The sequence below is a fragment of the Lissotriton helveticus genome, chromosome 8 (assembly GCF_964261635.1).
Source record: "Lissotriton helveticus chromosome 8, aLisHel1.1, whole genome shotgun sequence".
In the NCBI taxonomy this organism is placed as follows: domain Eukaryota; kingdom Metazoa; phylum Chordata; class Amphibia; order Caudata; family Salamandridae; genus Lissotriton; species Lissotriton helveticus.
Window position 1 is genome coordinate 340,978,122 of NC_136069.1, and position 72,089 is coordinate 341,050,210.

Consider the following 72,089-nt stretch of genomic DNA (forward strand, 5'->3'; position numbering starts at 1 on the left):
GTATTATGCCATTTCTTATTGATTCAGACTCTTTCTTATTTTCTTACTGAGCTGTGTGGGCAGGAGGCCATCTTATGACATTTGCTACATGTCATTGAAAAACGTGTGTGTTCAGTAGGGATTCAAATGGTTTTTTGGTATGCACTCTAAACCTTGATTTCAGTGTCAGTAACCACCAATCTTACCTGTTTCACAGTCCCACAACCCTGCATCATTTGACGAAATCTCCCAGCATTCCTGGCTTTTAGGTTCTTCTCTATCTTAGTGATAAGCTAAAGGTCTGAGGAAGGGCGCCCACCTCAGTTACTACGGGCCTAATTACGATGTCAGGTGGACCGCCACCGACAGGCTGTCGGTGGCGGGCCGCCTGACTGTCAGCCTTTCTGTCTAGCTGTCGCATTATGATACACAACGGTCAGATCCTGGTTGGACGGGGGACAGGCCACTGCCTCTGACAAGATCTATTGATCCTGACAGGACGGCAGTCAGAAGGGCAATCCCTGATGAAAGTGGTGCAGAGGCAGGCACCGCCGTCGGGATTACAATGACCCTTTCCAACAGCCTTTTCATCGTGGTCCCACTGCCATGAAAAGAACTGTCAGAAAGAGACTTTGTGGGCTACTGGAAAGTGTCCCACGGTGGCACATGTAGTGCCCCAGCACAAATGTATACACCATGTGCCATACACCACATGGTGCATGACACACACTGCATGGATGTGCACAACGAGCTCTTTTACACCGCTACTTGTGCTGTGGCCCTTTCCCAGAGCCGCAACACAAGCCACAGCGTAAAAGAGAACTTTTACGACTGCCAGCCCGACGCTTGCATCATAATTTGGCCATCGGACCACCACCTGCTTGTTGGTCGGTCTCCTGACCAACGTGATAGCATGCTGTAGACCGACCGCTCGTTATCGTAATAAGACCCTTAGTTCCAAATCCAAACTCCCTGAATGGTCTGTGAACCCCACTTTACATTCAAATGTAGCCATTGTTTTCATGTGTATTTCAAGTGCATGTCCTGGTTTGGGTAATCTAGGAAGTTCATGTTTCATTAGAGGGAAATAGCTTCTACATATGTCCTTGAGGCAGTGAGGAGGTTCTTAAATTGTAGCCAACCCATTTTAATTTCCAATTTCTATATAAATGTTTTTATATCTTCACACGCCGGTTCCTGGTTTCCCAACCTTGCGAGCGCTCAGTGTGGGTGCGTGCCCTACGGCGGAACCTCGCCGTTCAATATTTCTCACTCCTTCGCAGAAACGAAAGTAAAGGGCGCACTCGCGCTGATTTTCCACAATTTGATTTATTGATTATATTTCAGCATGAAAACAAACAAACGATCTACGCGTTTCAGTGCTCCTGGCACCTTGCTCACGATCACTTTTCTCACATTTTTTCATGGTATTTAAACCAACCAATAATATCGGATGTTACCTCACATCCTGTTTTTCTCTAGGCATTGTGGTATTTGTAGTTTTTATTAAAAAGAGTCTTTTTAGTGAAGTTAAACCGTTCAATTTTGCATGTGGGAAACTCAGTGACCTTTCTTTGATTCATTGTGTCTTGAACATCTGTCGGGTTTCTATGTGACATATTAATTATTGTCTATTTCCATCCCTCTAGTGGGATTTGTCATTTTTAAGTCAATTTCTTGGGACCCCAGTTGTTCATCTTTACACCTTCATGTTTATTTTCTTGTTACATTTTCCATCCCTCCAGTGGGATTTGTCACTTAGAGTCCATTTGCTAAGCCATTTGTTTTCTTAGTGGTTTTGTTTTTGAAAACAGTTTTACACTTCACAAGCTCATTTTGATCTGTTACAAGAGACGAATATACAACTCCTCCGACTGATTCAGGCCGTGTGGATTTACGGTTCTGAAGTTTAGGATGTGGCGAGATTCTTTTTTGCGCATGATTTTCTCACGGTCTCCTCCACGTATGTTCTTGGGTATCGTTTCTATGCCAAAAAATTTCAGTTTCAGCCAGTCTCCATTGTGTTTTTGCTCCATATGTTTAGCCACCGCATTCGCTCTGTCTTTATGTATTGTGGCTCTGACGTGTTCCATTATTTGTTTTTTCAGTTCCCCTTTGGTGCTCCCCACATACATCAGGGGACAAGGACATACAATGCCATAGATTGTGAATTCTGTCGTGCATGAGATCAGTTGTCGTATTTGCCATTTTTTGTTGTTAGGTAATGGTATCTCCTTAATTGGTTTTGCGATTTGACACATTTTACAGTTGTAACATTTTACAAAGCCTGTGGTTTTTAGCCAGTCTTTCTTTTTGCTTGTTTTGCAATGGCTGTGAATCAGCTGGTCTTTCAGGTTTGGTGCTCTTCTATACGTTACAACTGGATGTGGGCCCACTATCTTTCCTACTGTGTCATCCAAATGCAATATCTTCCAGTTTTTCCTCATGATTTTCACGAGTTCTTTGCTGTTTTCCGAGTAGTCCATGATGAGTCGAATAGGTTCAGGTTCAATTTTGTCATTGCTTTCGCTTGGCTTTTTCAAACATTCCTGTCTTGTTTTATCATTTGCCTTTTTCCAACACTTTTCGATGTTTCCTTGATTGTATTTGCGGTTTTTGAACCTTTGTTTCGTTTTGATGCTGTGTTCCTGCCATTCAGAATCTTCACTGCATATCCTTCTAATCCGGAGGAACTCTCCATATGGGATACTTGATATAAGGGAGGCTTGGTGGCAACTGGTTGCTTCCAGTGTTGCATTAGTGGCTGTCTCTTTTCTGTGCAGTGTTGTGTGGATGTGGTTATCTTTGATATAGATACGAGTGTCCAGGAAAGTTACCTCTGTATTGTTAATTTCGTATGTGAATGTTAATCCTGTCATACTGGCATTGATGATTGTATAGTAATCCTGGAATTCATCTTTAGTACCGTCCCAAATTATCAATAAGTCGTCTATGAACCTTATCCAGCACATGATCTTACTTGTGAATTGGTCATATTCAGAGGCCCATGCTATTTCCTTTTCCCAGTATCCCATTGTGAGACAGGCATAGTTAGGACTGAATGAAAAACCCATCGCGGTTCCATTGCATTGTCTGTATATTTCTTCACCGAATAGGAAGATATTTTGTGATAAGCATAGTTCCATCATGTCTTGCAGCATTTGATTATGGTTGTTGTATTGGATGTCTCTTTGTTGCAGGAAATAATTGCATGCCTTTAGCCCAATGTTGTTTTGTATGTTTGTATAAAGAGATACGACATCCATGGATATCAGCTGATAATTTTCCTGCCATGGTGTGTTTTCCAGACGTCTCAATAGGTCGTTAGTGTCCTGGATATATGAACTTAACTGTATTACGTGTGGTTTGAGGAAGTGATCAATGTAGTTTGAGATTGGTTCCAGCAAAGAGCCCTTTGCAGATAGAATTGGTCTGGCTGGTGGTTTGTTTCGGTCTTTATGCACTTTTGGCAGGAAATATATTGTTGCCGTGACTGGATGGTTGGTTGTTAGATATTTTTCTTCATCACTGTCAATGAGATTATTTAGTTTCCATTGTCTCAATTTCTCATCTAGTTTTAGTTTGATTTCCTGAGTTGGATTGGTTTTTAATCTTTCGTAATATTTGGTATCTTTCAATTGACGGTGTGCTTCAATGATATATGAGCTTTTGTCCCAGATCACGATATTTCCGCCCTTATCGGCCATTTTTATTTCTATTTGATCATCATTGCAAAGGTTTTCTAATGCTTTTCGTTCTTCCCTGGTCAAGTTGTCTTGATAATTGGATCCTTTAATTTTATATAGGTCCTGTATTACCGCTTCTTGGAAGGTGTCTACCTTATTTCCCGGTGGTAACTGGGGATAAAATTTAGATTTAGGTTTTAATTTGCTGATGCCCGCTCCTTTTTGTGTAATTGCTTGGCTCACTGTTATTTCATCCTCATCAGTTACATCCAAATTCAAAAGTGTGGCGAAAGCCTCCGCTTCTCTTACACATAAGTTTGAGGTGCCCTGATTTTCAACTTGGATTTTCGGCATAGTGTTTTTGTTTTTATTTTCTTCAAAGAACTTGGCTAGTTTAATCTTTCTCACATATAGATATAGATCTATCCTTGCTTGAGCGATATTCATTTTCTTCTTATATTCATTTTCTTCTTTGGGCAGAAATGTATGCCTCGTTTTAGAAGCTTAGTTTCCGTTTCGGTGATTGTTCTTTTTGAGAGATTTATGATTTGTAGTTCATCCATCATTTCACCTTCTTCTGGCGCATGCTCCTTGTTTCCGTGCCTATCTTCTCGGTTGATTGATTTGTTTCGGTTGCCCCTTCTTGTCTTCTTCTGTTTGTGGTCCAACGTCGTCCTCTTCCCCTTCCTCTTAGTTGATTTTGTGCGCCCCGGCTCTGTTCCCATTGTCTTTGTTGTAGCACGAGGCGCATATCCCCTAAAAAAGGCATTCTTTCTGTGTTTACTGATGTGCTTGGTTCTCCTTCATTCCCTTCTGTTGATATTAATGAGCATGAGGAGGAGGCACTGTTTTTATATGTCAGATTTCTACTGTTTTTATCTGTTGATTATTGAACTATTGTATATCATAAAATGGAGGGGACAGAGAGAAATTCCAATCCAGCTCACACCTTCACTAGAGTACATATAGCAACTTCTTGCTATGCAGTTCAGGAGTGAAGGTCCGGGTCGCCACTTTAGGTACTCTGACCTACCTATTGAGGTCCTCAGAGGCGTCCTGATTTTGAAAATACAAATCCCCACCCACCAAAAGGTTGCATGCTTCACCATTGGGCTGTGCTTCAATGCTGGAGATTGTTTATCTTCCCTCAAGGGGTAGAATAACCAGACCAGTGTCTTCCAAAAGTAAGTGTGAGGAGGAATTTACATGACCGGTAGATTGATCTGAGGAGTGTCAAATTAAAATTAAGTAACGGTACTCCTAACAAACTTTTGTATTGCTGGGGCCTTTGTTAAAAGGTAAGAAACTATAGGAATTCTAAGGATAACGATTCTCCCTGAATTCATAAGAATATGGTCGACATGTTTCTTGAATTATTCATCCCAAGAAGGATGAATGGTAATTTATTAGGACCTAAATGCAAAGTCTAATCTACTTATGTGGGTGTTCTATTCGGTGAAATTTGTATAACCCCCACCTAAAATGATCTGCAAGAAGTGTCAGAAAGAAACAAAATTACTTATCTTGCAACCTACATCCCGGATTTGATGTGTTGTCCAAAAAACACATATGACCCTAATCCCCGAGTAGTCGATCCCTTTGGGACTCGTGGAGATGGGTAGGCTCAAAGTAGCAACTATGGACGAGGCAAATGACCACCTGGCAGTCTGGATCCCACAAATCGGACAGCAGAACAGTCTGGAATTATGTTCTGATCTTAGAAAAAAAGTTGAACAAATCTTACTTTTATGGATTGTGGCAAGGAGGACTGATTTTGGTACCATTATGATATTACTTGCTGGTGATCTATATTACCTGAAACCTTAGCCCTTCGGTCCACAGGCATAGATCCCTCCCTGCCGGACGGACAGCCGCCTTGCCAGAACCGCTCCTCTTGAGCAGTTGGCGTCTGTACCCTTTGCCCATTGTAGCACCGGACAGTTGTGGTAACTTTTATGTACATTATTGGTCTCACAGTTGGACCAGGGAAAGCATACAACCATTTGGTTTAGTATCAATACTTTATTGTGACTATTTTGTTTTTTCACATTTGGTGATTTTTTCGTTTGACAGTAGCTGCACTTCACAGATCCTGATAAAAGCCGAGATACTCTTTTAGATCATTACAGCTAAAACATGTTGATCTAGCTAATGCAGCCTTTATAATTTTGATAGGCTCATTCACAGCTTTTTAATCCTGCCACAGGGTAGCTCAATAAAGTTTATCGCTCTACCTATAGGTAGTTTTAGATTCACTCACCTACTCAGCACTGCACTATTTCTACACACACCCCACGCTCACATAGAGTTTTTAGGACAACCCATGTGCCACAAAAAAAAACATTCCTGAGCTACCTCCTCGTAGAGAGGAGGTTGTAACCCGTGCCGTGACTAGGTCCCGTCACGAGAAGGCACCCCTATAATGAAGCATGACACCTCCGGGTGTGTGATGCGAGTCATCCTTTAAAAGGGATATTCCTTTTGACTATTACTAGTTGGGTATTGTGGTTCACAATCTTTCTTGACTGCCTCTTTTGGACCTGTGGGCTCTTTGTGTTTTCATAGTTCCCTCCCTCCCTGCCAAGGTTCTTTATTCATCCATGTAGCTTGAAAATGAGACTGAGCTACAGGGGAGAGTGGCTGCGACTAAGGGTAAGGCAGTTCTACTGCATAGAGCAAGAAGAAAGATTTTAGTGTGTACAGTGGTATGTCTAGGAGGCAGGGTGCCTCAAAGTATAGACTGTGCTGGGGAGGGCTAAAGTTTCTGATCATGAAGATCGATGGATGAATCAGTGAAAGCTCAAACCTGACTCGCGATACAAGGCAGATCCTTCGTTTGGGTTCAGTTTGAGGTCCTTTTGGACTCTCGGACTGAAAACGAGCCATTCCTAAATATTTCCCCTGCCCATCCTTTAATCTGATAGGAGGTGGAAGGGGGTTTGACAGACCGATTTACAGATATCTTGGGGGGAAAGTACTCGGAACGGAACGTTATGCTAATATTTTTTGTTTCAATAAGCATTACACCTTCTCTAAGTGCATAAGCATCCCTCAGAAGCTTTTTCACAATCAACCCACCTGCCTTGACCTGTCAATCAATCCTCCTCAGTCAAAAAACAGCAGCGTGGTCACTTTGTGTGAAGTCTAGCTGCTGTTCTGCGTTTAACTTTGCCTCAATGAAGACCTGTAACTCGAGAAGTCAGGCACTACCCCTAATGCCAACTCCATTCCTCGCTGCCTGCATTGCACCCCTCGAATCCCCGCTGGTTTTAGGATTTGGAGGCGAGAAATATTCCAGACCAGTCCCGATTAAGTTCCCTCGCCCCCTCTCCACAAGCCTCTGCCCCTGTTCTCGTCGCCACCTCACATATATCCTGGGGCAGTGAAGAACTCCCAGCTGGTCCTGTGTGGGCTCAGAGGGCACCTCACCTGCATGGCCACACTTATCGCACTCATCCCCAGCCCCGCCCAATGACTGGCCGCTGCGAGGTCACGTGGAGCTCGGTGTCCAATAGAGAGTGTTAGCGGGGGCCGGCATGGCCTGCCCTCAGGTAAGTCGGGCACCTGTCACAGGTGCCCGGCAGAGCCCGGGGAGCGGCGAGCGGCCCCGACATGAACGGCAGCGAGGAGCAGTACTACCCGGGCCCGCACCTCTACAAGGAGCCCTGCGCCTTCCAGCAGCGCGGGCCCGACTACAGCCCGGGGCCGCCGCCCGCCTGCCTCTACATGGGCCCGCGCGCGCAGCAGCACCTGCAGCCGCAGCACTCCTCCGCCTTCCCCGGGGCGCTGGGCACGCTGCTGGACCCCGGCAGCCCCCCGGATATCTCCCCCTACGAGGTGCCACCCATCGCCGAAGAGCCGGGCCCGCCGCAGCTGCACCACCAGTGCCACCCGCACCCCCTGCAGCAGGGGGCGCCCTACGCCCCGCAGGAGCAGCGCCTGCCCTTCCCGTGGATGAAGGCGACCAAGTCTCACGCCTGGAAGAGCCAGTGGACGGGTAAGGAGCGGCCGCGGCGCGCAGTGCCTGGAGGCGGTGACCGAGGGGGTCTGATCCGGACCTCGTCTTCTACGTTCTAGACGGGGCAGGGTATTCAGTTGCCAGGAGAAAAAAAATACTTATATCTAAATCTCTATGTATGCGCACACAGAGAGCTAGCTGTGCATACAGATACACCAAATGAGTCAGTTAACGAATGAAATCGATGTGCCTATGGGGAGAGGGAGATGTACAACTCTGTGTTCAATTGTCACGGTAAATACTAGAGTATATTTTCGGATCTATAGACAGCTTGACCGACAAATCCAACTGATGACAATTGTCAGGGCAAATAAAACCACATATCTACATATCCACGGACCTGTGTATATCGATAGAGATAAATATACAAAGATACAAATAATTATTCAATTATCAGGGGAAATGGCAGAGTCTATATCTGTCTAAAGCGAGAGGGATATGGATTCATCTATGTATTCAATTGGCAGGGTAGAATCGCAGAGTGTCTGTATATCTATAGAGAAAGAAACTTAGGTAGAACTAGAGCATATTTATTGATCTGTCTATAACTTAATTGATAGATCGATAGGTAGATGGATGGATGATAGATAGATAGATATATAGATAGATAGATAGATAGACAGACAGACAGACAGACAGACAGACAGACAGATAGATAGATAGATAGATAGATAGACAGACAGACAGACAGACAGACAGACAGACAGATAGATAGATAGATAGATAGATAGATAGATAGATAGATAGATAGATAGATAGATAGATAGATAGATAGATAGATTGATAGATATGCACAAACTGTTTTCAATGTACATTACATCTTAACTGTAACTGCACAGTTGGTATGTTTATTTTTTTTTTTAACAATACCAGGAGAAAGTTCATAATAATACATATTTTTATTATCATCCCTAGTGGCGACATGAGTTGTTGATGCTGTGAACAAAAAGTGAAAGCTAATAATCGTGGTGACGATTACAACTATAAAAATGATACTTCGTAGGATGGTTAATTAAGACAACTGCGGGAGCCGCCCTCTCCCTCAGGACTCCGGGCATGTAGTGAACTTCATATGTTGTGAGGTGGCGAAAGGGGGGTGCTAAATACGACTATTCTTTGCCAGTGGAGTGGAGTTCCCTCGGAGCAGGATGGCACAGGCCCGCAAGGAAGGTGCGTTAGCTACCCAATGCCCAGACTTCTTGCCATTCTGGGGAGTGACGGTGTTTTCAGTTTGCACGAGTAACTTTTCCAAGCGAGGGGGACCCCTTTAGCACTGCTAGACCAGAGAGGAGCGCGCGGCCCTTGTGTGTGAGCGGGGGCCGCGTGACCGGGACCAGGTGAAGATGATGACGCGGCTGTGAAGGGTACGGTCTTTAATCAGTGGAGAAAGGAGCCTCGCGCTGGGCTTGTGTTCGAGCCCTTTTTGGAAGACTTGGGCACAAGCGTCCGTGACCCGCCGTAGCCCTTCAGGCAACGTTGAGTTTGGCCTATGTCAGGGTGCCGAGTCGACATGAAAATGAGTCATTGGACTGCGAATGTCGCACGCATAAATTCGTGGTTCGTTCGACGGTTTTTGCTATCTTGCGCAACTAACGCTCAGTGAGACCCTCATAATTCGTCAAACTTAGTTGTCTAGTGACTTCGTCATCTTTTTTTCACTTCTCTCTCTTCCAAGCACAGGCTTGCACACGTATATTTAACTACTCCCCCATGTTACGCCGACGACTTTCAGACAGGGCATGTGAACAGGGTTAAACAATTGGGGCCCGTGGGTTTATATTCACACTACAAGTCACATTATGCTCAGGGCTTTATTCCAAAAGTCCACAAGTTGCAGAAAGTCGCCCTCTATAAAATATATATTCATATGGCCTTGCCAACACGGACGTGCTCACACAAATACAAACCCGAAAATACTAACACTCAAACCTATATGCGTTTGGAAACCAACCGCCTTATTCGTGCATACAGACATCTCTGAAACAGCCACTCAGGCTACTAAAATGGCTTCACTTAAGACCACTTCATCAGGTGCCTAATTTTCTAAGTACATTTTATTTTGGTGCGTGTGTAAAGCGTCTAGTGTTGTGTTCTTTGTTTTTTATCATTTACATTTTGACACTTCATTCATCATAACATATTCACCTAATGTGGATTCCACTACAGTAAAGGCCCCCTGCCTGCCTGATACAAAGCAGCAATTTCTACTCGACACTTTTCTCTATTATAAAATTCCAATTTCGGTGTAAACAACATGCCATATCAAGAAATCTCAAGTAATGTTTTAACTATGGGTCACTTTCTCTCAGCAACATTTTCTTGACAACACAGTTCAGCAAACAGAGATTAGCTTCCCGGCATCCCCCATTCGTGGGACTGGCTTTAAAGGGTGTTTTTGTTTTATACATTACCAGTTCTCCCCTATTCTCCACACTTCCATTCCACACAATGTGTCGTTTGCCGATCTACCACTGGTTTTGTGTATATCGGGAGGGCAGCCTGACACAATGGCCCCAAGTGTGAACAGACCAATTAAATACAATTCATATATCGGAGATTCACGTGCAATCGGTTTATTGAGACTGTTATAAAACAGGTTTAGCACACAGTTCTAGCGTTCTTTATCTCAAAGGACTCCCGTTTTATAATAACGTGTCTTACAAAGCCCAGAACCAGTTCGCACTGAGGTCTAACTCAGAAACATGCACCAAATCAACCTTAATGCTCGTGCGATCGATATCAGATTTTCCAGTGTAGTTATTCACCGTGCCATAAAATAATATCACGTTTATACACGTATTGAATATCTCGATTTTATTCTTTAAATTATTTGAATATTTACCTTTTTGTTTATCTTTCCAGACAAAGTGTAACTGCTTTCAGGCTGGTAAACCGTCCGAACCTCCTGTATCAGTCTAAAATCATGACACGTGTTTCGCTCTCACTAGAGCTCTTCAGAGGAGTATAGCCGGGCCCAGACAGGAGCAAGGCAAGAATTGCAAATTAATCTACGCTTTTCGGAGGCTCAGAGTAACACTCCAGGATGCACAACATACTCTCTGGCAAGCTCATTGTTAGGTTGGGGCATCCCAGGTGAACTGCACCAATCCACCAGAGACACTCTCTTTTATTCACTCTCTCTTGTCGCCCATTTTCAATATTTATCGTAACTGAACCAGCAACATTCCAGTCAAGCTTTAAAACAACTCAAGTATCTATCCCTGCATATTTTCGGTTTCATATATGTAATCAAAGCCCACGTGAAATGTGGAAATTCAACGTAGGAAGACGATGGGCTCTGATTAGAGCATTTTCTAAACGGTTAAGTGACCCTAGTAGGTCTTAAAATTGCGGGTGTCACATATATGTTTTACATTTTATCTACATCATGGCTCAACATTCTTGAAATTAACATGCACATTACAATTATGATATCTCTCTATGTAAAATGTTATTTTGTCCAGACGCTATATTTGGCCTTAACTATGTGTTTCCAATTTTTGGTAGATAATGGCTCCAAGGCTCAGAGCATGAACAAAATCTTCCCACAGTCATATAATTTAAACACGCGAGGGAGCCGGTATTCGAACCCTTGTCTTTAGTCTGAGAATGAGTCACTGAAGTGGCATTCCTACCCGTAAATGTAGCTTTGTTAGTGTCAGCCTGGCTGTCTGCAGCAGGCTGTCCCTTAGCTTTGTTTGTCAGAGAAATCCTTGCCGGATGCGGATAAGCACGGGTACACCGGAAGCCAGGCGCTGGCCGCCGCCGGAAGAGTCCACATCTGCACTCGGAGTTCGGTTGGCGCACAAGTGCTCGGTATCTCACCGCACAATGTTATCGCTTGCTCCCTGGGCACCTTTTTTTTGTCACACCTGGAATGCAAATATTTTATTAATCATTCTGTTCAAACAGACGGTTGGAATTGTATATTCTAGCAATGTTGCACATGCGATATCCTCTGCCCTTTAACCTTTTACAGTGTGCAAAAACACCCAGGAGCAGATAGAAACCACAGTTGACTGCAGGAGAGACACGTTGAATAATGGATTGCTTTAGCTGGGGAATGTTCACACTGCCTCCTCGTGATGACATTGACTTACTAGTCTCTATTGAGTGGCAGCTAGGGCCTCATAAATGCACAGTAAAGTAGTTTGCAACATAAAGTACCCTATTAGAAGAGCTATTTCATCTTATGTGTTGTAAAATGTGAACAGTGTGGTCGCCCACTCTTTATGGAGTTTAATTTTGGGACTCCCCCTTGATCCACTAATCTCAATTTTACTAAATAAGAGTGAACTTTAGAAAGTGTTTTTCTCCTTTTGTCACCCCGGTTTGTTATGCATTGAGCATCCTTGTAAATAAACCAATGTGCATTGCATTCAAAGGCTCGAAGTCCAGAGCCCACGGTATTGTTCGGTCTAGCTTTGAACCAGGACATCTGCTTTCCTTGTTCCCAGATCCCTTGGCACTGTGTCACATTGGCTAAAACTCAATTTGTCCAGGTGCGTCTGTTCCCAAGTTCATACTGTAGTCCCAGCTTACTCAAGGGACTAAAATGCATGTATTCCACACAGGAAGCACCACACAAGAACGGCCATGATTCCTGAACTGACCACCAGCACCCCCACACAGTTGCGACAAGTATCTGGGCCACACATATACCCTGGAAATTTGCCATTTAATACCTGATGCATTCATTTTGTTTTGTAGAGGGATCACATGTCACCTTTGGCCGCCTTGCAATGCTAATGTTGAGCGCAAACATCAGGCCAAAAGAGAAACAGATTTAAAGGAGGGGTCTGATAATGTCACAAATGTTGTGGATTTTGTTCTCATAGAAGGGGAGCAATGGATTGAAGCCCACCTTGAAGGTTAGGAAGCTGAGGAGGAACCCCAGAGAGTGCTGAAACGTGTTCAAAGTGAGTGCCCTCCTCATTTTGGGTACTTCCACATTGTGTTATTTTATTTGAACACAGTTGTCTCGACTAGTCTGACTACCTTTTCTTAAGTTTTGCCTTGGTGGTATACCATGCTGATCTACTTGAAATCGATATCCTGGGCTGTGTGCGTCAAAGACTCAATTGTTAGTCGTGGAGATTAAAATCGAAGGGGCTCATTACGATGGCGGAACGATCGTCACCACCGGCCCGGCTGAGAGGTCCGCCGGCCCTGTGGACCACAATTCTCCCATCACCAGATTAGGATGGCGGTGGGATCCAGACTGTGACCGCCATGGAGGCAAAACCTGTCCGCCACTGAACCACCACAGGCAATGGTTACGTTTGCCCGGCAGAGCGGTCTGCATCCATAAAATGGTGGCGTGCCTAGAAAGCAAAGTCGGCCAAATTTGGGTGAGGTCTCCAGCTAGCCTTTCCACGGCGGTGCAACTGCTGTTGAAAGGCATGCGGAGTTTGGTTTTGGGGGCTCTTTGCGGGCCCCACTTGTTTTGGGGGAGGTGTAGGTGCACTGGGGGGTGCACATTTCACTGCACCAAGTAGCAGGCACAGTGTAGTGTCTGCCACGTAGTGCAGTGAAATGCACAACATGCTCTTTTGACATCGCGGCGGTTTTGCTGTCAGCAGCCACCGCCGCAATGTTAAAGGTGCAGAGTCTGACTGTCGCGGTGGCGATCCCATCATAATCGGGTAAGCGGGACCGCCGCATCCATGGCGGACGGTCCTGGTTTACACCACCAAGGCGGACGGAGCCCAGTCCGTCGCCATCGTAATCGGCCCCCAGGTCTTCGCCACCAAGAGTCAATGATCTTTTTTCAAGGCTGGTGTGGGAACATCTGATTTCTTCAGATGGCAGTATAATTGGGTTGTATGATTTTAGATCTGGATCTAAAGAATCTGGATGTCTTTTCTTTGGTAACTCACAAAGAGTATTGGACCAATTTGCAAAGGTAAGTTTACATGAGTAGTTCTCAGCGAAGACCCGTGTAGGGCGTTCCACCGGGCGGCGACGTGGGGCGGGGGAGGGGCAGGGTGGGGGGTGTAAAATAGGGGAAACAGACGATTACAGGTAAGTAACGTAAAAAATAAATAAAACTCATTTTGTTGCGCGCGTTGCATCGCATTTGGCGTTGCAGTGCGAGCAACAAAATTTGTTTTATTTATTTTTTACGTTACTTACCTGTAATCGTCCGTTTCCCGTATTTTACACCCTCCCACTCTGCTCCTCCCCTGCCCCACGTCACCGCCCGGTGGAACTCCCTACACGGGCCGTCGCTGGTAGATCTACTTGCACGTTGATCTACTCCCACCCATAGTTGTAAATCTCCACTTTTTTGCTATCCCTCATTTCTGAGTGGAGATTTAAATCTAGGAATAGAATTAAGAGCTAACGCCCTCAAATAAGAGGATGGAGCCTCTTACAACCAATTTCCCAACGTAAATTAATATTAGTAGCTTCCCCACTCTTGTTGGTGATCTCTGCCACTGGGGCGAAGTTCTTTATATAGCCAAGTATAAGGGAAATTATCAAAGCTGGCTATTTAAAATAATTTAAAAAAAAAGAATATTTTTAATATTAAAAATAAAGGTAAATTCTTTTAAAATAACTACTATTAACCAAGAACTAATAAAATAATAAGTTACAACACAATACCTAATATTCATTTGTATTACACTTTAATAGAATAGTAAAAAAAATCTTTCAATATATATATATATATAATTTTTAGACAATTTCAAAATATAAAACCTACCTTCACTAACATTATATTATTTATTTTGTAAGAAACGTGCTTAAAAGTAATGCTTTTAATTCAATTAAAAGCTATATTTTTTTTAAATAAGTTGTAAAGTTAGTTAATTTTTAAATTATATGTATTCAATTTATTTAAAGAAAATAATTATACTTGCATATCACCTACAATGTTTATATATGTATGTGTAAATATAAATGTATATATATATATATATATATATATATATATATATATATATATATATATATATAAAAATATATATATATATATATTTATATATGTTACATTTAGAATTCATTTATCATAAATTCCTATGTGGTGTTATTTTACTTCCCAGCCTCCATTGTGTTCTATGGGAATTTGTTGCAATACTAGTAGTTGGCCACGTGTGATGTTTGGCTGGCTCTAGCACTGGCTGGAAGTTTGTGAACTACATTTTGCAGTATGTGAAGTAATACTACACAAGTACTTCTCCATACATTGATTTAAACTAATTGGGAAAGGTGGTTGGTCTTGGTGATTTTTACCTTTTTTCTCCAATAACGGCTGAATTTCCTTCAACATCAAATTTAGCATTACTGCAAAGATCTGGAGGGCAAAACATATGATGACATTGCTTTAGGCAACTAGATTATTTGCTTTCTTCATGGGGTGGGCCCCATTCTTTTTGGTGGGTTGAAATCTAGGCCGTCATCTGTGCTGGAATTGATCACCATGATTTCTGTCCTGGATTGATTGAGGCACAGAAGTTCTTCATTAGATAGACAAATGTGTTGAATGGAAGTGTGGAGATTTGGGGAGAGATGGTAATGTAAAACAAAAAGAGCCTGGGAGCTAACCCCTGTTTGCTGAGCTGTAATGTCAAGAAAATGCTGCTCAAAGAAAGTGAACCATAGAACATTACTTGAGATTTGTTGACGCAAGACCTTGTTTACACCAAAATTGGAATTTTCTAATTGAGAAAAACGCTGAGTAGAAACTTAGGGGCTGATTCCGATCTGGGTCAGAAAGCAGTCCGACCGAGCCGGATCCGGGTTGTTTTCCAACCGATGCGGACTCCTGCAGTCCGACCAAGCGAGTACGATGCGGCCGTATGTTGTCAGACTCGGTTTGGTCGGACTCCGATAGAAGTCAATGGGAGCCGGTCGTATGACGCGTACATGGGCTCCCTTTGACTGAATGGGTATGTTGCGGACAAGTGCGCCCCTTACAGTGGGTACGCATCGGTGCCATCTGCACCGTACATGCCTGCCCTGTGTCCCAGTCATAAGGCTGCGGGTAACAGGGGGTCCGACACGGACCCCCGAAGTCCAACTCCGGGAGCTATTGTGAGCCGGACGCTCCGACTCGATTCAGCTGTCCGAATCGAGCATCGTACTAGCTCGGTTGTGAAACATCTCCATTGCATGCCACGGTTCGCTTGTGACCGAGTCGTACGGAGAGGTTTGAAACCGGAAACGATTCGAACGGAGATTTTGCGGTTGTTCGCATCGTACTTCGACGTCCGGACCTGTGTACGACTCGGACAGAAATGCAGCTTCCAAATCGGATCCGCTAATGCCGAACCCGATTCGGTGCCCTTCCGACCGAGATCGGAATCGGCCCTATCGTATTGCTGCTTAGTATCTAGCAGACAGGGAGCCTTTACTGTAGTAGAATCCACATTCAGGTGAACACCTATGATGGATGAAGTGTCAAAATGCAAAAAATGAAGTCCTAGACGCTCTACACCTTCATCAAAAGAAAATGTACTTAGACAAATAGGTACCTGATAAAGGAGTCTTGTGTAATACGAAGCCATTTGAACAGCTCCTTTTAGAGATGTCTATATGCACAATCAAGCATAGTTGTGTGCATGCTTGTATGTTTCAGTGTCCTCATTTTTTCAGACCTGTATTTGTGTGAGCGTGTCCCTGATGGTAAGGGCCCCTAAATGTGTATTTCATAGAGAGTGACTTTCTGCAACATTTGGATTAAAGCCCTAAGCACAATGGGACTCTGATGGTCTCCAAAGCAATGGAACTGAGGTGTTTTCCAGTCTGATGTGGTTCTGTTGTGGTTCTGTATGTCTTCCAAATATTTGTAAAACTTAGGGGCATATTATCAAGCCTGTGCGATAAAATTATCGCAGCTTTATCGGCCGAAAACGGCCGATAAAGCGGCGATAATGGGCTTGATAATATGCTCTATGGAATTCCAATCGAAGCCCATGTTAGATGTCTTCACATCTAACATGGGCTTCGATTGGAATTCCATAGAGCATATTAACAAGCCCATTATCGCCGCTTTATTGGCCGTTTTCGGCCGATAAAGCGGCGATAATTTTATCGCCCAGGCTTGATAATATGCCCCGTAAAGTACACCTGGGGTATCACCTGTGCCAATATTGAAAAGGAGTGAAGAAAAAAAGATAAAGTAAACACAAGAAAATGATGGACGGAGTGCTGAAACTGTTCAGACACTCACCCCCAGTTTCAGATCTGGGTTGAATCCATCATCATTCTTTAGCTCACTTCGCCACCCCAGTTGAGTCCCAGCCATGTGCAAATCAGTCTTGACCCTATTCCTTATGGGAACAGTCCGGCCAAGCCAGGTCTTCCCTTGACCGGAAACAAGCATCTTCGGACCGGTTTCGGGGTAACACCCCTCATCAGCCAGGTTAGCTTGAATCTGGTGACAAAGTGAGCAAGGGACCCACATCTGGGCATACCCTGCCAATTTAGGACGAACAAAGCAAACACAAGGAGATGATGGACGGAGCACTGAAACTTTTTAGACACTCACCCCCAGTCACAGATCTGGATTGAATAAAAAAAAGACGAACCATATTGGATGTGACAGTATTGACCTAGGAGTTAGTGTTACTGCTTCAGATTTGCTGGGTTCAGCCAGTAAGAAATGATGACGCTATTGAGTGCTGTACTTCTGACTCCTGTATATTTCTGTATCTGAGTGATCCAAATTCCGTGTTATTATCCACTGATAGAGCAGGCTCAGGACTCCGGATGGCTTAAGTTAAAAAAAAGTAAGGGTGGATAGTGAAGGTGTAGTAATTCCTTCTTATTGGTCTAAACCCTGATTGACAGTCGATGCGGATTGAATGAGATTCTACAAAGTTTTGCAGCTATCATTTTAAATCACTTGCTGAGATTTTGCTTGTTAAGGGTGCATCGTTCATGTCTGTGACACCGTCGTTTTTGGCTCATCTGATCTGCTTTAGGTTTCTTCAGCAAGGGGTTGTCAAAGAAAGTTTCTAACGCCTTTTGGAGCTCACTGTTTACAAATTTATTCAGCACTTCCAGGATGTCCAGAGCAAGAACTTCTATGCAGTCCTGGAGGTATGACAATACTCCAGGTTTCATCAGCTGGTTTTGTTCTTTGTCTTGTCTGCAGGTCTAAGGCTTTGCAGCAATATCATGGGTTTATAGTTTTATTGGAGGCTTACAATATTGAAATGATAATTGAATGAAAGTTAGACTCTTTACGAGTTGCTTGAATTATATCACCATTTATATGAATCTTGATCTTGAAGAAGTTGAGGAGAACTTCACAAGGCTTGAAAGATCAAAAAGGGTCAGTGTTTAACACACTCTAGTTCCGTAATATTCCAGAAGATTCTAAATAGCTTGTTAGTTTGGTTTGTTTCCTCAAAGAAGAATAAATCTTATGGTGCCTTTTTGCCCCCATGTATTAACCTGACTACACCCTCCATATGAATTTTGCTTTGGATTTTGTTTGCTGTGTCCTCCATTTCTTCTGCTTGCATTAACATTTCTACCCTCTCCTCTTCATGGTCACCAGGGATAGGACGATTCACCAGTAGATTGCCTTAGCAGCTGTCTCTGAATTTTTATTGTGATTTATGCCACGCTTCCAGGTTACTACATGTTTATCTACATGTTTTCCAGAAGGGAGATTAGCATTTGAGAGTGGGGAAGCAAAATCTGTGATAAAAAAAGTCTTGATCTCTGAGAATGACACTTATTGTGCAGTGACTGATGTGTCAAGGATGTTGGTTTGGCCATGGCCAATTTGGGTAAGATGTATGTTGATTACGACCATCCTCAACCTTACGTGGCCTCTAAGGCTGGAATTTTTAGGATTGCAGCAAAGATCAAATCCAGTGTGTCGTCTGAATCATGCATTTACTTATCTTTTATTTCATTTGGATATATATATATATATATTCATGATCAAGGCTGCTGTGAGCAGTTGAAACGTGTTGACAGGTTGTCACTCTAAACGCTTTTAATAAACATGTGCTGCACAATTTTTCGAAGAGTTCGTCCGTATGCATCTGTTCGTGGTTTGGATACATTGTTATATATATATATATATATATATATATTTTTTGTTTTTGTTTTTTGTTTTTGTTTAACCGGTAAACGGTCCCTTATTTCTTGCGGGGGCAGAATGAGGCCATCTATCTGAAAATACACAATCCACATCTAGATGCAGTAGAAACCATTTACAAATGACCATAATATTTTTCCACCAGTTGCCTTTTGCAATGTTGTCTCTTGATTTCATCATCATGGAAGGTAGCAGCAGTGTTTGCATCGGTGTTATGGTGTGCCCTAAGCTAAGATGCAAGGATTCCTGTAAGTTACACATGTTTGATTGTAGTTTCAAATACTAACATGGGAAAAACAGTCTCCGATAGTAAGTGCAGAATCTCATCCCTCCCGTAAATGTGCCATGATTTTCCACATACCCTTTGGGCAGAAAATGTGCGTTATTTACATTTTTCTTTCTCTGCTATGTTAATGCAGATCATGCCAAAGCTCTGCAACCGATCTCCAGACCGATCAGTATTTGTTGTTGCTGACAAATAACCACGTGGAATTTGGGGATTTAAAAATATTTAAATCACCAAACTGTCCTCTGGACCTGATACTGAGATGTAAAATAATGTAAAATAATGTTTTCTGTCTTGAGACTATGGGCCTGATTTTAAAACGCATCTGGGTTGAACATACACATTCATATGGCCTGGTTAACAGATGCAAGGATGTCACCAAAAGTGGCCTTGCACATGGAAATCTTTGTACTTAATGCCAGATGGGTGCTCTGGGTGCAGATGGTGCTCGTGTTTGTGGAAAGGGGCTTTTTTTCTCATCCTAAGACCCAAGCTCAGGCCAACAAGAAGAAAGGCTGAAAAGGGAGGAAACAACCGATAGGAAAATGGTGGCATACGGAGAAAACAGAGACAAAAAGCCCACAGGAGTGACACAAAGAGAAAAGAAGCGTGGGGTTTAGGAAGGAAGAGACATGGGAAGGAGTCTTGGAGTTCCTGCACTTTAAAAAAAAAAGTTTTTACATTAGGTACTAAAACTACTCGTGTAATATTTTCCCACCAATATGTAGTAATATGCAGGAGTAAATCTATGCAGATTTGCAGAGCATTCCAAGGCAGAGACTACCTGGACACTTTGGGAATCACTTGAGTCTTGAATACTAGAAAACGTTTTTCTGAACACCATCTCCCGTGGAAATGAAAAGAGATTTGCCCCTGTCAAGAGCAGACGTAAATCCCTTTCAGGGTTGGCACTGGAATATAACAACAGCAAATGTGGTTTATCGTGTAGTTTAGTAGGTTTTGCCACTGGAAAAATATATCATTCGTGGCAAAAAAATATAAAACGAGCCACTGCACAAATTCGATGACATTTTCTTTTGCACAGTTTTGCATAATGTGGAAGTGTGCATAGTTCACAGAGTAAAGTATTCACAGATGTTACTTGGGCGTAATCCTGGAAACTAGAGACTGCTGAGGGTTTTCAAGCGCACTACTTGAAACTTTTGTGCATTCCCAAAACATAATTCTTAATCCATGCGAGATCATAAACCTGCAAGTGCAGCGTTCCGATGTTTTCCCGCGCTACTGCCACCGCAGTGTACTATACCCTTGGCCTTACATGGGGTAGTATAGTCATGAAGGTGTGTTTTATTTATGTTGTGTCTGTAATCTAATACACCCTAGTTAGCGCCCTTCGTGTGCGTGTGGTGCGTGAATCTCAATATTTCAGATTGCCATGTGACTTTGGCGAGTGATAAATTCAACAGAATATCTCGTGAAAACGTAAAATACAGTTTTTGTGAAGGAGCATCGTAAGAAAACTCGATTTTTGATTTTACCATTACTTTCCCCATATGTTTTTTTATTAAAAAAAATAATAACTACGTGAATGGAGCACCGTCATACAATCAACACAAAAGATATTATAAAATAACATAACAATAAATCACATCGAAGGAACACCTGACTCGACAGAGGGTAGCTGAAATTGCGTGCATTCAAAAGGGCCCTGGTTCCACTAGATTCGGCAGTCCGTATATTAAATTTACATTTGCGTATAGTGCCCGCATGTGGAGAAAATACATTTGCATTGGAAAATGTTGCTGAATATTTAGCGATGTCAGGTCTACTTGAAATATAAACTAACGACAGAACGGTAGAGCTTTTGCGTCCTTGTGTTCCTCGCACTTTTCCTTCAATATTTAAATGTGCAATTGTTTTAGTTTTTACAGTCGTGAATGTTCTCGCTCAGACGCCGCCACCTCGCCAGTCCTCATCGGATAGATTAATCAAACCATCAGGACGGGGCAGGTTCTAGCCACCTCTTTAATTCCCATCGTATTACTCAGATCTGTGACATCTTTCATTTATTAGCAGAACGCATGCGTCTGGCTGTTGTCACTAGGATCTAATTTACGCCCGTATCTTTTTCCACATTTCCCTTTCTGAGCACTTAACAACTCTCTCAACTACAATTGTCTTCTATTTAAAAATAGAACTGCCCATTGATTCTGCCAGAGGAGCAACACGACATATAATTCCGCGGCATTTCATTAGTTAGATTTATTCAGATTTAATGTACGTAGGTAGCATGGACGGTGGATATTTTGATTTTCTTTACCGCATGCGGCATTTTTCCCGATGTTATTCGAGTACGCTTTCGATTTGCGAGAGAGCACAGGCGTCAATGTTGCTTTTCCGCTCGCGCGCTGCTTACCCCTGCATCCCACCTCCCCTCATCTTCTTCCATACTTACATGGGATTGTGAATTTTGCTCCCATCAGGCTGTGCGCCCGGCAGCCATTACTTCCTACTCCTTGGCCCAGGTGTTGAGTGTTATGTTGTCTTACATCTCTTTAGTGTGGAGCTTGCTTCACTTGTTTAGAATTAGAATATTACTAATGTTCTAATGAATAGGAATGTACTGGATATTCCAGGTGAGTTGGGACCTGATGCTGTTTGTGGATGAGGCGAATAAACTGAACTCCTCACTTACTTTGGCTTCATCATTTCATTCATACTGAATATACCACATTTATTTGGCGACGATCCTACCTCAAGAAGCCTCAACACACAGCTATCCTCAACTCTTTCTGCCTCCCCAGCGGCTGCACTTCAAAGGAAGGAAGCGAAGACTTCCCAGCGGCTGATGTACTCGATTCTACATGAAGAAAGGAAACTCTGTAGAGCGGTGAGGAGTAAGGCGGGAGGCTATTTAAAACAAGGAAAGGGACTTAAATGAAAATAAATAGACATCACAGAGACAGAGGGCCGGTTAATGCGCTCACGCTGCTAAACAACGCGCGTCATAGAAGCTCGAGCTAAACAGCGCGTGCGATTGGAAGGCGCTCACTCTCATCAGCGCGCGTGATTGGAAGGCACTCGCACTCAACAGCGCGTGTAATTGGAGGGCGCTCACACTCATCAGCGCGTGTGATTGGAAGGCCCTCGCGCTCAACAGCGCGTGTGATTGGAAGGCGCTCGCGCCCAATAGCGAGCGGAACAAGAAGGCATTGTCTACTGCGTTCCAAGCCTCACTGCGCAGCAAAAATAAACACATTCGAAGGTGACTCAGAGAGTCCATTATTTGAGGCCACAATTACAAGGAATGAAGATAGACTGAAAATTCTTTTGGAAAGATTAGAAGGTGACATTGTTAAGAAGACCAAAGGAGAATTGAGCACATAATACAAATAATTCTTACTGAAGATAAAGTTTTTTTTGGTTAAAAAAAAAAAAAAAAAAAAAGAAAAGGTTTACAGAACACAGTGTGTATAATATATATATAAAAGTAAAAAAAAAAAAACATGCAGAATGTTACCCAGCCAGCATTCTTTTTGATAAGCCCTGGTGAACCAAGTGTGAAATGGCAAAAATGGAAGAAAATTTTCGCAAATTATGCGAGAGTTTGTGGCACGAACTTAAGTGCAGAGAGAAAACATTCTTTGCTATTACACTGTTTGGGAGGAGAAGGGCAAGATGTATTGGAACATCTACCAGAGCTCACAGCGGCAGAACAAAGGAACCTGAATGAGTATGATATAGCCATAGAACAATTAGATCGACATTATCTCCCAAGATTGAGCACAATAATGGAGAGATATCATTTTGGACTAAGAGGACAGAAGAGGGATGAGTCTGTCGAAGACTATGTATCTGCTCTAAGAAAATTAGCTTCGTCGTGTAAATTTGGACAAACGTTAGAGGAAAGAATAAGAGATCAGTTTGTTTTAAAATGTGCTCATGATAGCATTCGAAAGGAGTTATGGCTAAAAGATGAACCACCCTTAGAGGAAGTACTAGTAATAGCGAAACAAGTGGAACACATGACTAAATGTGTAGATGAACTGAAAAGTGAGAAAGAGAAGACAGTGGAAACTGAGAAGAAAACTGAGCCCAAAGTAGAGGAAGTTGTTTGTCAAGTTCAAAAAGAAAGAAAAGAAGACAATGAAAGAAATGATACAGGGATAAATAGATTTAATCCGAGCTTTAATATGTCAAACAGATTTTCTTGTTTCAGATGTGGCAACCCCGGTCATTTAGCAAATTCTTCAAATTGTCCTGCACTAAAATCTATTTGCAATGAGTGTGGGAGGAGAGGTCATTTTTCGAAATGTTGCAAGACAAAAGGTAATAGAAGAGACGGTATGTACAAAAAGTGGACACAACCACAAGTAAAGACAGTTACGTTTCAGATTAGTAGTGGGATATTAGAACATCCCACACATCTAGTCAAGGTAGATGACGCCATGATTGAATTTAAATTTGATTCATGTTCTCAAATCACCATGATAGATGAAGGTCTGTTACACAAAACTTTTGGGAAAAATGTAAAATTGTTTAAGAGTGATATTTTACCCTTAGGTTATGGCAGTAAACCCATTAAGATTTTAGGTTATTTCATGGCCAGCATGGAATTGGGATGCAGAATTATTCCTGGCAAGATTTATGTTACCAATTTTGGGGATGCTCTAATAAGTTGGAGAGATCAACGTGATCTAGGGGTTACGCTTGATCCGAATGCCTCACCTCAGGTGAGAATTCATGAGGTAGAAAACCTGTCTGAAATGTTCGCAGAAAAGTTTCCCTCTGTATTTAAAGATAAGTTAGGGTGTTTGGTTGGATACAAACACTGTATTAAACTTAAGAAAAATGCAATTCCCACAGTGGCAAAAGTTAGGAGGATACCACTTGCGGAACAAGTAAAAGTACAAGAAGAAATAGAGAAATTAATTATAAATGAGATAATAGAACCCGTAGAGGCCACAGAATGGTTAGCTCCAATTGTAGTAGCAAAGAAGCCAACTGGAGAGATTCGTTTGTGCATTGATCTAAGAGCGTTAAACAAAGAGGTTGTAGTAGACAGATTTCCGTTACCCAACATAGATGAAATAGTAGGAACATTAGAGGGGGCGAAGTATTTTACCACATTAGATCTAGCATCCGCCTACCACCAGGTCGAGCTAGATATTTCTTGTCAAGACCTGACTGCTTTTGTCACACCAATGGGTACGTTTAAATTCCGAAGAATGCCCTTTGGATTGATATCAGCTGCTTCGGTGTTTCAACGAATCATGACACATATACTGAAAGGTCTTCAAGGGGTAAAATGTTACCAGGACGATCTTCTAATATATGGGTCAGACTTACAAGAACACAATGAACGTGTGTGTCAAGTGTTGAGAAGATTGACTGATTCTGGTTTGACTCTCAAAAGGGAGAAATGTAAATTTGGCTTAGAAGAAGTAAACTACCTGGGGCACAGTATCAAGAGTCAAGGGGTATTTCCAAAATCTGATTTAGTTGCTTCCATTGGTAAAGTGGCAGAACCTGTTAATAGAGAGGAGTTGTAATCCTTTCTTGGGATGGTAGAATTTTATGGGAAATTTATCATACATTTTGCGGACAAGACAAAGAACATGAGGAGACTCACTGGGAAAAGTGTCACTTTTGTCTGGTCGGAGGACTGTAAAAAGGAATTTGAGGGCATAAAAGAGGAATTGAAGAAAGCTCCCTGTCTACAGGCATTTGTTCCTGGCTTACCAACGTTTATATTCACTGATGCAAGTGATAAAGGCTTAGGAGCAGTATTAGTACAAAATAAACATGACCATGACTCTTTAATTGCATGTGCGTCCAGGTGTCTTCGTGGTCCTGAATTAAACTATTCTGTAATTGAAAAAGAGTCATTAGCGATATATTGGGCTCTAAAAAAATTCAAAAATTTAGTTTGGGGGACTAAATTTGTTGTCAAATCCGATCATAAACCGTTGAAGGAGGTTTTTTGTAAGAAGGGGTTAGATTCTATCTCTTCTCGGATTAGAAGGTGGATCATATCTCTACAGGAATTTGACTTTGAAGTACAATATTTACCTGGTGTATCTAACAAGGCAGCTGATTGTTTTTCCAGATTAGTAAAAAGTGATGATATAGGGTGTGAAGATGATGATGTTGATGAAGATGATTATCTCAATGTGTGTGAGGTTACAGAGGGTGTAGTAGGTAAAGAAGAGTGGAAAGAGGAATTGTTAAAAGATGAAGAGTTAGTTAAGGTAATGTCGTTACTAAAAGACAACAAAGGTCTGCATAAACCATGGTCCTTAGTTTCTCAGGAGCTATCAATTTCTGATGACATGCTAACTCGTGGGTTGAGACTTATACCTCCTTCCTCTTTAAGGAAAAAGTTATTGTCACATGCACATTCTGGACATTTGGGAATAGTAAAAACCAAAGAGATGGTTCGTACTCAGTTTTGGTGGCCAGGAATGGACTTAGAAATAGAACGCATGGTTAGAGAATGTGTTGAATGCTGTGCAAGTGACAAGATCCTAAAAGTCAGGCAGATGCCGATGGTGTGTAGAGAGTTACCTAATCACCCTTGGGATGAAATAGCCATTGATATCTTAGGGCCTCTTCCTGGAGTTGCTGACACTCCCTATCTAATAGTTTTAATTGATTTGTATTCACGTTGGATTGAGGTTTGTGCTGTTAATGAGATTACGTCAACCTCTATCATCAAGTTTTTATCTGAAATATTTGTGAGAGAGAGTTTCCCAAATAGCTTATTATCAGATAACGGTCCACAATTTTGTTCCAGTTTCTTTGAGGATTACCTTAAGAAATGTGGAATATTACACAAAAGAGCATCTTTATATCACCCTGAAACGAATGGTGCGGTTGAGAGGGTCAATCGTACACTGAAAGAATGTATACAACTTGCAAGAGCTAGTGGCTTGAATTGGAAAGATACACTAAGGGAAAGAGTAGATGCATATCGCTGCTCTCCTCACTCTACCACTGGAAAATCTCCCTTTGAGTTATTCAGAGGTAGAGTTCCAAACACAATGTGGTGTCCGGGTTGGATGAACTTGAAGAAAGGATTTGTAGACAATCATGTTGGTGCTTGGAGAGAGAGAGAATTGGAAAAACAGGCTTGCAGGAAAGCATATTTTGACAAAGTCAAGTGTGTTAAATTTCAGGAGATAAAGGTAGGTGATCTTGTAAGAATAAAGGCACCTGTAGGGAGAAGGCCTTGGTCAAAATATACCAATGTTAGGCCTGTCATTAAAGTGTTTGGGAATGCCATCAAAACACAAGATGGGAGGATTTGGAATAAGAGTCGTGTGGTGGTAGTGAAATCAAAAAACATTACTCCGTCTGACTCTGATATCGAATCTAATTTCTTTAGTATAAAGAATCCCTCTCGCCCAAACATTGACTCTTCTTTCAACACTCGTGTGAGGAGTCAAAGGTTACGCAGTGCTCCAATGTACATGAAGGATTATGTGTAAATGATGTTCAACTCTTCTTTTATTTGACTAACTTTTTTATGTCTCTTTTAGGTTCATTATTCATGTTATTGCTTATTGTAAAGAAGGGAGATGTGTTATGTTGTCTTACATCTCTTTAGTGTGGAGCTTGCTTCACTTGTTTAGAATTAGAATATTACCAATGTTCTAATGAATAGGAATGTACTGGATATTCCAGGTGAGTTGGGACCTGATGCTGTTTGTGGATGAGGCGAATAAACTGAACTCCTCACTTACTTTGGCTTCATCATTTCATTCATACTGAATATACCACATTGAGTTCTCCTCAATTTTTGGATAGATGGGGCATCCTTGACCCTCGTTCCAACCGGAGCAAATACGATGTACATTTATAACTAGGCATTAATGTAATATTACTGGTCCTAAAGCCAGCTTGTAACTTCCCTTCTGAAAATTCAAACCAACCAGTTACACAGACATTCGAGGTGACCAGTTACACGTGGTTTCTGATGGATCCAGTGGTAGCATGAAGGCTTTCGACGTTGGCCTTTATGTACCCTTGAAACATCAACTGAGGCGTACTGTATCTATACACGCAGTCTCTAAATATGGATGCGTGTGTTGTCGGTGTCTTTGGAGCAAATCCAATCGAGTGCACAACATGCCCCTACTCATCATTGTAAGCAAAGACACAAGTGTGTGAGCAGAGTTTGATAGCAGAGAAAAGGTTAATCTCATCTTGCAGCTGTCTGGTATGGTAGGAGGTGTGGCCTCGGGGTTAGAGTTGCCAACCTTGCGCCTGGAGGAGCACATTTGAATCCCTGTCAAATCTCTTAATCTTCCATCGCCTAAAAATGTGTAAAGTCTGGTTATATTGTGATAGCCTCGGGGCAAATTCGCACTACATAACACTGAAAAAGAAATTGGCCAGGTATGCGCAAACCCCTTTCGGTGTTAAGTTAAATGTTCTTTGGATAACTTTTATTAAGTGGAGTGGTGTGGCTCACTGGTTAGAGGCGGCAGACCCGGGAGCAGAAGTCGGCCGGGACCAGGGTTCAATTCCTGACGCGGCAGGGCCCTGGACCAGGGTCAGCGGACTCGACAATTCTCGCCTCAGTGCCTACTCTAACCTGGGGTCCCACTCGGCAACTCTGGGCATTAGCTTGCCTAATCTCCACAACGGCCCCATCAACCTTGGGGATTCCCAGTAGGGACCATCCCACAGGCTCCACTTTGGGGATTCCCAGTAGGGAAAGCCAGGACGGGTTCCCCAGCGGTATACAGCGCTGGGACGCCCCTTTGCTGGGGCAGCTGTGCACTTTACAAGTATACGACATTTAACATTAAGTTCATTTCTAACTTCTAGGAGTTCTGGGGTGGGCTTGACATGCCGATGTTGATCTGTAGTCTAGGTACGTATCTGAGTAATGCTCATCTCAGGGTTTCTTTTTCATTGCACTGTACTAGTTTGATTGTATCATGGGTCCTTGTGCTCTGTTGCCTCCAGGAGATCTTTAGTTTATGGGCAGCTTGGGAGCTGCAATATTTGTTCAAGGGATTCCTAAAGATGTTGTGAGCTGGTAGGTCGATCGATCAGGGAGGGAAATTGTTATATCCTCAGTATTGCATTTACATGTAGACTAGGTTCTCCTAGCTGCTCAGCCAGAATGTGAGTTGGTTACAGAATGTTGGTTTCATAATTTTGCAAGGGGGAGGATGGGGAATTATGATACTTATGTATGTTGTATTTTATCCATCCTTTCTTGTTTTTTATTTTTCACTCTCTCGTGATGTTTTGCTAAATGTTGCATCCATGAGTTTAGAACACTAATGCTTTATTGTGCATAGTTCTTCTCTTTAAGTTTTGTTATTTTTAGGTTTCGTATGTCGAAAGCTGCGCAAGCAGCCTTTCGCGCAGGCGAAATCTTATGTCTAGAGTATGTGAGCTCATGTCCCGCCCCTCTCTTCCATTGGCTAGCTCCATAAATGGAGGCTAGCCATTGGAACAGAGATCTGTCCGTCAATGCCGGAGCAGATTCGTGGGCGTTCCGGCGATTTTTAGGCTTTTCGCAACGTCATGAAGACGTGTCCACTGTGGGCGTGTACTTATTTTTTTTCAAGGTTTGTTTTTCTCATTCTCATTTCTAATGTGTCTGATGCTGGGATGGACGTGTCCCGCTCTCCCCCGCAACCCCCCCCCCAAGCGGCTCGCTCCCGGAACCCTGCACTCGTTTTAAAAAAATCTTTTGTTCACGAATATTGTCCATGCGGTGCCTAGTTTATTCTGCTGGTCTGTGGTGAGTGTTTCCTGCACTCCGCCCGTTCCATGAAACCTCGCTGCGCCATGTTACTCCCGAGCTTCTCGCCTCTCGCCCATCCCCCACACTACCATCACGCAGCCTAGCAGTGTGCCATGCAGGTAGAGTTGCTAGCAGGTAAGCGGCATATTTTAATTATTTTTTTTATATCCCTTTCCCGCCCCCCCTCCCGCTGTCCGTGTGCCCGTCCCCACTCCCGCTGTCCGTGAGCCCGTCCCCCCTCCCGCTGTCCGTGAGCCCGCACGGGGAGATTAAGTGTTGCCCAGAACCACAGGATGTGGAGTCGACTCAGAGGCTCGAACCTTGGTTTCGTAGCTCCAAAGTCAGCAGTTCAGCCGTGAGACCACATCCTCTCTTTAACCCCTTCCAGTGATTCTTGTCGCACTGCAACCCCCAGACGACTGACCCGCAATTATCACAGTTGTGTCAGTGGACTTTATTACCTCCTCCACCCCCCCATACCGGAGCAGCAGCCATTGCGAGGATCACGGTCCCAGAATAGGAGCAGCCGTGGCCCTATGCACAGGTGAGAGGGACTGATCCAGAGTGCCCTGGTATATTGTTTTTTTATCCCCCGCCCTCAGAAGCCCGGGGCCAGCCGACGCAGCCAGGCCTGCGCCCAAGAAACAGACAGCAGCAGTTTACAAAATGAAGGCAGCGAGGAAACGTCAGCGCCCATGCATTGCTCTAGCATTCCTACAGGGTTTACCTTCGAGAGTTCAGCAAGCATCAGTTTCTGGTTGGATTATGGCTGAAAGGAGCAATCACAACTTTCAGGAAGGGGGGGCATCTGCGAATAACACACGTCGACTTTCTTTGGAAGGGAAACTCGACGAAATCATGTTGTTTGTGTGTATAGGTCGGTACTTGTTTGTATCTCTTTTCTGCATGCATGTTTTTATTTATGTTGTGTTTGCCTGTGTGTTTGTGCGCTTGTGTGTCTGTCTCGTAGGACCTTACTTGTGTGTGTTAAGGTAGAAATGTCAAGAACTGTGTTTCCAAAGGCTGTTGGAAGCCTCCCCTGGCGCTCCCCTCTTATGTGGTTAGAATACTCCAAATCAATTATTAAGAAAGAAAGCTCATGAGCATTTATTGTAAATCATCAATTCGTGTTTTCATTTAAAGTTCATTCTGTAGTTTGTTACATTCATTCTGAATAATCACTTAATCAGTCCAATGCATTTCGGGCTGAGTAGCCCTTCATCTGGGACAAATAACTAGAAGCAAAACGAAGAAAAAATGATATTCAAATGTCTGAAAAACAATACGAGTTATCTTCATGCGTTATAATCATGCAATATACAATTCAATGAAAAAAATAGAAATTTGTGACAATGCTACAGTGCAACCCTGAATGTGCTCAGTGAAAAAAACGTAAAAAACGGTCATTATCACTCACGAGTTATTCTTCCATATTCACTAAGTTGTGTCTTTCTTTAAATGCTGTTAAAATGAGAGTGTGTTAGTTGCCAGACATGATTTGTTGAGTCAAAACGTTAAAGCGAAGGCTTTTAAAACTTACTTAATGGACGCTCTGCGTCTCCTGGAAGTTTTCTCCGACTGTGAAAGCAACAGCGTCTAGCGCGAGTCAGCCAGAGCCGGCGGACAAACGCGGTAGATGTTGGAAACGCCCACAGTGGGTTTCGCTGTATGAGTTAATACGATTGGTTGGAGTTCCGATCACGTGATCGGAAATCCACCAATCGTGGGCTGTCTATTCTAAAACAAACATCGTGAAATGTGAGTTCGGCTGACTGTATAAAGTTATTGATTCTATGAAAAAGATGAATATGTAAAACATAGGTAATCAGCAATATGAACATAGAGATAAAACGACAAAGAAACAAGTTACATGAAATGTCCTCAAGTGAAATAAAATAAATTAAATAAAATTAAATAAAATAAGGCGTGCAGATGTATCCAAACTGGAAGCAAGGATATAAAGGCCCAATGAACAAAACGGCCTATTCAATTTCGGCAGTTTTTACAGGTAGCACATAAATTCAATACGGTCATTCAATCCATTTGGTTTACTGGAATTCAGTAAATAAATCCAATGATTCTCTCTTTGTAGTAAGAAACGGTTATTGTCTCTACCTTCCTGTTGTTCGACTGTCTCAAGTATGATGAATTGCAATTGAGAACCATTATGATGTGCTTCAGCAAAGTGTGCTTCTACAGATGATTTCACATTCCCAGTTCTAATGTTCGACTTGTGTTCGTTTAACCTGGTTTTTATCTTGCGTTCCGTTTTTCCAACATATACTTTGCCGCACGGGCATTTCAGCATGTAGATTAAGTTGGATGTGTCGCAGGTTCCATTTACTTTCAGTTTGATTTTATGACCCTTCATTGGATGGGTAATATAGTCACCTCTAATCAAGTTATTACAATTACCGCATTGTAAACAAGGACGAGTTCCACGATATTTTTTGATGCCATCCGTCGTGTGTTTTAGTAGTTCACTAAGATTTCTGTTTCTTGAAAAGGCAAAAGTAGGGGATTCTCAAAGGAATGTTTAAAATCTGGTTCAGCCTTTAGGATATTCCAATGTTTTTTGATTATTTTCTTAAAGTTCATGCTCACGGTGGAGTATTTAGAAACAACAGTCATTCTGTCTTCTTGTTTTCTCTGTTTGTTGGTTAACAAATCGGGTCTTTGTATGTTATGTACTTTGTTTTCGGCTGTTTTGATCAAGGTATCTGGATAGCCTCTTTCACGAAATCCCTCTCCCATTTCCGTAATTTTGATCTTGGCTTTTTGTGCGTCCGATGTAATCCTTTTAACTCGCATCATTTGCGATAGCGGTAAGTTTCGTTTCAATGGTTCTTGATGAAAGCTCAGGTAATGCAAGGTGTTGTTCCTGTCTGTTTTCTTTCTGTACATTTCGGTTTCAATATTACCATGTTTTAGGTTCAGCCGTACATCTAAAAAAGTGATGGTCTCAGTGGAAATCTCCCAGGTAAACTGGATCCGATCGTCTTTTGTATTAAGATTCATCAATGCTTCTTCGAGTGATTCTCTTGAGTTTCTCCTAAGGATAAAAATGTCGTCTATGTATCGTACGAACAATTTGAGATTGTCCGTCCATTTTGAGTCTGTCAGTATATTTTGTGTTTCGTAGGCTTTCATGAATAGATTAGCATACACTGGTGCTGCACAATTGCCCATGCTGGTCCCGATGAGTTGCTGATACCAGGTGTCTTTGTACTTGAAGTAGCTGTGATACAAAGTAAAAATAACAAGCTCCATCAAGAAGGTCTGTAACTGAGGATCAAAATCAGTCGTAAGTATGGCTTCTTCCATGGCTTCAATGCCCATCCCATGGGGGATGGAAGTATAAAGGGACTTTACATCTACGGTGCAGAGTATGAGTTGTTCATCATTGTCAAGTTCCAAGGAGTTCAATTTAGACAGGAAATCGGTGGTGTCTCGGATATATGTATCCATCTGTTGAACTGTGGGTTGCATCATTCGGTCAATGAATTGGCCGATGGGCTCATGTAGACTGTTTTTAGTTGAGACGATTGGACGTAATGGTGGATCAAGAAGGTTTTTATGAACTTTTGGCATCATATAAAACACTGGACTCTTTGGGTGTAATGTAATCAAAAATGTACTTGTCCTTTCATTGATTATACCGTCATCTTTGGCTCTGGTGATGAGTTCCGTTAATTTTTTGCTGAATTCATTAGTTGGGTTGTGTTCTAGTGGAGCATAGGTGTTGATGTCATTGATGTGCTCTTGGACTTTTTGGTCATACATGGCGGCATTCATGATAACCAGGCCTCCGCCTTTGTCAGCTTTAGTGCAAACAATATTTTTATTCCTAGATAGTTTTTTCAAAATGGCTAAGTCCTTATTAGTGATGTTGTTATGGCTTTTCTTATGACAATTCACTTTTTGGAGATCCTGTTTGACTAGTGTCTCAAAGAGATCCAATGTCTTGTGGCTCATAGGGGCCATAAAGGTGCTTTTGGGTCGTAAACCTCTAAGTTGATCAGGTTCTTGTCTCGTTGATTTTGGTGCAACATTATCAAAATAGTGACGTAGTCTTAGTTTGCGCATCAGTTTAAAGAAACTGATTTCCAGTTCTAAAGAATTAGTTTGTGTTGTTGGAACAAAGGACGTCCCTTTTTGAAGTAGTTTCAATTCTTCATCTTTCAGCCGGTAGTCAGAAATATTAATGACTAGTTGTTCTTGTTCGTTTGTTTCTGTTTTTTCTTTTTCTTTGATCTTGCTGGTAACGCTTCTCGTGGTTGGAAGTTCTTTTTCCCCTCCTGGGTCTTCGATTTCTATGGGGCCTTGTTCTAAAAAAGGTACTTCCGATGGCTTAGCTGTGGAGGAGGTGGATGTCGCTACTTCTTTGTGTTGTTCTCCTGGAGTGGTTGAAGGTCACTTTTTGTTAGATTGCATTCTGCTAGACGGAGGTTTATTTGACATATCACTCCCTGAAGAGGAGGTATCTGTGTAGGGTGTGTAAGGGAGATTCCTGCGTCTTTGGGCATACACATCTGCCCATGTGTATACCTCTCCTAATTTATAATCGAGCGTGTCACGCTTGAATTTGCGGATTTTCCTTTCATTCACATCCTGTGTATGTCTCTCAATCTGGTTTTCACATCTTGCAACATAATTTCCAATTCTTCAGTTGTCATCATTGAGGATAGCTCTTCCGTGATCTCATCCATTTCTTTATTTAGTTCACTAAGAATGCTGGAAAGTTCTTCAATTATTAATAAAATAAGATCCAGGGAGCACTTGCATAGTATGGCATACCACTTATCTTGAAACTTCTGGGAATTCTTACAAAGAGAAGGTTTCAGGGCAATGCGAAGACCTCTTGGTATGCGTTGTAGTTTATGATATTTAATGAGTGTGTTAGCATGCAGTTTTTGATTAACATGTCTCCGAGACAGGTAGAGCAATTGCTTGAGATTCTGTTCCTTGGTTCTGTTGGAAGAGGTGAGGTCGATCTGTTCACCAATTAATGAGTAAATTCTAGAGGCTTCTCCATCTTGAAAAGCAAATGTCTCCGCTCTTGCTTCCGTGCTTTTTGCGATTTCTTCGTATTGCATTGTGATTATAAGGATAGTTTTGTCTGGGTTGATGCTATGTTCTTGGTGGCGTGCAGCTTACTCCGTGACAAGATGCAAGTATAAATCAGAAAAAGTGGAGAGTTGCACAGCTCAAAATTTGTTTGAAGTTTATATTAGATGGTTGATAAATCTTGTCAATGTCTGAGGTTGCTGCCTGGGTGGCGTCTCTTGTCAGGGATGTCAATTAATAACATCAAGAACTGTGTTTCCAACGGATGTTGGAAGCACCCCTTGGCGCTCCCCTCTTATGTGGTTAGAATACTCCAAATCAATTATTAAGAAAGAAAGTTCATGAGCATTTATTGTAAATCATCAATTCGTGTTTTCATTTAAAGTTTATTCTGAATAATCACTTAATCAGTCCAATGCATTTCGGGCTGAGTAGCCCTTCATCTGGGACAAATAACTAGAAGCAAAATGAAGAAAAAATGATATTCAAATGTCTGAAAAACAATACGAGTTATCTTCATGTGTTATAATCATGCAATATACAATTCAATGAAAAAAATTGAAATTTGTGACAATGCTACAGTGCAACCCTGAATGTACTCAGTGAAAAAAACATAAAAAACGGTCATTATCACTCACGAGTTATTCTTCCATATTCACTAAGTCGTGTCTTTCTTTAAATGCTGTTAAAATGAGAGTGGGTTAGTTGCCAGACATGATTTGTTGAGTCAAAACGTTAAAGCGAAGGCTTTTAAAACTTACTTAATGGACGCTCTGCGTCTCCTGGAAGTTTTCTCCGACCGTGAAAGTAACCGCGTCTAGCGCGAGTCAGCCAGAGCCGGCGGACAAACGCGGTAGATGTTGGAAACGCCCACGGTGAGTTTCGCTGTATGAGTTAATACGATTGGTTGGAGTTCCGATCACGTGATCGGAAATCCACCAATCGTGGGCTGTCTATTCTAAAACAAACATCGTGAAATGTGAGTTCGGCTGCCTGTATAAAGTTATTGATTCTATGAAAAAAGATGAATATCTAAACCATAGGTAATCAGCAATATTAACATAGAGATAAAATGACAAAGGAACAAGTTTCATGAAATGTCCTCAAGTGAAATAAATAAAATTAAATAAAATAAGGAGTGCAGATCGGCCGCCTATGTATCCAAACTGGAAGCAAGGATATAAAGGCCCAATGAACAAAACGGCCTATTCAATTTCGGCAGTTTTTACAGGTAGCACATAAATTCAATACGGTCATTCAATCCATTTGGTTTACTGGAATTCAGTAAATAAATCCAATGATTCTCTCTTTGTAGTAAGAAACGGTTATTGTCTCTACCTTCCTGTTTTTCGACTGTCTCAAGTATGATGAATTGCAATTGAGAACCATTATGATGTGCTTCAGCAACGTGTGCTGCTACAGATGATTTCACATTCCCAGTTCTAATGTTCGACTTGTGTTCGTTTAACCTGTCTTGCGTTCCGTTTTTCCAACGTATACTTTGCCGCACGGGCATTTCAGCTTGTAGATGAAGTTGGACGTGTCGCAGGTTCCATTTACTTTCAGTTTGATTTTATGACCCTTCATTGGATGGGTAATATAGTCACCTCTAATCAAGTTATTAGAATTACCGCATTGTAAACAAGGACGAGTTCCACGATATTTTTTGCTGACATCCGTCATGTGTTTTAGGAGTTCACCAAGATTTTTGTTTCTTGAAAAGGCAAAAGTAGGGGGATTCTCAAAGGAATGTTTAAAATCTGGTTCAGCCTTTAGGATATTCCAATGTTTTTTGATTATTTTCTTAAAGTTCATGCTCACGGTGGAGTATTTAGAAACGACAGTCATTCTGTCTTCTTGTTTTCTCTGTTTGATGGTTAACAAATCGGGTCTTTGTATGTTATGTACTTTGTTTTCGGCTGTTTTGATCAAGGTATCTGAATAGCCTCTTTCACGAAATCTTTCTCCCATTTACGTAATTTTGATCTTGGCTTTTTGTGCGTCCGATGTAATCCTTTTAACTCGCATCATTTGCGATAGCGGTAAGTTTCGTTTCAATGGTTCTTGATGAAAGCTCAGGTAATGCAAGGTGTTGTTCCTGTCTGTTTTCTTTCTGTACATTTCGGTTTCAATATTACCATGTTTTAGGTTCAGCCGTACATCTAAAAAAGTGATGGTCTCAGTGGAAATCTCCCAGGTAAACTGGATCCGATCGTCTTTTGTATTAAGATTCAGCAATACTTCTTCGAGTGATTCTCTTGAGTTTCTCCAAAGGATAAAAATGTCGTCTATGTATCGTACGAACAATTTGAGATTGTCCGTCCATTTTGAGTCTGTCAGTATATTTTGTGTTTCGTAGGCTTTCATGAATAGATTAGCATACACTGGTGCTGCACAATTGCCCATGCTGGACCCGATGAGTTGCTGATAACAGGTGTCTTTGTACTTGAAGTAGCTGTGATGCAAAGTAAAAATAACAAGCTCCATCAAGAAGGTCTGTAACTGAGGATCAAAATCAGTCGTAAGTATGGCTTCTTCCATGGCTTCAATGCCCATCCCACGGGGGATGGAAGTATAAAGGGACTTTACATCTGCGGTGAGAAGTATGAGTTGTTCATCATTGTCGAGTTCCAAGGAGTTCAATTTAGACAGGAAATCGGTGGTGTCTCGGATATACGTATCCATCTGTTGAACTGTGGGTTGCATCATTCGGTCAATGAATTGGCCGATGGGCTCGTGTAGACTGTTTTTAGTTGAGACGATTGGACGTAATGGTGGATCAAGAAGGTTTTTATGAACTTTTGGCATCATATAAAACACTGGACTCTTTGGGTGTAATGTAATCAAAAATGTACTTGTCCTTTCATTGATTATACCGTCATCTTTGGCTCTGGTGATGAGTTCCATTAATTTCTTGCTGAATTCATTAGTTGGGTTGTGTTCTAGTGGAGCATAGGTGTTGATGTCATTGATGTGCTCTTGGACTTTTTGGTCATACATGGCGGCATTCATGATAACCAGGCCTCCGCCTTTGTCAGCTTTAGTGCAAACGATATTTTTATTCCTAGATAGTTTTATCAAAATGGCTATGTCCTTATTAGTGATGTTGTTATGGCTTTTCTTCTGACAATTCACTTGTTGGAGATCCTGTTTGACTAGTGTCACAAAGAGATCCAATGTCTTGTGGCTCATAGGGGCCATAAAGGTGCTTTTGGGTCGTAAACCTCTAAGTTGACCAGGAACCATTGAAACAAAACTTACCGCTATCGCAAATGATGCGAGTTAAAAGGATTACATCGGACGCACAAAAAGCCAAGATCAAAATTACGGAAATGGGAGAAAGATTTTGTGAAAGTGGCTATCCAGATACCTTGATCAAAACAGCCGAAAACTAAGTACATAACATACAAAGACCCGATTTGTTAACCATCAAACAGAGAAAACAAGAAGACAGAATGACTGTTGTTTCTAAATACTCCACCGTGAGCATGAACTTTAAGAAAATAATCAAAATACATTGGAATATCCTAAAGGCTGAACCAGATTTTAAACATTCCTTTGAGAATCCCCCTACTTTTGCCTTTTCAAGAAACAAAAATCTTGGTGAACTACTAAAACACACGACGGATGTCATAAAAAAATATCGTGGAACTCGTCCTTGTTTACAATGCGGTAATTGTAATAACTTGATTAGAGGTGACTATATTACCCATCCAATGAAGGGTCATAAAATCAAACTGAAAGTAAATGGAACCTGCGACACGTCCAACTTAATCTACATGCTGAAATGCCCGTGCGGCAAAGTATATGTTGGAAAAACGGAACGCAAGATAAAAACCAGGTTAAACGAACACAAGTCGAACATTAGAACTGGGAATGTGAAATCATCTGTAGCAGCACACTTTGCTGAAGCACATCATAATGTTTCTCAATTGCAATTCATCATACTTGAGACAGTCGAAAAACAGGAAGGTAGAGACAATAACCGTTTCTTACTACAAAGAGAGAATCATTGGATTTATTTACTGAATTCCAGTAAACCAAATGGATTGAATGACTGTATTGACTTTATGTGCTACCTGTAAAAACTGCCGAAATTGAATAGGCCGTTTTGTTAATTGGGCCTTTATATCCTTGCTTCCAGTTTGGATAAATAGGCGGCCGATCTGCACTCCTTATTTTATTTAATTTTATTTAATTTATTTTATTTCACTTGAGGACATTTCATGTAACTTGTTCCTTTGTCGTTTTATCTCTATGTTAATATTGCTCATTACCTATGGTTTACATATTCATCTTTTTTCATAGAATCAATAACTTTATACAGTCAGCCGAACTCACATTTCACGATGTTTGTTTTAGAATAGACAGCCCACGATTGGTGGATTTCCGATCACGTGATCGGAACTCCAACCAATCGTATTAACTCATACAGCGAAACCCACCGTGGGCGTTTCCAACATCTACCGCGTTTGTCCGCCAGCTCTGGCTGACTCGCGCTAGACGCGGTTGCTTTCACGGTCGGAGAAAACTTCCAGGAGACGCAGAGCGTCCATTAAGTAAGTTTTAAAAGCCTTCGCTTTAACGTTTTGACTCAACAAATCATGTCTGGCAACTAACACACTCTCATTTTAACAGCATTTAAAGAAAGACACGACTTAGTGAATATGGAAGAATAACTTGTGAGTGATAATGACCGTTTTTTACGTTTTTTTCACTGAGCACATTCGGGGTTGCACTGTAGCATTGCCACAAATTTCTATTTTTTTCATTGAATTGTATATTGCATGATTATAACGCATGAAGATAACTCGTATTGTTTTTCAGACATTTGAATATCATTTTTTCTTCGTTTTGCTTCTAGTTATTTGTCCCAGATGAAGGGCTACTCAGCCGGAAATGCATTGGACTGATTAAGTGATTATTCAGAATGAATGTAACAAACTACAGAATGAACTTTAAATGAAAACACGAATTGATGATTTACAATAAATGCTCATGAACTTTCTTTCTTAATAATTGATTTGGAGTATTCTAACCACATAAGAGGGGAGCGCCAGGGGATGCTTCCAACATCCGTTGGAAACACAGTTCTTGTTGTTATTAATTGACGTCCCTGACAAGAGACGTCACCCAGGCAGCAACCTCAGACATTGACAAGATTTATCAACCATCTAATATAAACTTCAAACAAATTTTGAGCTGTGCAACTCTCCACTTTTTCTGATTTAAGGTAGAAATGCACACATGCAGAGGTATTGGATATGGAAGAGGTTAGTCATGCTTTAAAGACACAGCTGTTTTAGAATAGCAACATTTGACCCAAAAATGCATGGAATGAAAAAAATCCTCTGAAGAACACAGCTTTTCTACCAGGTGAACAGCGTTGTCCGTGTCTTTGTTGCCCCCCCCCATGTGACTCCCGCTGTCCATGTGCTGGTCCCCGGTGTCACACGGGGCACCTCTAGATCCCCTTTCGGCCGCTTTGATGTTCTCGTCTCAGTGAGCCGCGATTTTAGGGCTGCGCCAACCCGCCCACCTCTCCCTCTCCCCTCTTTCTTACGCCCCTCGAAGGATTACAAATTATTTGGCTTTTAATGTGTTGCGATCACGAAGCACCTTTCTGCCACCGGTAAATATATTGCAGATGCAGCAAAAAAGGCTGTGCGTTCTACATGGGTGTCCTTTATGAGCACGGAGACCACCTTACGGAATGACCCACACTTGCATTTTACAACGTGGTCGTTATGCAGAGCCTTACTCGTTTGTCAAAGCAGCTTTAATAATGTTTTAAGATGTGTAGAAGTGACCAATCCCGATTCACCGGTCATTGTAAAACGTCATCAGAGGCACAAAAAAATGTTCTAAAAACATAACAGCTTATTACATGGTGAGTAAAATTAAAACTCGTGATACACTTGTTTAGTTAGCTTAAAGTGCATTCCTCGGCGAATTCCATGCATTGCGTTTCTGCTGGCTGTGCTAGTAAACTCTGCAAAGATTGGCCTGCTGTACACGGTTTGTGAAAACTCGAATGTTTCTTCTAGGAGACCGGATGTTTGCTTTGGCTGGAAGGAGCCTGTTTGTTTTAATATGTTGTACTTTTTTCTTTCTTTTATAAAACAATTTTTTCAAGAAAACCGATCATGACAACATCGCGCATATTGCGTTTTAATGCCTTACATCAGCATTCCGTTGGCATATTACTTCCTTTACTGTTCAGTGTCCAGCATGCACTGTGCTGGCTACAGTTTGCAGTACATGTGAGCGGGTGCGCGTGCAACACTCGCGTGCTTCCCCCCGTGATCACTTTCCCTTCTGGCATTCCCCCCTCCCTTTTCGCCCAGTCCTTCTTGTCACCTCGGCATGCACTCACCCCTTCTTTCTCCCCTTTCGGCACTTTGATGTCCTTTTTAAGCACACACATACTCACACATGCAGGCTCTCTGCTCTCTTTCTCTCTCCCCCTCTCTCACACACATGCACCCACACATGCACACTCTCTCTCTCTCTCTCACACACACACACACATGCACATTCTCTCACTCACACACACACACACATGCACAAACACATTCACTCTCTCTCTTTCTCTCACACACACCCACGCACAGACACATGCGCGCTCTTGCTCTCACACGCATGCACGCACACATCCACGCTCTCTCTCCCTCTCTCACACACCCACGCTCTTTCTCTCTCTCTCCCCCTCTCTCTCGCGCACACACACAGGCACTCATGCATTCTCTCTCTTTCTTTGGTGTGTAGTGCCAACGCACCATTGATTCCTGCTACGCACGGTAAGTCCTTCATTTGTGCTTTTATTATGATACAAGGACCCCTTGCTCCCTGTCAGGCCTCCAGCACTGGTGGCGTGGTGGGGGTAGTGCGTGGTGTGCAGTGCAGAAGCACCCTTGACTCCTGCTGTTTACAGTAAGACCTTCACTAGTGCTTTTAGCTTGACTGTAGTATGATACAAGGACCCCTTTGCTCCCTTTCAGGCCTCAAGCACTGGTAGCGTGGTGTTGGCAGTGTGCAGTGCCAAAGCACTTTTGTCTTCTGTTATGCACGGTAAGGCATTTATTGATGCTCACTGCTTTCAATAGGGCCATGGCTTGACAGCAGGCAGGCCTTTGCTCCCTGTCAAGTCTCCAGCAGTGGTGGTGCATCATCCATTCCAGCTGCTCAGGGCTGGTGCCTGTTAATGATTCTCCTGCAGCTGCGGAGTCAGCAGTGGTTGTGAAAGGCTAGGGTGGTGTGTGTGCATTCCCTCACACCTTTTCTTGCTCTACTCCACGCTCCACGCTTGTCCCTCAATGTGTATATTACAGAGGTACGAAAAACACAGCATTTGAAATACCTAAAACACAAAAATATTGCATGACAACTGGTGCCGCGGAGCGCCTTCCCTCTCATTGATTGGATATACCCGCTCTCACTACAACTCTCTCTCTCTCTTTCACGCACACAAGCTCTCTCTCTCTCTCTCACACACACGCATGCACGCACACATGCATGTGTGTGTGTGTGGCTCTGGGTGTGTGTGTGTGTGGCTCTGGGTGTGTGTGTGGCTCTGGGTGTGTGTGTGTGGCTCTGGGTGTGTGAGTGTGGTAGTAATTAATGTCTGCTGAGCTCGTCTGTAGGGTACAATAGGTCTCACATTTGCGAGAGAATGGCAATGTAAATGACAATGCCATTTATTTATCTGTTTTCAAAACCAACACATAAATACAAAATTTGTCATTTACAATGACAATAGCTCTAACTTTTCCAAAGGCGAAACCATTGCATTGTAAATGCTTGTTATTTTTTATTTAAAGGAAAGGGATAATGTTATATCCTCAGTATTGTAGTTTCATGTAAACCAGCCTAGGTCCTCCTAGCTTCTCTGCCAGAGTGTGAGTTGGTTATGGAATGTTGGTGTGACTGTGATGAATGGAATGCCTGGGTGGGTGCCTGAGTGGATGAGTAGTGACAGTTAGAGATGGGCTGAGCAGCAGGGAGGCTGCTCCTGGTGGGGCTGGCTGGACTAAGAAAGATGTTAACTGGACATGGAACCAATAAAGAAGACTTGGAAATACTACACAGCTATCTGTGTCTCTAAGTACAGGGCACAACAGAGATGTAGTCCAGATCTCTTCCGTCCTCTGATTAAACATGCAGTGGCATGAAGAACACTCCTGGGCGTGGACTGGATGGAATCTTGAACACCTCAGAGCTGGATATCCCCACCAGGGCCAGGGCTTTAACAGTGGCTCTGAGTCCTGTTTTGGGACAGTGTGGTTTAACTTTGAATGTAGTAAGAGTTGATACAACTTTTTTTGATGTTGTTCATTATAAAACAGGCTAAAGTCAATGGTAAAGGCAAGTGTTTTGTACATAGGATTAGATGGAGCAAGTCCTTCCAAGTTCAAATTGGGGAGTAACTCCAGGATTTAGTTTTTTTGATGTAATCGGGGAGGGGAATGCATGCCATCATGGTTGATTCACTTCCAGGTGGGTGCCCAGCCTTCATGCTTGTGATATAGAGAGGCATTTTAAATTGCTGTCAATGTCTATGGCTGTGCGAACCGCCTGGGTTTTACTATAGGAAATGTTCTCTATTGATAACTCCAAAACTGCTGTACTACGGTCCACCAAGGTTTTATGGTAAAATGGTCATTCGCACCATCAGTGCCTTAATCTGTCAGTTTGTTTTAGCAATTTTGGAGAAATGTGAAAATTTTGAATGAGCAAGCCTCATTTGGATGCACGTGTGCTAGACATTCACTGTCAATGTTCACAAACATTGGAAGATGTACCAAAAATATGGAACAACGAAGCAACACAGTGGGAGAACCTATGCAGCACAAAGTATAGATGAGCAGACTTTGGATCACCCAATTATTCATATCGCTCCCTAGCCCGTTTTAATGGCTGGGGATCAAACAATAAGAGCCATTTTCTTTTGTACTCACCTCCCATCGCCAGGACTGGCGGTGGAATGTAACACACCAATGGCCTGAGAAGACCAGGGTGTAAATAGATAAGCACTCGCCGGCCTTGTGAAGTGGTAGGTAAGGACAAGTTGGCTTTTCTCCATTTCCTAAGAAACCCAGAAATCTACCCGCCTTACCCAAGGGTAGAGGTGTTTCAATTTTCCTGACCTCTTAGCCTTACCTAGAAGCCTGGAAAGTTTTCTCATAACCCTGCCTTTCCGAACAGAAAGAGGTAAATACAGCAAGCAACTCAAGCAGCCCAAAGCGTGCCATGCGGCAATCCTGACTTTCAACCCCCTTTGTCCCCAAAAACGAAGAAATTGAGGTATTAGTTGAGGGCTGTAAGTACCCACCTCGAGTAATAACCACTATCCTTGTCAGGGTGGACCACTAAAGCCACTAAATAAACGTGAGCTCAACTCCCTGGTAGCCTGGCACATAACACACAGGCTTACCTTAGAGGTAATGTGTAAAGTATTTATGCAGAATTAAAACAGTAATAACATAGAAATGCAAAACAATAGAAATCCCAAAACACATTTAGAACAATAGAATAACATTTAATAAACAGAATGACATAAAAATGACAAAAATCTGATAAGGGGAACCAGAGATACGAAATTGTAAAGTTTATAAGTAGAACTAGCGCCAAGAAGCACAAAGTGGCAATGTTAATCAATGGTTGCGGTAGTCCAGAATCGAGTGGCAAATTTGCTGCTGACTTCAATGAAGCGTGGGTTGGATACAACAACCAGGTTTGTCCTGGTCAAAGATTTTACCTTTTGACTCTAGTCCTTTAGGTTCCAATCCACCAGAGGAGTACACTTCTAATGCTTCCCAGGATCTCAGGGGAGACACTTAGACACTCACAGGGTGGCAGGCAGTGTGCGATCTAGGTCCAGTTGCCACTGATCAGTTGTGCAGTTACAGAAAAAGGCATCATAGCTAATTGTATCTCTGTAGCTTGAACAGGAGGTCAGCCATATGACCTTTGGTATCCACTTCTTTGTCCTGAGTACAAGAGGGAGATTAGGACCAGTACTTTAGGGTTCTTCTCAGGTCTCAGACAGCAGTTTCAATTGCCTTTTTATGTTCCATAAGTCCAGGAGGGTTCTTAGGTGGGTGACTAGAGATTGCACATTTATGTCTGGCACAAGCCCAATGAGGTAACGTTCCCAGACCCAACCCTACCCACTGTTTGCATTTTAAAGATGGTTTAAGTCATCAGCCATACTAAACGTGGACTCTGAGGGCTGGGGTTTGAGTGAGGAGTAAACAATGGTAATCCTACTGTCCCTCTACATCTAACAATGATATCTTGTTTTCGGCAGTCCCTGTACCCACAACAACCTCAGAGACAGAAGTGAAACAAAGCTGAGATTTCAGCAATCAGACAGTAGGTACACACAAATTGTTTTGACCCTCTGTTACCCTCCGTTAAAGTGTGCCCAAATGTCATATCAAAAATCCTAGCAGACCTGTCAAGCAGGTCTTGACAGCCCAGTAGGATCTGACACTGTGATGTCAACAAGAACCCTCCTGTCTGGCTGGGGCACGATAGAACGATAGAATGGTGTAGATCTGGGTATATGCGACATCTGCTTGTTACGTGTATTTTTACAGCCCACTATCACCCGCAAGGGTCTTCTGGCACTGAGCAGGGGTGTGTGCCTAGCCAAGCCTATGGTAGGTAGGTTAATTGAAAAGTCAGGTCTTCAGCTTCTTGTGGAATTCAAGAAGAGAGGAGGAGGCTCTGATGTGGAATGGGAGGCCGTTCCATGCTTTAGGAGCGATGTAAGCAAATGCCCATTCTCCTGGCCTGGCTCTGTGTATCAGTGGTATGTGTGTTAGTAGCAGTCCTGAAGAGCAGTAGCATCTACTTTATTGGTGGAAGGAAATGTGAGTGTTCAGGTAGGTGGAGCATGAGTTGTGTAGTGCCTTGAATGTCTGTCTGAGCAGTTTGAATTGTGCACATTTGTATATCGGGAGCCAGTGGGGATCCCTGAGGTGTGGTGTGATGTGAGTTCTGTATGGGAGGTTGAGGATGTCTGGCCACTGAGTTCTGGATGGTTTGCATTCTTCTAGTGAGTTGCCTGATGATGATCCTGACATAAAGGGTGCTCTCATAGTCCAACTTGCTGGTGACTATGTTGTGAGTGACAGTTTTTCTGGTGTTGCTTGGGAGCCAATTGAAGATCTTCCTTGGCATCTTCAGGGTGTGGAAGCAGGATGCAGTAACAGCTTTGACTTGTACTGTCCTGCCCAGTCTGCTGTTGATACTTATTTTGAGGTTCCTGGCATGGGTTCTCGGTGTGGGTTCGAATTCTGCTGGCCACCAGTTGGAGTTCAATGGAAAGTTGTTCTTGCCAAAGATCACTACTTCTGTCTTGTAGGTGTTGAGCTTGAGATAGTTGGCTTTCATCCAGTTAGCGATTTCGGTCATGCACTCAGTGAACTTGTTTCTTGTGTTTGGGGTTTTGTCCGAGAGTTATAGGATGACTTGCATGTCATTGGCGTGGGAAAGGATGTTTATGTTGTGTGGACAGATCATGTGCCCAGTGAGATCGTGTGTGCGTTGAAGAGGGTGGAACTGAGCGCTGCAACTTGTAGCACTCTGTAGATGAGTTTGCGGGCCTCTGAGGAGTAAGGTGCCAGACTGACAGCTTGGATTCTATCTATAAAGGAGACCATCCAGAAGGGAGTGGGTTTATGGATGCCAATCTCATGCAGGCACCAGAGGCGGATGAGGTGTGAAACTGTGTCAAAAGCTACAGAGGGGTCCAGGAGAATGAGGGCAGCCATGTCTCCTCTGTCAAGGATCATGTGGATAATGCAGGTGTTGGTAATAAGTGCTGCTTCTGTTGAGCCTGAATGCAGACTGCATAACGTCAAGGAGCTGGTGGTTGGTGAAGTGGTTGAGGAGGCATCAGTTGATTAGTTTCTCTAAGATCTTTGCTGAGTGTTGTTGGAGGGAGATGGGTCTGTAGTAAAAATGTGTAGTTGAGTCAGCAGATGTACTTTTGAGCAAGGGCATGATGGTGCCATGTTTCAAATTGCCCAGAAATGTGGCTGAGTTGGTGGAGACATTGAGGATGTGTGTTAGTGGTTTCCTGATTGGTAAGAGTCCTTTGGTAAAGGCCTGTTGTGTGAGATGGAGCTCCTAAGAGGTTGGTCTACATGGTAGCCACAATTTCAATGGTGGTGACAGCAGGTCATGAGGTCAGTATTAGTTCTTTGTCCATGATGGGAAGATGAGCTGAAATAGTGACAGGGTTTTGTTGAGGGTCGAAGTTGCTGTACAGGAAGGTGAGTTTATTGCAAAAGAATTCTAAGAGCTTATTGCAAAGTTCTTGTGAGGTGGTGATGTTGCTAGATTTGGCATGAGGCACAGTGAAATCTTTGATGATGGTGAATATTTCCTTGCTGCTGTTAGTGCTGGGGTTGATGTAATCTACAAGAGTTGAACTTGTGACAGGTTAGGCCTCTTTGAAGATAATGAAGTACTTTGGCCCAGCCCACAGGACATAGGGTCAATGGCACAACAACATCTCCCCACACCAAAGGCCTTTGTCATCCTGGGTGCAAGTTTAAGAATCATTCATGCCCATTGAAATGTTAATTACTAGCTGGTAGAAGGGGAAGAACAAAATACAGATTAGCTTCCAGGGACTTCAGCCAGGACATCTTTTCAACATATTTATCACAAATCCAACTTCATCCGTGAATTGACCTTGGAATGAATATTTCAAAAAGTCCCAAAATTACATTTGTAACTGTTTCCTATGTGGAAATAACAATTATCAAACATAAAATAGTATGGTAGTGCATCCCTATGGTACAGCCAACACTGCAGTGTTTATTTTCTCTGTAAGGACATGTTTAACATTAAACTGTTACATGTCCGTCTTTTAAATACTATGCACCCTGCCTTAATGGTCAGTAGGGCTCACTTAGGGGTGACTTATAAATATTTAAGAGGTGGTTTTAAGGTTGTCAAAGGGGGTTATTTTGACAGGTAGAATGTGTAGTTTAAAACCCACATAGCCAGGCTACAGGTGGCAGTCCTAGATTTATGTTTATATTTGCACCGCAGTGGATAGCACAATGGGTGTTGCAGTACACTTGTGGCATTTAACATACAGGCCCTAGAAACACCTTGATACAATACATTAGGAACGTATAGGTAAATTAAATAAACCAATCACGTGTATACCAGTTTCATTATGTTGGAGGAAAGAGCACAAGCACTTTACCCCTAGAGGTAAAGTGCATAGAGTTCTATAGCCAGCAACAATAGGTTTTAACAAAGAGGCAAAAATAATCTGGTGTAATCCTGCAGAAAGGGCCCACATCCAAAAGTAAAATGTACAAGTATGGAGGTATTCACACACACCTTCTTGCCTTGATCAAAGTGTGGTTCACATTTGCTCTCCTCCACTCTACTTGGCAAAGTGCGCTGGAGGATTAACTAAAAAAACGGAACTTGGCAGCTCAATGCTGTCTTGGTGCCTTTAACTCCCACCCATCCCAGGTGAGGGGTATTTTGCACATGTCACCTTACACAAGATTGGAGAGAATGCACACCCTTCCCCCAGCTTGAACAATGATGGGAGTATGCTGATTGCATGCAAACCCCCACATTGTTGAAATATGGAAGTGGTGGATTTCCAGTGTCTGCACCCCTAATTAACTCGCTTCTACCACCTTGGGAAAGGAGGGGCAGAGACCAGCCCTGTTGATTGTGCACTAGAGGCATGGAGAACCTTGTTCACATCATATGCCTATGTGAGAAGTTAAAAGACCAACGGAAAATGTTACTGAAGCCACTCTTCAATCGGTATGGTTTCAGGTCTTGTAGGCAGGCAGTAATGCTGTGCTTCGATCCATCTTTTGTACAGCTAAACTGCTGCCTCATAAAAAAAATTGCATTTACTGCGACGAAGCTGAAAAGCCTATCAGAAAAAGTTACATCTTTGGGAACTGTCTGCGCCACCTTGTAATACTAGCCTCTCACAACGGAATCGGAAAGTTATAAACATCAGATACAGGTTGCCGACTTCCTGCAAGGGATCATTTTGCTAGTTTAAAAAAAAAATCCTATTGAGCTGCCTTAATAGACTCACTGCCGTTTGCGCTAGGGACATATGCACTTTTGACATTATCTTAATAAGTTTCATGCATACATAAATGTGTTATTTTAATCTTTTCATAGTTTTATTGTATTAACGTAATGTGACTGATTTTATTGTTAAAATGTATATATGCAATGGTTTTAATTAACTGTGCATAATAATAAAAAACTAAACTAAACCAGTGTCTGCACCCCTACCTTGCCCATGTGCAGAGTGTAAAATAATAAATAACACACCCTGCTCTACCAAAGGGCAATGGGGTAGGGTTCAACTGCAGGCTCGCGCTAGGGCAGCTAGCAGATGCCTCGGGTGCATTGTAATCAAAAGGTCGTGTTTGTAATTTTAAGTTTTACATGTCCTGGTAATGAAAAACTCTTCACTACTGTGAGCCCTACCTGTCCAATAGGATAACATTTGGTTGCCTTATTACATTTAATCAGTGCTAACCTTTGATTGGGAGTAGATACAAGTTTCATGTTTGGTATGTCTGGAATTGTAATGAAAAATACGCTTTAATGACAAAGTCAGATATTAAATTATAATTTTGAAACTGCCACTTTTAGAACGTTGGAATGTTCTGCCCTTTGCAATTTGGTGCCTGCAACCTGTCTTGGATCACGACTACAGGTAGCTGGCAGTTAGAATTTGTGAATTCCACCCAGACAGTCACAAAATAGAGTAATTAGATTAGGTGTGCCATTTGCTGGCAGGATGGGGTGGAGCTGGGCACTGCCCCACTTGCAAATGAGTGGGCTGTACTCTGCCTTCACGCAAAGGCCTTGTCACCACTGCATTGTTCCGGTAGCCAGCTTGGAGTTAAGGGCAGTGGAGTCAGGAAATTGTAAGCACTTCAAAGAGAAACCTCTACTTCAAAGAAGGCACCAGGTATAAAAATAGGGCATCATACTCACTCTTCAGTTCACTTTCTGGACTTGCGGAGGACTCTCAGGGGCCTGCTCTGCTGTTGAGTCATACTTTTCCACCTGAAACTAAGACTACCAGAGTGACTACATGGGCTAGTTTACTGGCATCATGTTCAGAGCCATAGGCACATAACAGTCTCCCACCATCTTGAACCTGCACCTGGACCCAACCTGAATGAGTCTTAATCCCCCCAACCCCCAAAAAAAGTGGAGCTCCTCCAGTCCTGGACCCTTAGTGGTGCTGCTAAAGGTGCCCAAATAGCCAAAATCAAAAACTTGGCTTGTAGAAAATGTTTAGCTAAAAAGTTCTCATGAACTGAGGGAAGACCGAGGCCAACCTGCTCGTCGATCCACCTGAGGTGCATATCTGGATGGCCTGACTTTGCTGTAGCTCCCACTGTGTTTTTCCACAGCAGCAACTTCTGTTCAGCGGTCTTTCGCCAAAGGGGTATCCGCCCTGCTGAAACTCTCATCAGTTAGAGCCTCCTGGAGATTTTCAACTTCCAATGTATGAAAGTAGCTAAGTCCGAATGTAGAAATCTTCACTGCAACTTTGTCCACCAGTTCCCCGACGAAGACGCTCGCTCCTTGGACACCATATGCAGCATTGCCCAGTTGAACCATACCTTCTAAGAAAAGCGCTGACGGGGCTCAATCTACTTCTTGTAGCTGACAAAAGCTCTTCCACGGTCGGCCATATTATTCTACTTTGATCCAGTCTCGTATGAGTAAATGTTGGCAGTTGGTGCTTGGATCTTTTAGGCGCTACTATTGAATTTCGTTGCGCGCACTGCATCACATTTGGTGATGCAGTGTACACAACGAATTTCGTTTTATTTATTTATATGTTTACTTACCTGTTAAAGTCCGTAATCCATACATTACTACCCCCCTCCCTGACCCTCCCCCTCCCCACGTCACCGCCCTGCAGTTACACCTACTACCGGCCGCGGCTGACTTTGCATGCTCAGTCGGCTGCTGTCTGAGCTTTCCGTTCACCTTGGAGGAATTTGTCTGATGAGAATGATTTGGTTGCTCAGTTTCTTCACAGTTTTTTATTATCCCATCCTGTTGTGAGACCTTCTTTTCCTCTTTGGGACCTCCCTTTAGTGTTGCATGCTTTGGTGGCTTCTCCCTTTGAGCCTTTAACAGACGTGGATATGAAATTTGTGACTTTCAAGGTTGTCTTATAAGGGGCCATTACTTTGGCAAGGCATCTTGGTGAACTGGGGGCCTTAATGGCTCGGGAGCCTTTTTTATCTTTTTCTGACGATGGGAGTGGTCCTGCGGTTGGATTCTTCCCTTGTTCCGAAGGTTCCTTCTCAGTTCCACCACTCCCAGGAGCTGGTGCTGCCTGCTTTGGGCTCAGGGCAGGTGGCGGTGGATGATCTTCCTTGGGATTAGCTTGCGTTCGCAGGGCCTTGCGGATCTATTTGGACCGCACCGGTCCTTTTCGGAAGTCAGACTCCCTTTTTGTGTCTTTTGGTGTTCCTTCACATGGGTACTGGGCTTCTTCTTCGTCCATTGGTCGCTGGTTTAAGCAGGTTATCATGTTGGCCTACTCCGTTTCTGGCTCTCCTCCACCGGCTGGGGTTCAGGGGCGTTCTACTAGGGGATTGGCGGCCTCTTGGGCTGAGGTTCAGATGTGTCCCCGGCTGAGATCTCTCGGCCTGCAACTTGGGCTTCTTCTAATACCTTTGTGAGGCATATTGCATTCAGAATGTTCTGGGTGATGATGCTAATTTTGTTTTGGGGGTTCTTCAGGCAATATGCTTCTGATTTCCTCCTTTCTGTGCTGTTTTCAGTAAATCACTGGGTTTGCTGCTGGTTCTGTGTCCTGGTGGTTTGTTGTGTGATGATGGCCGGTTGCTTCTTGAGTATTCTCACTTGTTATTAATGAAGGGGATGAGGACAGGAGGGACCTGGGGATAATGTCCTATTACTTACTCCTGGTCCCGTTGTTCTCATCCCCTTCATTACTACCCTCCCTCCCTCCCAGGCTTACCGGCCCTCATCTGGGGGGGCTTGGTGGTTCAGGAGGAATGCTGGGATAGGGTATGTTTACGTACTCCCAGTGGGAGGGGGAGGGATAGTACCAGCATTCCTTCATTCTTTTTTTCTGTCAGTGAGATAGGATTATCTCACTTGTTATTAATGAAGGAGAGGACAACGGGACCAGGAGTAATGAAGATTACCGGTAAGTAGTAGGACATTTACACCTTCAAATGTGATGGAAGGTGGGGTGAGTAAAGGTTGAGGGAGAGCAGATGGTGCAGGACATATTAGTAAAGTAGTACCTTACAGGTGAAGTTCATGTTCTGAGGTTTTGTGGTGCAGCCCTCGTTAACCCTGTCAATTTCAATTCCTTTCAAAGTTTAGTTTTTTTCTGGATCTATAGAACCTGTATAGATACCAATTGGCGCCCTACCCATAGGCGGCAGAGGGTTCTCCGCGCCTGTGTCTCCATCCGGTGCTAGTTTCTCCAAGCAAGGTGCCAATATTTTGTTTCAAATTTCAGATGGTGCTGAAAGTGGATGTACCATTTTCTTGTGAGGTAAATTTAACATTGTTTTCCTTATAACTTTAAAATTGGATGGATGTTAGAGATCTTTTCTCCCACCAACTCAAAAGGAGAACAAAATCCATGATTTGTATGTGACTCCGACATGCCCATTTCTGCCCATCAAGAGATAGCCCCATAGTAGAGTATTATGGGAATTTTGTGAATGGAAATGTTTGCAACGTTTTAGTTTGCACATCCGTAATCCATAAATGTATTACAATCGGACAAAGGTTAAATATCCAGTTATCATGATAGTCGAGCAAACTTAAATGTTGCCAGGCCTGGAACCGCGAGTAATTTATGGGTTCTGGAATAACTAGATCCATTACAGCAAGTGATACCCTGATTTCGGGAGCATTTCTATACAAATTTCATGTCCACTCTGGGGGGTGGGATTTGTGAATGGAAACACCTGTGGAGTTATCAGTGCAGGTCAGCACTAGGACATTTCGTATTCTTCCAGATACTACTCTGCACTACTTGTAAAAAGGTCCACAATGTAATATTATGTCATTACAATGATTTAAATCGATGTGTGCGGTTTATGGTTCAATATATTTGTTGAAACCCAATACACATGAAAAAACAGCGCAGCATAAACCATATTTTCAAATTCTCCTGAGTTGCATGGATAGATAGACAGAAGATAGATAGATAGATAGATAGATAGATAGATAGATAGATAGATAGATAGATAGATAGATAGATAGATAGATAGATAGATAGATAGATAGATAGATAGATAGATAGATAGATAGATAGATAGATAGATAGATAGATAGATAGATAGATAGATAGATAGATTACACATGTTTAAGAAAAAGACCATTGTGGGACTCAAATGCATGTATATTTCACGAAATCCATGAAAGTTTCATTTGTGGTAAAAAACTGAGGGAAGATTTAATGTGGTCCTAAAAGTCAGTATATAGGCGAGAAACTATGCTTCGTAATTCGTGGTCTTGAAACTAGTACCCTTATGGCGTCTGTCTATGGCGAGTCACAACCAGAAGAAGGTGCTATCCTTCCATAGACCCCAGGATCGTCGAGTGCCCACCTCGGTGCTCTGCGTTTCCTTCTGGACAGTTAAAATGGCACCGATGTTAAGTGATCAGCTGACCTTCAAACCATTGTCCAGCAAAATCTTTCTTGCTTCAATTTTAAATGAATATCTACTAAGCAAGAAAGCTGGCCATGTTTTCTACGTTTACATTAATTAAAAAATAAGAAGAGAAATGTTGAGGCAAACATGGAAACGCCTTCAGCCTTTTAAAAACATTGCGTTCAAGAATGTAGACATCTAAACAGCACCGGTAAAATAAGTAATCAGTTATAAACCATCCGTGCTTTGAGTTAATGTCATTTTGATCCATTGGGTTCAATTCTACGTGTGTTAAGTATAGATTCAATCACATCCCATTCCCAAAACGTTATATTAGCTTCAGGCGTGCCATCCGAACTAGCCAGAAGACACAACCGAAGCACGTTAGTGTACAAGTACAACGAAAAGTGTAACAGGGAAAAGAGACGCGTATGATGAATTGTTTTGAAGCTGAGGGTGTAGAACGTAAGAGATCTATGATCTGACCTCAAGACCCCTGCTCCATCCGTACAAAGGGTCCAGTAAATCCAATTATCCCGGGTGTCCTGGCGTCCTTCTGCCTCCTAGAGGCTGGAGTCCAGCAACGTTAGTGTAACCATCATAAATCGGATACCTGAGCTCTAGTCCTCCCGGCTCGGAACTTAATCGCGCCTCCGCGTAGCTCCTGTACTTCAAATGATTAGGATACATATGTAACTCATCTACTGGATATGGTTATGCTGAGTTGAATCCTAAATGTTCGCTCTCTCCATCGCATTCTGATTTGTCTATTGTCAAATCAAGGTGTGTACAGGAAACCATGTTCGAAATACACTGCTACAACAAGAACGTTCTCTGTAACTGACCTATGTCTCATTGGAGCTGGGTTCGGAAGCATCAAATACTTAACTCTGATAGGTGACTGAATACACGTGTTAGTATCATTTGACAGTGCTACCCTCTCAGAAGCCCCTTACGAAGTGTGCTGAACAAAAGCTAAACCGGCCCTTCCGGTAAACGTAACTGCATTATCCGCTGTAAAAGATTAAGACTTTTAGAAAATGTTTATATTTATTATCATAAATGGTTCATGTTTGAGAGGAGCTAATCACATAATTCATCAAATGTTTAGCAAATATTTGACAAGTAGTAAAGTATTCTCTAATAGTTTACCGAATATGTGATTAAAGACAGCGTTCGAGGTGTTCGCCAAATAGAACTTCTTCCAGTGTTCAAGCAAGCATATAGTTTGGAGCATACCTTTTTCAAGTATTCACTAAATATTTTCGCAAGTGTTCGTCGAAGCTGTATCTCCAACCCAAAAAGAGTTTTTTTAAATAACTATGATATTATTTTATTTATTTATGTAGCGTTTTTTATTAATAGCAATGAAAGCATGTTTTTTATGCATAGGTTTGTACTTTAAAAAACGAAAATAACAAACTAACAACAAGTAGATATTTGCTTCAAGTTTGTAAACCGTAAATTGGCCAACCATTTGCCGAATACTTGATTATTCCGTAAATGATTGCCCACTATTCGAATACTTTGCACAGCTATTCGAATTTGAAGTTTGACACTGGTCCTCCGGTGACGGCTTTTCTGTGTGCTTTCGCGCCCCCTGCAGTAGGAGTGAAGTATTTCTCACATACCCGTTCTGATCTCTGCTTCTCTCCCCACAGGTGGCTCGTACCTGCTGGAGCAGGAAGAGAACAAGCGGACGCGGACGGCCTACACGCGGGCGCAGCTCCTGGAGCTGGAGAAGGAGTTCCTCTTCAACAAGTACATCTCGCGGCCGCGGAGGGTGGAGCTGGCGGTCATGCTCAACCTCACGGAGCGCCACATCAAGATCTGGTTCCAGAACCGCCGCATGAAGTGGAAGAAGGAGGAGGACAAGAAGCGGGGCCGCGGCGCCGACCCTGAGCAGGACTCATTGGTCTCCTCGGGGGACCTGCTGGGCAAGGAGGAGCTGCACGGAGCGGGGGAGGGCCCCGGGGACCTGCTGCTCTCCTCCAGCCTGGCTCCCCGCTCTCCATCAGGGGGCCCGAGCAGGCTGCCGGAGAAACGGTGAGCTCCTGGGAGCGGCCTATGCAAGGACATACCATGCCCAGACCGCTGGGCATAGAGGACTGCAATAAACGAACCCTTGGGGGCGACGATCCCCGCACCTCTCCAGGACACTTTTAAGGGGCTATTGCGCCCAGCGCCTTTATTTTATGTTGTCAGTTACAAAATCGTGCAGAGAACTCGCGTTTCCCGCGCCAGTTTTGCGTAGATATATTGTAATAGCGAGTCTTGCTTTTATTCTGGTTCCTGGAGTTTTGTTAAATTGTCACAGTGCAAATGCCGGACTACAAGTAACAGAATGCACAGTAAATACTGGCCAGATTGAGCAACTCTCACCAGGCAGCGTGCAACCTGAAGTACCTAAACCTGCTCGTATTACTGTAGGATGTATATGTTTATGTGTTCATGTGTGCTTCTGTGACTGCCCTGCTCTCATCCCAAGGCTGACCTTTCCAAAAGTGTTCCCTCAGTGAACTATTTTATAGTGGTCAGACGTTCAACCACCTAATACAAGCTCAACCAAGTTTTTTTGACACATCAGACAGAATTGTTCTCCAGGCTGTTTGTGAATGACTGCGTGTTCCTCGTGTACATATTTGCCTCGCGCCCAGTATTGTACATGTCCAGTTCATCTACATGATTGGGGGTATTTACTTGTTAGTTAGCAACAACGATAATTTAATTATGAAACTAGCAACGTGCATTTATTATGGAGGGAACACAGACAGAATAAAACGCGCACGGAAAACAGACCCAACGTGGACAGGCATCCTAAGAAATAATACGATTTTATAGAAGACAGACCTGTGTAATGGTTTCTTACTCTTCCCCCCCACACCCAGCTCCACCATATTGTCGCAGTGTCACATGGCTTTGTAGCGTTGTGCCAGTGACTAGCGAAACGTGGCTTGCGCGCGCGCACACAGCAGTGCATGTTTTTACACACGCACACTCAGACAGGCGCCCATGCGCCTTCGATTAGTCTCGCTCAAACACACAGAAGCAGATAAATACAGCCGTGGCCGGTCGGTAGTGGGAGTGCCGGCCGGGCGGTGACGTGGGGTGGGGAAATAGTGACACGCGGTGCCGACTTTAGGGCAGTGCAGGGCTGGCCAGTAGCGGTCGGTAGTAGGTGTTTCTGTAGGGCGGTGACGTGGGCAGGGGAGGGTCAGGGTGGGGGGATAGTAATGTATGGTTTTGGAGTTTTACAGGTAAGTAAACATTTAAATAAATAAAACAAATTTCGTTGCGCTCACTGCATCACAAAATGTGATGCAGTGCACGCAACGAAATTCGTTTTATTTATTTAAATGTTTATTTACATGTAAAACTCCGTAATCCATACATTACTACCCCCTACCCTGCCCCTCCCCCTGCCCACATCACCGCCCTACAGAAACACCTACTACCGACCGCTACTGGGGCTGGCGTTAGACATGTGCAAGCTGTGCACTTGCACAGGGCCGCCAAACCCCAGGGGCCACCACGCCAATATATATCCTTAGATACATATTTGCGTGGCGTCCCCTGGCAGGGATTTGGCGGCCTCAGGGCCCCCTACCTACGCTCCCTGCCCAGGGCCGCCATGAGCCTAGAGCCGCCCCTGGGCAGTGCTACTGGTGCGGCCGCACTGGGCTGACCTGTTGTGGGGGCGCTGACCTGGGGGTGGATTGTGTTTGGCAATAACTTATGGTTGGAGAAATGTGCCCAGTGGTAGTGAGAGAATCTGAGGTGGCGGTCATGGGTGTGGGGCACCAAATATGATTGTTGCACCAGGCGCGACCAGCGCCAAAGCCGGCCCTGGACACTCCAAGCACTGGCACGAGTGTGCACACACTCAAAGACGCATGTTCATAAAGACAGCCCCATTCACACAGATCCATACGAACACGCAGAATCACGCACGCGTAACCGAGAAAGCACACATACAGATAGGCACACAGAGGAACAGACACACGCACAGGTACACACACATGCAGAAGCACGCACATTCGCGCAGAGCCCACGAACGGACAGAAACCCCACGTTCACATGCACGCACACACGCTCATCCATTCACATACTTGTAGTTGTACACACACACATATAGGCTGAAGAAGGAATGTCAGTTGGAGAAATTGAAAACACGTATTTTTCAACCATTAACAACAAATTAATATTCAAGCTGTTTCTTACTGTATACTCGCAGTAAAAGTTTTCCGTTTGTGCTCAAAACCTTACATTTGTTAGGTGCACATTGTTGTTGGTATTTATTTACTATGCACGTAAATGTTCAGATTCAGAGCCGTGTGTCCGTGCACGCAGGCGTCCGTATCCTAACAATCCACAGTGGCACTCGGTGCGCTCACAGAGCACACCCTGTCAGCCAATGACCTTGAAAAAAAAATCTAATTGGACCAACCTATCAGCCAATCAGAGACAACATACACATTACTAACAATTGCTCAAAGCCATGTTTATAAAAATGTCGGCCTTCTCAGCAACTAAAGGAACGTTATGAAACAGCGTGTACCAGTTTCACGCAGGTCACAGTATCTTCTGATATTTGGACCCTGGGTCTGCCTTTATTCTTCAGTCTTTTAAACGGGCTTAGAATTTAAAGCACCAAGAAAAGCCCTCATTTAAAATGTTCTTGGAAACAGATATACCATCCCGACAGCACCGAGGTCAACCTATCCCTGCGGTGCCAGACTGTAAGAGGGTCTTGAATGCGGCAGAATTTAGCATTTTTGAATGTCTGTCCTAATCAAAGTACTGTGGAAATATTTTCTGTAAACTGTGTTAGCTTTTGATGAAGGTGAATCATACTGTTAACAATTCGTTTCACAATCCGTTCAGTTAGCAGCTAAAACACTGCATTAATGATATTGGTATTTAAACACTTCTTGGTGTTAACGCAGTAATTTATTCAAACATGACACAACACCTCCTACGCGTTTCGAACCGTAGTTCCTGTTCACGGTAGTATTCGTAATTAGTCCTATTTCACTTTCCATATTTATATCATTACACACCCCATTAATTATCTGGGGCATGATGGAACTTGTAGTCATAACTGTGTTATCACTATGCATTACATCATGCATTACAGAATGAGGGTTATACACATCAGCGAGGAAAAGTTTAGTTACTGCATAAGGAGCGTGCCTATTTTTGCAGGATCCTTCGCTTCCTTAACGCCCGTGATGCACACGTGCGTGTTAAATCAGCCATCATAGTACCTGATGATTGATTTTATGCGTAACTTAAGACTTAAATGTCTATTGCAATTCAGGGCTGAGTGCCCTACGTCCTCGCTGTTGTCCTGTATCCCACATTGTGCTTTTACATATAGTCATTTGCTGTGAGTTCGTATGTATATATGTATGTACATATATAAAACATAACAGTCGAATGTCATCAAGGTTTTCTAGTGATATCACAACCCAATGGGCCAAAGGCAGAGTGTTTTGTAAATGTCAACAGAAGTCATATACGGCATTATAAGACCATGTTACCCGTTACCTATTTTGTGATTTTATATAACATGCTTTTTGGGGTATTTAACTTGAAAACTCTGTTTCTTTAAATTGCAGCTACCACTTAGGCACCAATTGATCCAAGAATATTTAGGCTCACCATTCATGAGTAAATTGTTGTTAAAACAATGGACAAATGCTGAAAGCCAGATGATTTATGCAATTCTGTGTCTGCCGCATTTACCACGTAATTTTCAATTTGCTGCATTTGTCACATTAGTTGCTGGACAAGTTGCAAACCTTGCACAACAATATTGCTTCTAACAAACATGGGAAATATTAATACTGCTAGAGAATGTGCCACATAATTTGCACTTTTTTCCACATACTTAATAAAACCATGTCACATTATTTGGATCTCTATGTTGCCTTATCCTAGGAACCGAGTCAATGTTAAAGATTTGTGGATGTATTTGGGGTCTGTAATTATGATAATTACATCCGTATTTCACAGGGAACCATGAAGTATTTCCCATATTTTACAGTGCCCTGTGAAATATGGATACAACTGCATTTCTGTAATAAATATATATATATCAAAATCCTCAGCTGGGCAGTGGCAATTCTCTCCCCACCGCTTCAACAGCAAACGCGGACACGGACCAGCAGGTAGGTGCAATTTTCTTTATTTGTTGTTAAATGCCACCATTACAATTCGGCTCCTGCGAGCCTTGTACACATGACAATGCGACATTGACAGACCACAGTTTTTAAAGTGACAGTGCTTAATTTGAACTCAACCACGTGACAGATCTTACAGTATAAATGGGAGACAAACTGCGACGGTGAGTTAAGTATCGTAATGTTATAAATAACAGCCCATCACATATGTGGAAGTATTTTGCCCTGTTCAATATTTGGCCAAATATTGTGCTATTCAAAATAAATATGTGCAAATACAGCATGTGTGCAAACAATGCATATGCTATTCACATTTCAATCATTGTACCTGAAATTCATAATAAATATGTGCAAAAATAGCAAGTGTGCAAACAATCAATGAATTGGGCCCCTATCATGAGCCTATACTCAACTCGGATGTACATTTCTTGGTACATAGTTATCGTGAGATAAATCCCTGTAACAAATGTGCAAATAGCCTTAATGGGAAACATTTCAATCCCATTTGTGCCAAGTGTGCAAATATTAGAATCACAACCCGTTTTAAGCAATGCAAGGGCGGCCTCTATATAAACACTACTGATGGGTACAGTTTATCATTTCATACATCTTTATCCCAATTCCTCTGATGGTACATGTCTCGATTCTAATGCAAAGGATGCATGAATATCATCATACATCTGCCCTATGTGGTATACAACCATATTTAGGTCGTTATTTATGACAACATATTCGAATGTGTGTGGCGTCCTACATTATACAGGATTACCAGGTTGAATCCTCAAAATGTCAATATGATTTAATATTGCATTTGTATTTTTCTTTGCATGACACGCACACACACACATATATATATGGATATATTTGGATATATATATATATATATATATATATATATATATATATATATATATATATATATATATATACATATATATATAAATCCACAATCCTGAGTGCCAGCAACAGCGCACAGACACGAACCAGGCACAGACCACAAACGAGGGTTTCAAGAAGATGAAGTGCTTTATTCCATGGATGGAGACAGCAACATGACGCGTTTCGTCCGGGGAACCCGGACTTGATCACATGACAAAACCAGAGAATCATGTGGTTAAATACTAGTTACATTCACAATAGGCTCCTCCCATGTTGCAAATAACATAGAAAAAATACTAACATTTATCACATATTTGGCTGATAAATTCAAAGTTTTACGTAAAATATAAAGATTATATGTAAACTCAATATATAGACTAAATAAAGGGCAAGTGCCCAATTGTGTATATCGCCAATACAAACTACATAAGTGAAAAAATGGTATAAGGTATAGTAGTTGGGCCATAGTAAAAAACCAGTATCAAAAAGTTGAAACCACATCCTAAAATAGTGCATGAATAAAGTGCAAAAGTACATTTGTTCCAAATAATTGGGAGAGAGCAATCTAATCTTCAGGCATAAAACCTGTAACAAGATGTTTCTTAAAGTGAAGAAAGTGCAAAGTGCAAAAAAGTTCGAAATCCGGCAATTTCATAAGTGTTTGGGGGGAAGGAGTCATAATATTTTACACAACAAGATAAGGTGCAGAGTCACTGTAAAAACAAAGTGACGGAAGTTGATGCAAAAACATGATATAGGATGAGACTTAACAATCATCCCATCTATACACTCTACAGATATTTATAATCCTCAATATATTGTTTTGATAAAAACCACAGAGTTAGGCCCTTCATAGGATTAGCGATTGTCCTCAACATAGGGTAAAAAATAGTTTTGTTGATAAAGAACCATAATTAAATATAAAACCTGTATAAGAACCAATGCCTATGTTAATGAAAAATATCGAGAAGTATTTTTTACAAGAAATTGCTAAGATCCTCCCCCATGTTTAGGCCATTGGGGATCTTACTATTTAGCCTGAGTATGTATTGGCTCTCCAACTGTCTTAGTTTCTTTTCTCTGTCTCCTCCTCTTTTATTAAGAGGCACCGCATCGATAACAAAATACTGTAAGTCATTTAAATTGTTATTGTGGACCAATTTAAAATGGCGAGCCATAGGGTAGTTGGGGTCAGAGTTTACTATTGCACGAAGATGCTGCAGTATGCGGTTGTATACTTGTAGTTTAGTGCTCCCAAAGTATAACAACTCACATGTACATTTTAAAACATACACCGCATAATCCGTCTTACAGGTGTATACATTATTGATTTTGAACACAGCATCAGTTAAGCCCTCAACAAAATCTGTGGTATTCACACCAAACTTGCAGGCCCTACCGGAACTGCACTTCCTGAAACCAGTTTTATTGGTGAACCAATGAGTTTTAACAATGGTTTCAGGACTAGTTTTTACTAGAGCATCCCTCATAGAGGGTGCCCGACGAAAGGTAATACTAGGTCTGTCTTCCAATAAAGGGCCTAAAATGATGTCAGTTTTTAAAATTGGCCAATTGGACTTCATGATTTGTTTAATCCTCTTTTCTTGGTTGTTAAAGGTGGTAATAAGACGAATAATAGGTTTGTCCGTCTTAACAGTAACCTCCTCTGGTGAGTCTACAGTTAAATCCTCAGTATTTATTACTGTCTGTTTAGACATCACCTGTTTAAGAGAGCTAGTAAGGATATTTTTATCATAGCCTCTATGTAGGAATCTTTGAAAAGATCCATTAAGACAGTTGATAAGATCAATTTCATTATTACAAATGCGTCTGATTCTTAAAAACTCCCCATAAGGGATGCTTTTAATAAGATGATGAGGATGGTTACTCTGTGCATGTAAAATAGAGTTTCCAGCAGTGGACTTCCTATGCATTCTAGTCATGATGCTATGGTCTTTGATGTAGACTTCATCGTCTAAGAAATTAACAATAGTGTTGCGAATGTTAATTTCAAGATTTAGAGAGTTGTCATTGATGTTACTGACAAAATTCTCAGCTGACGATTTGCAACCCTGCCAAACTATAAAAACATCATCAATAAAACGCCACATCTTTACAATGCCTGTTTCCTCCTCCTCTAGACAGCTGCGAAGCCCACCAAGGACGTGCCTCTCCCACCAGCCCACGTGTAAACACGCGTAACTGGGGGAGAAGCACGCGCCCATGGCAACGCCACGCATCTGTTGGAAGATCTCATTATTAAATAAGAAAAAATTGTTGTTAAGGCATAAATTAATCATGGAAATAAGCATTTTACTGTGTTCATAATACTTGATGTCTCTTGTAGACAAAAAATATTCAATTGCATTTATTCCATCACTATGATTAATGGAGGTATAAAGAGACGTGATGTCCAAAACAAGAAACAAATAGTTAGGTTTCCACACAACTTCTTTCAATTTTGCCAGGAAGTCACTAGTGTCCCTTAAATAACTCGGTAAGGCCTCCATATATTCATGAAGATAGTAATCAACATATTTGGAAAGGGGTTCCAAAAGTCCATTTTGGGCAGAGATGATAGGTCGCCCAGGCACAGGCGTAATGCCTTTATGAATCTTTGGTAATAGATATAATGTAGGGGTGATAGGAAAATCCTTTTTAAGAAAGTCAAATTCCTTTTTACTGATTAATCCTTCCCTTTTCCAAGATGCCAGATCAGTATGTACCAATGTTTTTACTTTGTTCAGTTCATTGAATGAGGCTTTCCTGTAACAGGCAGGGTCACTCAATTGTCTTTCAGCTTCCTGTAAATACATTGTACGTGGCCATAAAACGACATTTCCACCTTTATCTGCTTTGTTGACAATAATATTGCCATTAGATTTAATCTTTCGAATCAACTGTGAATATTGTTGATCTCTGAAACTCCTCTGTTTGTTACTCTTAGCCACCGTCCGATTTAGTTCTTTTAAGTCCTCAATGACTCGATCGCTAAAAATGTCAATGGCATCCCTAGGCATCACAGGGACAAAAGTTGATTTAGGACCAAAAGGACTATTCCCAGCACTTCCACTGTTGATATCCATAGAGCCCAAAACTTCCTGGGTATTGGTAGCGGGGTCATTCTCATCATTGGCCAAAGAATGAGCAACTTTCAACGCTTTAGAATCAGCTATGGAAAAGTTCTTGTTACTCTGAGATTCATTCAAAATCTTATTGGCTTTTTCACTCTTTTTGTTGGTGGTGTGAAATTTAAGAAGCTTCAATTTCCTAATAAATTTAAAGGTATCAATTCTCGCTTGGACGTATTTGAATCCATTGTGGGGACAAAAAGAAAGTCCCAAAGATAAAAGCTGGGTTTCTGCTACATTACGGTTAAGTTCCGTCAAGTTAATCACAGTGTTCTCTACTGCAGTATCAACTGTAAATTTGTCTTTTTTATTTTTTGATTTTTCCAGGTTATTTTCATTTTTTTCATTTTCATCTTTATTTATCACCAATTATATATATATATATACACACACACACACACACACACACACACAAATATATATTCACTGAAAAAACAATGTCTAAAGTGACATTATAGCTAGGTGTTGGAAATCATTTAGTGAACTAACTATAAATCGCATCTCAATCATACGCTGCTTATGACCTCACATATTACATAATTGGCGACATCATTGATTACATTTAAATATCAACATTGCTTAAACGTTTAGCTGCATGCATCGGCCGATGCCCGCGCTCCCTCCCCAGTGCATCTGTTGGACATTGGTGGCCATGGGAGAGGGCTGTAGAGGACCCATCGGTGGTTGCACCAGAGTGTTGAGACTACTAAGGAAAAGTTTAACCAGCTGCCCAAGTCTTTCTTTTTGCTGGAGGATATGATGATCAGTGCGCAGGGCACGCTGACATAATTTCCCTGAAAATGAAACTGAAATGATCCAATCGTCTCATTTCACTTTCACTAGATCAGTGCTCAGCAGCATATCTCAGTTCCCTGAGGCCCGATTTGCATGGGGAAGTTATCAGTGGAAAGAGGAGAATCTCCCATTTCTAATGAGGGCCGCCCGTAGTGGATCCCTGCTTGGGGGTCTCCACAGAAGGCAATTCCCTTGCAGAGATTCACCCATTAGACACTAGGAATAGAAGTTTGGTGGGGTGGCACCCTCTCCATGGCATAGGCCTGTGCTCCCCGCCCCAGTGCCCTGTAGACTTTCTACGCCCCAAGGGTTGTATTGGAGAATTCATCCCTAATCAGTTCCACTGGGGGGGGAGACAGAAAGCCGATTAGACATGGGAAATGTAGCACACAGTATTTTTATCAGGGGGAGTGCCCATTTGGACATCAGCCAGTGCCCCCACCCCAGGCACCATAAGTCTTATTGCCCCTCCAAGAGTGTTAATGGGGGTGTTTACTCCCTATTTCCCCAAATTAGGGGTCACAATGCCTACTATACACCAGTGTTTTATTAGAGTATAGTATTTTTTTGGAAACAAACTTACTTCCCGAGCAATACAATACATTATTTAAAGAGAAATATCAGTCCAAAGAAAGTTCTCCAGATCGTATCTTTCAATAAAAGTCTTTATTTTCAAGACACAGATTTCAGTCGGTGATCCTGCGTAGTTGGGATCATCCAAAGTAGCCAAACAAAAAACAGCCAACACGGGTTTCGTCTTGGGAAGATACCCAATGACTTCCTCAGGGCTACAAAAGAAAGGAAAATGCCACATAAGTTGTATTCAATATAAGTTATAATCCATTAGTAAACTAAAGGACACCAGAGAAACACACACCAAATGTGATTGTAAATAACGTAAGGAAAAGTGATCAGTGCAAAAAGAGCTGAAAGTGAAAAGGAAACGCAGATAAAGATAAAAATCACCAGAGAAAGCAGAAATAGGTTAGAGACCATCGGTCACCATAATGTCTCGTTGTTCAATTCTACGGCCATCCCAAACTCATAGGGTTACCCTACATAGTAAGTTGTGTTAACGTAGCATACGGGTATTTCGGGAATATTATCCTAAGATAAAGTAAGTCCCATAGTCATTAATGGTTGCGCAAGATGGGTTAGCGAAAAGATCTATAAGACTCACCTAAATAATTCTATCAAGATCACATCAGAAATGGCTTCACCATATTATTGTATAATCTCATGTAAGGATGTTCTAAAGGAAAAAGAAGTACAACAGAAAATAAGGTACATAATCAACTTTACATTGATTCAAAGATAATTTTTAAGATTTTGAGTTTAAGTTTTTTTTTAAATATTTAATTTTTTTTATTTTTTTTAAAACGAGTTGCCTCATTATGCCAAAAGGCATGTTTGTTTTCACACGAGGCACAATATATTAGTATTCAGTCCCATATAGTAATGATGCGCTGAAGAGAGAGGGAGTACAGCGAACAATAAGGATGCATTGAGGCTAGTCCAATAGCGGTAGTGTGTTGGACAACCTCATTATCACATCACCCAAGTTTATTATTAGAATTAGTTTTTCGCAGGAACAAAATGGGTGAAGAGAGGATCATCTAAGTGCACCTCTCGAGTACATATGTTCACTCATAATGGCATGTACCTCAAATAAGTAGTATAGTTCCATCGTATATAGCGCATTCCATATAGCATCTAGTTGAAGTCAGAGTAAAAGGTTTCTAGAATAAAGCAACATATAAAACGTTTAAATATTAATATCCAGAGACATTCTTGCACTAAATATAACAGTGCTTGCTAGATGATATTCTAAGTCTTAACATTTAGTCAATATATATTTAGACTAAAAATTTAGTCCAACAGTATAGACAGACAGTCATTTATATTGTTAATATACCACCCTCTTAGTAAATTCTGCTATAACCATCGATTAAAAACAGCAGTACAATCCCATTTAGAGGATTATCTCACTCAATCGTTATATTCACCATGGAAGAACTGAAAGGACATGTCCAAAGTAAGTCGTTGATATAGATTCTAAATCTAAAACAAAATATAATATAAGACTCATAGCTTATAAACTGTTTACAATAATAGATATGAAATGTTCCAAACAGTTTCGGCATTTTTATGAGCACATGGGCATATTCTAATAAGAGTTCACCCCCTTTAAAGAAAAGCAGCAATCTCGCCACCATTAAGTCCGGTGGCACATTCCTTATATCTCATTTTATTTTCGGCAGAATTATAAACGCCATCCCAGTTCAGTAGGGCATGGCAGAGTAATAAGCGCCAAGCTAGTAGAGTCAGCGTACAAGTATCGAGAACATTCGTGTCATCTCATTCCCTCAAATAACCGTAATCACAAACTAGTAGTTGGGTCTAGTGCTTACCAGGTCCCGGAGAGTACTCTCGCCATATTCGAACGCCATAAATTAGTAAACCGAGGGCCCGATAGCAGGGGTTTAAATGCCAAATGCTCCGCCTCTGATGTTCCATAACTAGAAATGAAGGGCGGACTGCTGTGTATCGCGTTTCTAGAGAAAAGCCACAATAACAACCAGCGCCATCTCGGAACAGGATATTCACAGTCTTTGATTGCATAGTAACAAACAGAATCCGAATTAACTTATATATTGTGTACACGATTAAGTTTTCATAGGTCTTATCATTTAGTATGCCTTTTATATAGACTTGTAAACAATTTTCAATTTACTTAAGCTCTTTTTCGAGAATTTTTATACGGGCTCGTTTTTGGCCCAATATGGCCTGCAAAATTAATATTTAGGTCTAGTACATTGAGAGTTTATAAATCTTGCGCTAAATCCAGTTCTAAATCGCTTTTCTTAATAGGCGAGAAATGATCGTGTATCTCCTAATCTAGAATATAATATTCCATAAGGTGAAGGTAACGGAAGAGTAGAGTCAGATAGAAGGTGAAAAGGGCAAGGTAAAGGAGAGCAAAGAATACTATATGAAGCACAGTATTATGTAGTGCCAAGAGCATATAGCATTACTAACAATAGATGTCCCAAATGTATAAGGTTTTTCTAAGATCTAACAGAAAACAATACAGATCAATCAAAATTCACAGAACATTATGTAAAAGTACATTTCGGAATTAATACATATTGTCTTCAACATTTTAGGGACACAAAATAGATGGTTCATCAAGTATTTACATACTCTGTAGACAAAGGCAGAACAATATTTTGGCATAGTTCATCTGATTCTCATTTAGATATAGACCAGAAATATTTGTCACTGTTTTCCATCTGATGTTATATTTATTTATTTATTTATAGTGTTTTATATAGCGCGGACAAGACCCGTGGGTATCAGAGCGCTTAACATACAAAGATTATAGATTACAAGTTGACATTATAGTAGCAGATTATAACAACAAACATATATGAGGTCGTAGGCGATGTGCTATCACTATCAGGGGTGATTGGATAAAATATATATATTCCTAACGCCTGTGTCATTAGCATTAGGGGGTGCATAGGCTTGACCAGCAAACAACAACATACAAATATGAGGTAGTAGGCGATGTGCTATCAGGGGTGATTAGATAAATATATATATTCCTGACCCTGTGTCATTAGCATAGGAGGTGCATAGGCCTGGCTTCTGTCATAGTCATACCGTCAGGCTCGGTGAGGTAGGGTTACATAGTATTATCAGTGCAATTCCATGAGTAATTAGCGATAAAAGTTAACTCGGTTTAGCTGTGGCAAGGATTAAATAGATAAACCAAGTAGGGTAGAGAGTTATGTCACACATGTGTGAGATACATTGTACAGATCACATATACCTGAGGTAGCCTTAAAGTGTATAGCTGAGGTTAGATCAGGAATCAGTCATTTGTTTAATTGATCTACAGATTATTCATGATGAGTCCGATCTTCTTTGTCTTGAGTGTTCATACTAGTGGTCGGTAGGTATCTCTATGTCGGGTATTTACTCATCAAGTGGTTCTTCAGTTCCCGTTTGAATGTTACAATGTTTTGAATCACCCTGATGTTAGGAGGTAGTGAATTCCAGACTCTGGGGGCGGCTCCGGAGAATGCTCGGTCATAGGTCTTTTTCTTCCGGAAGAAGGCCGGTCGTAGTAGCAACTCATTAGCGCTTCTAGTTGGTCTGTTGCCTCCCGATATCTTAATTTTCTTGGCTAGATATATAGGCGTGTTGTAATGAACCGCTTTGTGGGTAATGCAGGCCATCTTCATTTTAATTCTAGCTTCGTAGGGTAGCCAGTTTAGTGCCTTTAGGCGGGGAGATATGTGATCGAATTTCCTTGTTCCCGTGATAAGTCTTGCAGCAGCGTTGAGACAGGCTTTTAGTGGTGCAGTGGATGTTTTCGGTAGGCCAGCTAACGTGGTGCAGCCATATTCAATTCTCGATATCACTAGTGATTGGATAGCCAGTTTTAAATCTGCTTCTGAAATAAAGGGTTTCAGTTTTCTTAGATAGTTCAGGTGGAAACAGGCGCTCTTGGCCATTGTGTTGATGTGGTCTTTCATGTCGAGGTTCTCATCTAACGTAATTCCTAGTGATTTAGCTGAGTTAATTAGGGTCGGAGTACAGTTTAGCGCAGTCACCAATTTAGTCCATTCTTTTACCTCTGGTTGACTCCTTGCTGGTGATATTAGTAGGAATTCTGTTTTATCGGCATTAAGTTTCAGGTGATTAGCTGTTAGCCATTGTAACGCTTGCTTTAATGTTTCGTTCATTAGGTCAATGTCATCCCGACAGGTGATCTTCATATATATTTGCGTGTCGTCTGCGTACATGTGATAGGAGATCTGTGATTTTCGAAGAATCTCCGTGAGAGGTTCTACATACAAGTTGAATAGATCTGGGGATAACGTTGAGCCTTGCGGGACCCCTATTGCGTTAGGGCATGGGGAGGAGATTGCTTGGTTGACCAGGAATAGTTGTGTCCTGTTCTGTAGGAAGGAGTTAAACCATTTCAGTACGTTTCCAGATAAGCCCATCCTGTCTCGTAGCCTGGTCATCAATAATTCGTGATTTACAGTGTCAAATGCTGATGACAAGTCTAATAGGATCAGTAAGCATGCATGATTTTGGTCTAGGGCTTGTAAGGCGTCATCCACAATATGCAGGATCGCCGTTTCAGTACTATGTCCAGTTCTGAAACCTGATTGGCAGTCATCTAGTAATGAGAACTTAGCGATGTGTTGACTCAGTTGGCCCTGCACGCATTTCTCGATAAGTTTGGCGAGTAAAGGGATGTTGGTCACTGGTCGATAGTTCTTCGGGTCTTTTGCATCCGCTGTCGGTTTTTTGATGATGGGAACTACCTGCCCAGTTTTTAGGCAGTCAGGGAGGGTCCCTTGTGCAAGTGAAGCATTTATTATCTCAGTCCAGATCGGAACTAGGGTGTGGCTGATTTCTCTTACACACTTTGCCGGTAAAGGGTCTTGATAGTGGTTGTTCGGTTTGAGTTCTGCTAGCGTTTTGGCGATCTTTCCCTGGTCATACAGTTCAAATGTGTCCCAATTTGCCTTATTTTTTGTTTGAGGACCTTCAGTTGTCGCATTGGCCTCATTTATAGGTGAGGGAAGTGTCATGAGGTTAGCTGCTGCACTTGTGAGCTCAACTTCTAGTAGTTTATTTTTTTCGGTGAAAAATGAAGAGAATTCCTCGCAGCTTATGGGAGTTTTTGAATTCTCATGAGTCGTTTTGGCTAGTTTATTTGATTGTTGCTTTAAGATCTCGAAGAGTTTTTTTGGTCTGTTTGTGGCATTGTCGAGTTCAGCCCTTATAAATTCTTTTTTGGTGTTGATTATCTTTTTGTTATATTGTTTTCTAGTTTTTCTGAGGGCTTTCAGCTCAGGGGAGGAGGGATGTTGTCTCCATTTCCTTTCAGCCATTCTCAGTTTTCGCCTGTCCTCGTTCAATGCCTCATTAAACCAAGGATTTTTTGGCTTTTCTGAGACACTTTTCAGTTTTTGAGGCAACGTGTCATTGACTATATTACCTATCGAGGTTATGTAGTGTTCCGTCAGCTCGTTGACATTGACATTCTGCCTGTTACGAGGCTTCAGGTCTTTCTCACATTTTCCAACAAGTAGTTCAATATTAGCTTCTTTTGTATCTCGAATCAGTTTTTTGCACTTGCGGGGTTGCACTGTCCTGCCCTTTTTCATTGTGGGTATCGTGAATGTTATGGCGTGATGGTCAGACCAATCACACGGGTCTATAGCAAGGATTGAAGTCTCTTTGTTTCTTGAAATAATCCAGTCTAGGGTCGCTCCTTGTGAGTGAGTGGGCTGGGTGCATGCTTGCGTAAGGTTTAGCTCATTGAGGAAGTCTTTAATCAAGTTAACCATTTTGTCGTTACCGTCGTCCCAGTGGAGGTTAAAGTCGCCTAGGAATATGTTGTTGGCATCCGAGTTAGAGTTGGCAGTTATGATCTCTATTAGTTGCTCTGTGAACTTTGTGTTATCTCCCGGTGGGTGGTAGAACGCATGTAGGTTATAGCTTTGATTATTTAGTGTTCTTATGTTAAGACCAAGGTATTCACAGGATTCTATGGGGTCAGATTGGAATTGGTTGACCTTAATCTCTGAACGGTGAATGCACGCTATACCTCCTCCCACTTTCTTTGGTCGGTCTAACCTGACAATGTTATATTGCGGTGGTACTAGGAGATCAATGGTAGGGGATGATGATTCACTGAGCCATGTTTCCGTGAGGATGGCCAAGTCGATTTCCTTGTTGATGATGAGGGCGGCTATATCTGACGCATGTTTAGTTGCCGAACGACAGTTAAGAAGTAGGCATTTCAGGGCTTTCTGTGTGTTAACGGGGTTTTCATTTTCAGTTTCGGTTGTAGTTACCTGAATATGTTGTAGGTTGTGGTGGATTGCTTTCCTGTCATTCTTTCTGGACGTTCTATTAGAGTCAATAGGTACAATTTCGATGTACTCCTCCTTTCCCCGATTCGGTTGTTCATAGGATCGAAGTAAGGCCAGGGCTTCTTCATTCGATAAGGGATTGGTCCTGTTTGGTCTGTTGGGTCGTAGTACAAGATTCTGGATGTGTGAGACCTTCGTGTGCGTGTTTATCGTCATTTCCCAGATTTTTTCAATTGTCTTTGCGACATTCATTGAGTCTTGTGCCAGGTTGCCGATTAGTTTCTTGAGCTCCTTAACTTCTTTCTGTGTTCGGGTAGATTTCTTGTGTGAAATGGACCTGTTTGTATGCGTTCTGCAATTTGCTCTCCTCCGTGAAAGGTCTGTTCTCATAGCCACCGATCTTACCGCTGTATCCATAGTTTTGTCACGATTCTTGACTTTATTAGGGGTGTCTCCATTGTTTCCTATGTTATTAGTTGTAGTGGGAGTTTTTGTGGATAAGGATCCATGGGACTCCAGACTCGCATTCGAGGGAGGTTGGGGAAGGTCGATAACCTCTACCTTGTTCTTTCTGTAGTTATCTTCATAGGCGGACTCATTCGGGGCTGAGCCACCCACTTCAGGTGTTGTGGCGTCGTGTGGTATCGGCAACGGATCTTCCATTGGTGCCTGGTTCTTCACTTTCTTTCGAGGGTTAGGAGATACCGCTATTCTTTCACTCTCCTTCTCCGGTAAGGCCATCGCCGTTTCAAGTGAATCTCCGGTGTTAGGGATATGATCATTCTGGCGATCCGTTTGGTTGGTTTCTCTGGAGACAGGGTTGATTATGTCGTTTGTGATATCTGGTGGGGTCATGTTATGTTGATGATTAGGTCTTTCTATGGATTCCTTTAACGTTTGGAAAGTTATCTCAAATTTCTCGAGTTCTTTGTTCGTTGCTTGTATCAGCACAATTCCTGTTTTATACATAGTAATGCATACTTCTGTATTACCTCTTTTAGTTATTGAGGTCGTTATTTTCATGCCATGTGGTATGTTTTTTACAGTTTTTGTGAACAGCATTTTTGTAAGGGCATTGCGCCATTTAGCTGTTTTGTCTGTATAGAATATCAAGTCATTCATCATGACCCCTTTAACTCTATTGAAGTATGGGTCAGCGAACAGAGTGTCCGGGTTTTTTCTCAATGTGCTATGTTTGAATTTTTTGGCAGCATTTTTGGATAGAGTGGGAGGATATTCTATCCTCTTTGCATGTGACCCGATCGACCCTCGGTATCTTTCCTCCATTTCCGCTTCACCTTCACGTTGTGGGTCTTCAGGAGCCTTTAACTATTAGTACTGTGTAGTTCCCTGTTGGTCCTTCGTACTGTGTAGTTCTCTGCTAGTATATCGGGGAGGATATAGGAATCTAGGTAACTCCAGTACTACTGTTTCATAGTGGTAGATGTACTTGCTTTGTAATTAGGTTAGCCCTTATTATATGTTTGTAGTCGTGGAAGATAAAGAGGTTGGAGTGACTTCTGCGGTGTTGTTCCGTGGTTCTTTGTAGTTAGTATCCTCTAGTTAGTCCTTTGTAATTATGTTACCTTATTTTAATCAATCCTTTGGAATTAAGGTGCCATCCACCGTAATTAATTACATCATTTCCAATCCTTATTTGTGAAG

At 42.1% G+C, this 72,089-nt stretch overlaps 1 protein-coding gene across 1 annotated transcript; it reads left to right on the forward strand.

The window, feature by feature from the left end:
• The first annotated feature begins 7,183 nt into the window (after positions 1 to 7,183).
• PDX1 (pancreatic and duodenal homeobox 1) lies at positions 7,184 to 58,444 on the forward strand. Its single transcript, XM_078657121.1, has 3 exons — positions 7,184 to 7,662; positions 54,191 to 55,690; positions 56,010 to 58,444. The coding sequence occupies exons 1-2, from the start codon at positions 7,278 to 7,280 to the stop codon at positions 54,577 to 54,579; spliced, it is 774 nt and encodes a 257-aa protein (XP_078513247.1). The 5' UTR covers positions 7,184 to 7,277; the 3' UTR covers positions 54,580 to 55,690; positions 56,010 to 58,444.
• Positions 58,445 to 72,089: the final 13,645 nt, after the last annotated feature.

Coding starts and splice junctions, on each gene's coding strand:
- PDX1 (XM_078657121.1), top strand. CDS start 7,278: ATGAACGGCAGCGAGGAGCAGTACTACCCGGGCCCGCACCTCTACAAG. Junction 7,663..54,190: donor CTGGAAGAGCCAGTGGACGG/GTAAGGAGCGGC, acceptor CTCTCCCCACAG/GTGGCTCGTACCTGCTGGAG.